We start from the raw sequence: 72,089 nt of genomic DNA on the forward strand, positions 1-72,089 counted from the left end.
TTCAGAAGCAGGGAAGCAGTAGCCAAAGCAAGGCCATTGTCTAAAAGGCAGCTTTACGATGGGCCTTTTGGAGAGCAGTAGTAACATCCAGCTCAGGATTTGTGACAAATAAAAATCCCAGACAAGTTTTCGTCTTTTCCTGAAGGTACAGTTTAAGCCACTGGAATGGTCACAGGACAGATATGAAATCACAAGTCATGCTCAGGGGCATACAATCTAAAACAAATGACACAGCTATCCAAATATCACTAGAAACATGAAATGGGGATAGAGATCCAGCCCAGGGAATGCTTCAGAAACATCCAAACCATTCAAAAGCAGAACGAAAACGTAAGGTATGTCCTTAAAGCAGGTCTGACTATGGTTCAGGGACAAAGAAATCGATCTTGGCACATAAAATTAATGTTCTCATAGATGTTTTCCTGGCTGAAACTCATATGCAAATCATTAAAGAGTAGAAAGATAAGGGGGGAAAATGGAGATTGTTCATAATCAAAGTAAACAAAAGCCTTCACAAAGATAAACTTATTATACTAACAAAGCAAGCCCTGGGGGAATGTGAATGGTTCAGCATGTAAGAATATGCATTCCACACACAACTGTTGTGGCAAATGCATCTATCATTGCAGAGTGGGTTAATATCTGAGCTGGAGTTCCCTTTATTTTCATGGTGTCAAATTCCATCTGAGTTAGACTTAGGGGAAAATAGAGCTTAATTTTCTTTTGCTGGAATAAATTCCACAGTTTTACTTCAGAACCACTGTTCAGAGTTCTAGGCTGTTTCTCATACCCTCCAATTCCAGCTTCCTCTCCTTGACCTCTTTCTTCCTTCTGACATCTCAACCTTTAAAAGTAGGGAATAACAGATGGGGGTGTTTCTGGGCATACTCCAGTATTATACAAGAGCCTGTATCTCTTCTTTTCAAAGCTGTTTTCAAGGCCCTTCAATACATCACTGAAAGCTCACTGGGATCCTAAAGCTCACTTTAAATGGCTTACCTAGAAAGTGGATAGCAACAGGGGAGAAGGGGGCAAATGGGGAAGCAGGTGGCCCCAAGCTGAAACATGAGTGTTAATCAGAGGGAGAACTTAAAAGGGAATCTTTTTTTTTGTAGGAAAAGTAAAAGGCATCAAGGTAGCCAGCAGAAATAAATTGGGTTAAATTAGCAAATTTAGAAGAAATCTAACAGAACAGCCAGACTTTGTAGCAAGAGACAGGGAGTGGGGAAAAGGAAAAGATAAAAAGCAGAACTGTGGGATGCTTTGCATCTGTGACTTCAAAAGTCAGAATAATATCCAACTAAGTCTGAGCCACATATGCCCACTTCTAATTGACCAGGTGGTGCATCCCCCTGCTTTTGGAAGTGGCATTAAGGTAAGGAAAGAATACACTCCAAACAAGAAAACAGTAATGTAAGTCTACATACAGACTATATGTTGATTAATTGGCTGCATGCAGACCAATTGGCTCCATCTTGGAGCAGGGGGGTCAAAAGAGAAGTTTGGGGGAACTAATACTTTGGGCAAAGAATGAACATGAAGACTGATTTGTGAACTAAAAGCACAAGTGTGACTTCTGGGGCTGTTGACTTGTTGCTTCTCCTACTGGTAAACCAGAGAATAAATCGTGTAATTATGCATCCACACCCTCTCCCTATTCTACACATCATCATCAGCCTAGAAGGAACCATAATCTGGGAAATGATGGAAGATCATTCTCCCAGGGTCCTATGTAATTGGTCTGCATTAGAAGCAATCTATACAGGCTGCTGTCAAATTGCACTCTATTTGTTGGAAGTTAGCTTGGAGTAATCAATAAAGAAATCAACAATTTTTTTTAAATGTTAACAGAGGCTTCAACAAATCCAGGCAAACAACCAAATTTCATAAAGTTGCTTCACAGTGACAGGAAGCCAGACTCCTAGTTTGTTTCTCCACCAGGTAGAGCCTTGATCTCATGATCCAAGATGGCAGCCTCTTCCCCCAGGCAAAAAAATGAGCAAAGATTCTCAAAATCTACTGCACAATATTTCCACTTACATTCCTTTGGCTAGAATTTAGTCACAAGGCCATACCCAAGGCCAAATGTAGTGTTTACTCCAGACAGCCATATGCTGAACTAAAAATCAGGAGTTCTACTACTACAGAAGAAGGAGAGAACAAACACTGGAAGAAAATTGGCCATCACGGCCTTCCTTGAACTTGACTTTACCCAGATGGAATAGGGAAAGGAGAACAGAAATAAATGTACAGCAGCATATGTGTTGACTTTAGAAACATCACCGCCCAAGCTTAGAGGCTTGATCCAATGTATATTATGATTTTAATGGCTAAGTAGACCAAGAATCAACTTTTTAAAAGAAAAGTGTCTCTTGGGTGGCTACTACTATAGCAGCAGGAGAGAGATGAGGGTAAGGGTAAACAGGAAGGGGACAGCAGTGAGATGCTGGAACGTGAGAAGACAGGCTTCCAGAAGATAGAAGCAAGGAAGGGAATGTTAGCAGATGTCAAAAGCAAACACCATCTCCATGTTTGTACCACCATAAAACCTCTCCTAGCGTCTGGGGTTGCTGATACCCCCATCAATTCTAAGCTCCACCTCTGGCATCCTTACCTCCCAGAAGCTACATCCTGCAAGAGCTTAGGGCTCCTGCAACGCACCTTGTGGATAAGCACCATCGCGTCGGAACGGACGGCTGGCACTGATTCCGCTGTGCTGACTCTGGCCTGCGCCAACTCCTTCTCTGTCAGGCCCGCTGTCCCCAGGGACCAGCCACAGCCCCGCCCGGTGGCCGCCTTGGGTAGGGTTTGTCTCACCCACCCTCCGGGCCTGTGACCTTGCCAAGCAACGCAAACCCCGAAGCCGGCCGTCGCCCTCCACCCTGCCCCCCGCCCCGCGCCAGACTGCACTAGCCCGGCCTCCCGCGAGACCCAACCCGAGACTTTCCCCGCGGGTTCCCGCCTCGCTGCTGCCTCGCTGCTGCCACCGGAGCGCGCAGGCGCCGCGTGCTGGCCGCCCCGCCCCCACCTCCAATCACACGCAGGCCCCCCCCTGCCCCAGAGCTCTGGCCCGCTCGCCTGGTCCAGAAGGCCCTTCTCCCTCACGCAGAGGTCCCCACCGATTCCAGTGGCTACCACAACTTCCTCGGCCATGCGCCGCGCAGAGGACTTACCCCACAACACGACATTCGCTCAGCAAGCTTGGGCATCCAGCAGCCACTCGGCTCATTGTCCCACAGACTGAGGTTCCCTGACACCCCACATTTTCCCGCCTCCTGGGCCTCCCGACCTCCGCGGGGTCTCCCAGGTCACCTCTGACCACATCACCTCACCGTAAGAGCCACGTCCGGCGCACGCTGGTCACCTGTCCGGAACTGGTTGGAGAAGGTCACGGAGAGGACGTGACCTTTGGCGACCCGCAGGCTGGCCCCAGGCAATTGGGGGTTGCTCCCCTTCCTCTGGGCCCCCTGGAATGTACCTTGGGGTCACCATCCCCACAGCCGGAGCCGTTCTTCAGGGTGCAGCCCTGAAAGAGCAGTTTGTTGTTCAGATGGTCTGATGGCGTGGACATGGCTGAACCCAGGGAGGTCCTCCTCTTAAACACGAGAGCATGGCGGGCAGGTGCGGACAGCTACTCAGCTTGCAGTGCCCAGGACAAGTCTCCTAGGTAAGTTCCCTCGCTTATTATATCTGCCACCGACCCATCTGGAGTGGTCTTCCTCTTTCTTGGGTCTCCCCTTGCCTCCCCTGTGCGGGAGCCTGTTTCAGATTTCCCCTGGGAACCTCCGAGCCAACAGGACTGCAATGTCCTGTACTCAGCATTTCCACCCGGCCCTCCTCCACACTCATCATGCCCCCTAATTTTGACCTGACAGACCCTTTATCCTGTGCCAAAACACCTATGACCCACAATTCCAGGAGAGGCAGAAGCTCTTGTACCAGAGACTTTCCAAGAAAGGAAGGAGAATGTGCAAATCCATCTAGTGTGGTCAGGCCTGACCTCTCCTTCCCTTCATCCTATCCTCCTTCCCAGAACCAGCGGCTACCCCCAGAATCCCTGAGTGTGCCAAACCTTTGGGTTACAAATTACAGAGTTTGACTTCAATCTCATAGATGAATGGACAAATATGTGCTAACCATTACATAAAAAGAAATCGCCTTCCAAAAATCTTACAATCAAAGAGGCAAGAGTAGCACACATAACATCAAGAATGAATAGCATAATGATACATCGCAGTGCAGAACTGCACGGCGTAGACTGTAAATCTGAGTTTCTTTCGTACAGAGCACCTGAAAAACTTATTTAAAAATTCATTAAAACTTTTATTTAGAAAAATAAAATAAGATAAAAAGCAAATCTATAGGGTCCCTGGGTGGTTCAGTCAGTTAAGCACCTGCCTTTGGCTCAGGTCGTGATCTCTGGTCCTGGGATAGAGTCCCACCTTGGGCTCCCTGCTCAGTGGGGAGTCTGCTTTTCCCTCTGCCTGCTGCTCCCCCCCCCCCCGTGCTCTTTCTCTTTCTCTGTCTCAAATAAATGAATAAAATATTTTTAAAAAATAAATTAAAAAGTAAAAAGCAAATCTAAGCCATTAAAATTTTTTCTATATAGTAGGTCTGGAGTAGGCTTATGTTCTTTAAAAAAAAAAAAAAAATCTCAGGTGATTTTGATGCTAGGAGGCCAAAAATATAGCACAGAGATATACCACAATAGGTTATCACAGATTACGTAGGGTTTTCCTTGCAATAATCATATTATAACTAAAATGATTTAAAACCATTTTCTATACTAGCCAGTTCCATTACTCCACCAATCACCACTCTTAGCAAAACCAACTACTCTATTTCAAAAAGGAAAATCAAAGACTAGAGAAGCGCCACTCTGTCTGTAAAATCTCAAATATGCTCCTTGACTTAAACAAAAAACCTATTGTGTACCTCTGTGATCATCAGGTAAAAAATATATTCACCTTTTCTACTGAGAGATTACTAAATTCTGTTGCTGTGTGTTGAATTGGGTATTGTGGGAAGCTACTGTAGTTGGTACTGTGGAAACTTGAATATTTTGAACTTATGAAAGCCTAGAACCTGAAAGTCCCAGTACCACCCCACCAAACCACCACTACCATGTCTCCCCCAAGACTTTCAACCCTTCACCAGCAGGATACAGCTCAGCATCACTAGGAGGAAAAACAAGAAAACCATAATTTGTTTTCTCTCTGTATTTCCAGCTCAAAACAGGTTCTCAATAAATGTGGTTTTTTTTTTACTATGATAATGAAAAAATTAAAAACCCCTCTAAGTTGCCCAAATTATTTTTCTGAACTGAAAGACCTCTGAAAAGGAAAGAAAATAATCCATTTTAGGGGGATTTATATGAATTTTTCAGTTGACATAGAAGTAGAGGATACCTCTGGCTTCTCCTCGTTTTGATCAATCGCCCCAGCCTCCAGGGCCAGAAGCATTCATTCCTGAGGCCCGACCTGCTCCAGCCACACCCAGAGCAGCAAACTTGGCGACCTCTCCTAAGCCATGGACAGTTGCCAATCCCACCTGCTAGGAGAGGGCCGTGCAATTCTAAAATGGAAGAGATTGTCGTTATCATTTCACCTGTTAAAAACCTCCTTGTTTTACAAGTAGAGAAACAGACACCCAGAGATTTAAGGTCACAGAGCTAATGGCACTCCTCCTGGAAATCAGATAGGAGAAACCACAGTGCCTGCTGCAGCCCAAACTCGGTCTCTCCAATTTTTCTTCTTTTGGAAAGAAGGTTACAGAAATGAGATTGAACCCCGCCCCCAGCCTTGTTATGACACTATGTTCAGCCCTGCTGGGGGCCCAATAAAACTCATTCACTAGTGGAAAGGGGACTAAATGACTTCCAGTAAGTGAAAATCACTTCTCAAGGAGACAGAGGACATCAGGTAGGAAACCTGTACTCATGGGGTCACTGTCGCCCTACACAGAGCCCAGAGCTAAAGGGCAAAGGGAAGGCACCATCCAAGCAAGGGAGCAGGCCAGGCTTTGGTTCAAGGTTTCCTTTCTGCAGACTGTAGAGAAGAGGAGCTCCCAGAAAAGAGGAGGGCTCAGGAATGCTCCATCTACGCCTCCAAGGTCTGGCAGGGCCAAGTGCCTAAGCACATGGAAGAGCATCTCAGCAGCCCAGGCAAACCCAGAGTGGGTCTGGGCAGTCAAGTGCTGGTAGGGGCAGGACCAGGAGGTTGGCCTCCAGGTTCCAGTGCCAGAGGTGTGGGCAGGCAAGGAAGGAGGAGGCTCTTTCCGCTGACTCACCTCCTCCCCCTGCAGCTGCTCTCCCTCTCCCACTCTGCTCGCTCCACTCCCACCTTTTCCCGGTTTGGGTTCAAACCTTAGCAACTAGCTCCAACAGCTAACAACACCTGCCCACTCAAAAACCTGGCGTGCCATCAAGGGACCGGCACAGAATCTACTATTTTGACACAGCATCTTCCGTTGAAGCCAAGATGTTTGAGGGAAAGAAAGAGCTCAGTGGGCTGGCTCCTGGCAACATGGCTGCCTCATAAACTCACATTTGCATTTGCTTTCCTGGGTCCCCACCCCCTGCCCCAGTCAGTAGAGCGCACAGAAACAGGTGGAATGCATGGACTCTGGCAGATGCACCAGGCGCCCACAGCAGATGCAACGTCACTTTCCTGGCAGGTTTCTTGGCACCTTCTGGCTCTTCATGAGCCAGCACCTCACAGGAGCTTGCTTCCTGGTGCGGGATCCAGCCCCCTCAGTATAACCGTCCAGGATGTGTCACTCACCCCACAAGAACGAGGGGCCTGCGTTTTCTAGGTAACAGGAGGCCCCCACCTACACCTCACAGCCTACAGCCTGCGGGTCACAGAAACATGAAGGACAGGGAGACAGAGGCCCAGGTCATGGAGGCCTTACGGAGGAAAATGAACATCCCCAAGCAATGGCAACAGCCAAAAAGAGGATTATGTGCCCCTCTGAAAAATAGGGCTCCAGATAATAACCATATACGTGTCCCACCCTGGACAAGCCAAATGATGCCCCATTTTCACACAGCTCTCCACACTCATCAGCTATCTGGTTAAAAAAAAAAAAAAGATTTTGTTGTTGTTGTTGTTGTTGTTGTTGCTATTGTTGAAACAGCTATTGAATGTTAAATTTCAAGTCACTGGAACTTTCTGTGTATGAGGTCAAGTGCATGACCTCAAGGTACCTATGCATAGTTGGTTCATGCAGCTCCATGAACACTGGGTCTTTTTTTTTTTTTTTTGGTTAAGAAATGCCTTTTTTTTTTTTTTAAGTTAAATTAAATCTAATGAGATCCTACTTCCCAAAGGTGGTGAAAAATCTAGTTTCTGTCATATAAGAACCCGTGGAGCTTACAGGATCCAAAGAAACAGATTCCTGATGATCACCTCAAGATGATACACACTGCTTTGCTCCTAATCTGGGATGTATACTTCGTGTATTCAATGGCAGGCAGTTTTAGTCCCTCCTCTATGCCACGTTCAACCACAAGGGAAAATCCTTAATAACCAGTATTCAGACAGTCTAGCAGTCATTGCCTTTGTATGTCTTTCCATCTCTGAGATGTTCAATTCAAGTGAGTTCTGCTCTTCCCTGTTTATGGAACTCACAATCCTCTTTCTAGCCCTGGGAGACTTAAGCCACTGCCTCCCAAGCTTCCAGTCCTCAGCTCAAGTAGCACCCCCTGACGCTCAGCTCAGATAGCACCTCACTTCTGTGTCCCATAGCCCTGTCATATGTCTTCTTCATAGCACTGATGACTTTCTGGAACCAGTGGGTTTATTGTGTCTGTGTTGGTTGTCTGTGTTCTTCAGAAGAACGTAAATTCGATGAGAGCAGAATTCTTGTCAATCCTATTTGCTAATATATATCCAATACCTAGAAAAGTGCCAGGCACATGTCAATGACATGAATGAATAATTGAATATGCCAGATCTTCAACCTCTTCCTTTTCTTATTCTACCCAACGTTCTTCTGCCAACAAACCCTATCCCTGATGGGTCTAGATCTTCAAACACAGCATAATTCAGGGATCGAAAAATATGGGAGTCTTTCCATTCTTTCAAACTCAGTCCATAGCAGAAGAAAACTCAATTATTCTTTCACTTATTACACATACCAGTATATCTATAATGTCAGGATTGTTTTTAGGAAATAGGATTGTTTAGGGACTGAGCTGGATTACATCACAAAACTGATCTGAATTCAACAATTTGCAGAAAGATGATTCTGACTGGCCTTAAGGTTGCCTTCCCATCAGTTTGTTACCCAAAAGCCAACAAGCAGTGAAAAGAACATACACGAGAATAAAGATACAGATGAGTAGAATACTTCCTGTTGCCTTCCTAATTCCTCACACTGAAGGCCCCAGAATTGAGTGGTTTCATTGGGTGAAGTAGAATAAGGAATCCACCAAGACAGAAGAACACAGCATCATTCATTGACTTTCATAGGAACTTCCTAAACCATATGGGGAAACTTCTGCTGCATGGTTATATTCATCTGCACTCTATTTCCAACAGCCCCCAGCCAGCTTCAGGTGTGGGTCTCTAGGCCTGGCCACAACCCACTGTAGGGATTACAGTAGAGAATAGTTTGGTATCTATCTATCTATTGGATTATTCTTTGAGTCTTGATCTACAGTTTAAGTAAGGAGAGTAATGTGTTATGGAATATAGGAAGAAGAAGATGCTTTCAAACCTATGAAATAGTTTTGTTTAAAAACTTAGAGAAGATGGGGCCCCTGGCTGGCTCAGTCAGTAGAGCATGTAACTTTTGATCTTGAGATTGTAAATTTGAGCCCCACATTAGGTGTAGAGATTACTTAAAAATAAAAAAAAAAAATGTTAAGGGCGCCTGGGTGGCTCAGTCGGTTAAGCATCTGCCTTCAGCTCAGGTCACAATCCCAGGGTCCTGGGATTAAGCCCCATGTACTTGCTCAGTGGGGAGCCTGCTTCTCCCTCTCCCCCTACCTACTGCTCCCCCTGCTCGTGCTCTCTCTCTCTCTCTGTCAAATAAATAAATAATTTTAAAAAAATAAAGATTAAAAAATGTTTAAAAAAAAAAAACTTGGAGAAGAATAGAAACTGAGCATGCAGAGAAGACTAACCCACAAAAACAAGCCTGGCTCAAAAGGAGGCTGTGGATAGTTTACACTGAGAGACTAGAGCCATCTGGTGGAGAATATTGAAAGCAACTAAGAAGAATAATCCATGAAAATTTGCTAATGAAATCAAATCCCAGAAATGGTGACTGGAAGAGACCCTTAATTTTCACATATGATGAAATTGAGACCCAGCAAATTTAAGTGCCTTGCCTAAGCTGAGAGAATTAGATAGTGGCATTGTTAAATTGGTCATCCTTGAATGTGATTTAAGCCCAGTGTGAACCAAAACGTGGAGAAACTGGTTTTGAAGAGGCTCAGTTATCAAGGGATTTGTACATGACCCTAAAACTTTTCAACTCTTGCTTCTCCCTTAAGCCAGGAATCTATAAAGGATTAATTATGATCTCTTAGTCAATCTTGATTCTCTACCTGGTTGATCTCCAAGATCACACAGCCAGATTCCCAGTTCTGTGTCTCAGCTTCACTACCCATTCCTCCTCCTTCCCCAACAGGGAGGGAAGCAGAAGTGGCAGCACCCACCAAGGGTTAGGTTTGCACCCTCCACACCACCGCTTGTCATTAGTGGCAATGACAAGATTCCAAATGAGGCAGTCCTACCTCAACTTCAGAAGAATTATGAATATTTACCTTGTTCTTTTTTAGTTTTGGAAGGTTCTTATTTAGTTTAGTTTAGATGTCTTTGGGCCTGACACTTGGAAAATGGGTCTGCTGTGAACACGCTTTTGTACACATGTGGTCATAGGTTTGTTGTTAAGACAACTAGGGCATACAGATTACTGTGCAGAAAGGGGTAAATGCTATTACTAATTTCAGTAGAGATACTCTCTGAGGCCCAGTCTCAAAGACAAATACAAATAACCAAAAGAAAAAAACAAGAAACAAAAACACTCAGATTCTTAGCTACAACCCATGAAATCCACTCAGCTTGTCTAAGCAGTAAAGGAACTTGCTGAAGGATATTAGACAGCCAGCAGAATTACTGGGAGGGGTGGAAGGCAAACCACCGAAGCTACATGAGCAGGAACAACACACAACTGTGTTGTGGAGGCTTCAACGAAGTACCATTGCCACACTGCTCTGAGATTTAAAAACTCTACTATCACTTTCTCTGAGGAACCTGCCGAATGTCACCACACTAGCCAAAAGATCGTTATACCATGTAGTAGAGGTACTATGCATTTACCAAAACTCATGACTAGATTATATTTCTGATACTGTTAGGTGCAGCCTGTGCCTGAGTTCTGGCCAATAAAATGTAGGTAGACAAGAAGTGCACTGCTTCCAGGAAAAGCCTGTAAAAGCCTCCTACACATGGTCCTCTCTTGCCTCTTCCATTGCCTAAGTCCCTGAGAGACCACATGGAAAGCTGCTCCACCAAGAACTCCCACATCAGACATTGATATGAGTGAGAAGTAAATGTATATTGTTTCGGTGCTGAGAATGAGATTTTATCTGACATAGCAGCTACTGTTACGCTAATGATACCACTCACATTGCTCACTTCTAAAGTGGGTCTTACATCAGCCCCTCTGATTGAAAGAATCTAGGTGATGTGCTATACCCTAGCTGCAAAAAGCCTGGCGTTGCAAGTTTTCTGACATCATTCTTTTGAAAGCAGGATTCTGAATGTGCACAGTTACCAAGATGTAGAGAGATTACTTAGAGAAATTATAAATGAAGCATGAACCCCACGGAAAGGAACAAACAGTCCACAAAAAAATGAAGCTCAAATGGCCGGTAAATATATGAAAGGATTGACAATTTCACTAGTCATTGTGGAAATCGAATTTTATACCAAAAATAGACCATTGTATAACCATTAGATTACAACATTTTTTTAATTATTTAAAAATTGGGTAATGATGTGGAGAAATGGGTTCTTTCTTTTTTTTTTTTTTTTTTTTTAAAGATTTTATTTATTTATTCGACAGAGATAGAGACAGCCAGAGAGAGAGAATACAAGCAGGGGGAATGGGAGAGGAAGAAGCAGGCTCATAGCAGAAGAGCCTGATGTGGGGCTCGATCCCATATCGCCGGGATCACGCCCTGAGCCGAAGGCAGACGCTTAACCGCTGTGCCACCCAGGCGCCCCAGAAATGGGTTCTTTCTTATCACCTTGGCCAAAGTGTAAATTATTGCAAGCAAAGCAGACATTATATAATGTAGTTGAAGATGTACATAACAACACAACCCAGAAAGTCTGCTTCTAGACATCGATCTCAGCAATGGAGTGTCTCACATGAACAGATAAGAGCTTCACCTCAGAAATGACGCATATTGCTTTTACTCCTATCCCATTGGCCAGAACTAGTCACATGCAAGGAAAAGTATTCCTCCCACATGTCCAGAAGGGGAAGAAAACTGGAGATCACTTAGTACTAGAAATCTCTACCACACTTTTCAAATAACATCAATGTTGAAGCCTTTCTCACACACATCAGCAAAGAAAGCCTAACGACAAGACCTTACTGTTATTGAAGGGTTGCAAGAACTTTTTATTGAAACAGAACCCATAGTTGATGAAAAGAAAATTTTTGTAGAGCTAAATTTAAGAAAGGTAAAAAGTAAATTCTAGTGATGAGGTCATCCCTTGCCCATCCTATAAACCCAGTCTGTGATGATCTCCAGCCATCTGTCGCATCTGAGTGTCCCAGTAACAGACATGTAAAACCAGTTCTCGAGAACTCTTGATCAATAGTAACAGTGTCTTGTTTATTTACTGTGGTCCATCCCAGGAAGGCATCTTGATATCCCTATGTTGAAAAGCAGCCAACAGGTAGCAATGATTAGGCCTATGAAGGGTATAGATACAATCATCTAGATAGTCCAAGTTTAGGCAGGTCTGTAATATTGAATCCACACAATCTCCCAGACAATTTAAGCAAACAAACCAGCAAAATTGACTGCCTTCCACCTCAATTACCATTCAAATTAAGGTGATGTTTTCATACTTGGTTCTCACACCAGCACCTAGCTTAATACCCACCTGGCACACAGATACTTTGTTAAATGAATGGGTCAATCCATCAATCAACCTGGATAATCATATGCATACCATCAGTATCTGCTCTACAAACTAAATTCCAGGATAAACGAACAGCCAATAAATTCACTACCAGAGCTAAATGGTTGTATATGTACAAGGATTTTTGTCCAAATGCCAAGGGGAGATGGAGGAGGAAGATGGGAAATATCCCAGCTGGCACAGCCCAATATATCCCACTGCCAAAGGAAGCACAGAGGCAGAAATGAATCTTCATGCCAATTCGGTGAATTCAGAGCCTGAGAGATTTCATCCCAGCTCTCCTCATAAGATGACTGAGGCGAATCATTTATTCTACGTTCCTGTTTTGCCATCTTTAACAAGCAGTGTGAGACAGAGGGGACTGAAGTTCTCATCAGCTTTCCAGGCATGCAGGAAGGAAGAGCTTATCTGCTTGAATACTAGGATCCCAGCTTTAAAAGCCCAATTTTCCTGCTTGACTTGGAAATTGAGGTAAAAATCCATGCAGATGAGAAATGACAAATTTACCTGTGTAAAGTATATATACTCCCCCTAGACCTCAGTGATTTAAGTCCAAATCCATCTCGATCTTTGGAGGCAATGGTCTCTGAACAAAGTTTTCACAAGACTGTGGAAGGATCATAGTCGAGCAGAACTACCTAGCTATTATTGAGTCGCTGCCCTAGGAGGATGCGGGCAAGAAAAGAGGTGCTGTTGCTACGATAAACAGCAAAGGGAGGATCCTGGGAACATCCTCACTCAATTCCGATGGCACCCACACAGGTGTCTGAGTAACCCAAATTTCTTCCCAGGTGCCTTCTTCTCACCTTTTCCCCTCTCTTAATATAGTTTGCTACTTCAGTTCCCTTTCTCCTGGCTCCAGATTTTATGCTATTAGAGTTTTCCCCACTGGAAGTCAGCTAAAAACAATTCATATTATTGTAGTTACCACCTACAAAGGACTTACCATGTGCCAGACACTCTGCTAGTGTTTTACATTACATCTCTCTCTTCACACCCCCCTTTCCAAGAGAAGCATCATTATTCCCTTTTAACAAATGAGGGAGGTGAGGCTCAAAGATGTTTACTGGAGGATTCGAAGATTCGAGCTCACAGAGCCAGGGAGGTAGATAGCTACACCTCAGCTGTTCTCTTTTAAAGGTCATATGAGATGCTCTCTTCATTCTCATTCCCAAGTTCAGGAATTGAGTATTATCCTTCCCGAGTGCATTTGCACTTTGAAAGACCTCCGCCCCATGTTGGGGGTTTTGTTTTCTAAAATGAGTCCTTGTCTTTTAGTGACATCCACTAAAATATTTCCAGATGAAATAATATGATGCCTACATAATCTTGAGGGTGGTAACTGATGAACCAGCATTGGCCAAAGTAGATATAACTACTGAAGTTGGGGGAGGGGTATAGAGTTTTAAAACATATTGCTTTATAATATATTGGAATTCTTCCAAAATAAAATGCTGAAGGGGGAAAGAAGAAAGAATGAAGCTGAGTTGAAACTACCAGCACCCAAATTTTAAAACAGAATCAGAGAACACTGTGTTCTGAAAATTGAGCTAGCAAACATTCACCAAAAAATGGATGATAGTAGTTATCAACTAAAATACCCCAAGCTTATAGATTGCAAAAGTATTTCTTGCCTGGCCCATAGAAGGGCATCATACAAAGATGACTGAAGTATTCATCACATACAAACGATGCCCATTAATCACTGGTCAAGTTGTAGTCTGCAGAACACTTAGAAAAGGGGTTGAAACATTAAGATGTGTCCATCCTATCTTCAAGGAATAGAGGTTCCTTCCTGAACTGGGGTCTGTATAATAAAGGGATGAACAAGTTCTCACAGTTCACGGACAGAATCCCCCAAGACATCCAAATCCTGACTCTGACTTTACAGATCAAGTAACCATCTGGTATTAATTTAGTTTCATGAAAGAGGCAATATAACATAGTATTCAATTAGTGAGCGACATCAGTGAAAATGGCAAAGATGGGAAATCTAAAAGTCCATCACTCCATAAAAGCAGTGAATAAACTGGCACAATTTTTCAGAATCAACTTTTTCAGAATGCTGGAATTTAATCAGCACACAGCAAATAGGGGGTGTTTAATCAAGGAAAAAACAGTGAATCCTGGGAAGAGCGCGTTGTGGCATTTGTAACTTACCGTGGCCCCATCCTCCACCCCAGCTTGGCAGTGGTCTTGCAGACCACAGCCCACATTCCCAGTGCAGTCACCTACTACTGGAGGGAGCCAGGCAGATCTTATTCTTAAAGATGGTGGTGGTTTATTTTGACCAGTCTAGTGGTGCCCCAAAGGACTAGCTTAAAGGGCTTGCCACTATTTCACAGAAGTCAGAACTTTCCCAGAACTGAGATAGCTACCTAGAGGGAGGAGGTTTGGGGGGGGGGGGGTTAAAAATATTTAAAGGAGAACATATTAGCTGAAGCCACCTACAGTAAATGATAATATTTGGAATGAAAATAGACAAACTAAAAAGTTTGGGAGCGAAGGCTAGGATATAAAATGCTTTGGAGAATAAGGGCTTTGAAAAGGTCCCACAGGGGACGCCTGGGTGGCTCAGTTGGTTAAGTGTCCGACTCTTGATTTTGGCTCAGGTCATAATCTCAGGGCTGTGAGATTGAGTCTCCTGTCGGGCTCCACCCTCGGCAGGGCATCTACTTGAGATTCTTTCTCTCCCTCTCCCTCTGCCCCTCCCCCTGCTCACACACTCTCTCTCTTTCTACAATAAATAAATAAATATTTTTTTAAAAGAAATGTAAAATGGTGCAGCCACTGTGTCTAAGTTTGGCAGTTCTTCAAAATTACCATACAACCCAACAATTCCTCTCCTAGGTATATACCTAAGGGAATTAAAAATGTATGTTGAAAAAAAATGGTACACAAGTGTTCATAGCAGCATTATTCGTGATAGCCAAAAGGTGGAAACAATTAAATGTCATTAATTAATGAATGGATAAAGAAAATGTGGTATATCTGTACAATGGAGTATTATTTAGCCATACAAAAGTATGAAGTACTGATCCATGCTACAACATGATAAGCCTTGAAAACTAGTGAAAGAAGCCAGAAATAAAAGAGAACATATTACATGATTCCATTTATATGAAATGTCCAGAACAGGGAAATCCACAGAGACACAAAGCCAATTAGTGGCTGCCGGAGGCTGGTGGGAAGGGAAAGTGGGAAGTGACTCCTTAATGGGTATGGAGGGTTTTTCTGGAGTGATAAAAATGTTCAGAATTAGATCTTGGTGATGGTTGCAACACCTTGTAGATATACTCAAAGCCACTGTATACTTGAAAATGGTTAAAATGGTGAATTTATGTTATAAAATTTTACCTCAATTTTTAAAGAATGTGTGTGTCTGTGTGTGTGTGTGTGTGTGTGTGTGTGTACCATAGTATTAAGCTGTTGAAGCTATGGTTAGTCCATAGACCGGATGTGAAGCCCAGCTCCACCAGGTAGGTGAATGAGGGCAAAAAACTTAACCTCTCTAAGTCTGAGTTTCCTATGTAAAAAATGGGGTTAATAATAATAATGCCCGCCTCACAGAGCTGTTAGGAGCCTTCAGTGAGCTAATGAAAGTAAGGAACATGTCAGGGGCCCTAGAGTATAGTAAGCTCTCAAAAAAATAGTACAGAACATAAATAAATGCTCAGATATCAGATACCTTTGTACATAGAGGTAGTGAGAGAGAAGACAGGTAAACAGACTCTTACTGGAAAGAATGTGCTCATCAGCCAGCAGGAACTTTCTTGTCTTAAAACTTAGCTAGTAGGAATTTGTAATTTTTCAATCATTCTTTTAGATTTGCCTAGGATGACTTAGGCCCCTCAAGGCATAACACCTGATAAAAATGACAAAATAAAGTCATGGAATTAAAATGTTGAGAGCCTACACACACACACACACACACACACACACACACACACACACACACGAGAGCCTCCCTGACTTAACATACTAGTTCATCTTTAATTAAACAGCATCAGCAATGACTGAGGAAAGCTATTCATTGCAAGGCAAGAGAAGTGTTGTGAATTTCCATTTTGTGCAATTCACCAAAATTACAGCTCCACGTAACTTTCAGCCTCTTTGCCCATCCGAATTTTTCCAATGGCCAACTCAAGTCCCACCTCAGTTGAGCCTTTCCAGTCACTCCAGCTTAAGATATGACCTCTTCCACTGAGCTTCTCAGGAAAAGAAGGGAGGGAAGAAGGAAAAGGTACTAATTTAAAAATCTCAATCTCCTATCATAACCTTTCTTTTCACATCACTTTTTCAAGTTCTTGCCATTCCAGTTGTCTTCAATGTCCCCAATACATTGACACTTCTGTCATGTATCCAACACATCCCTCCTCATCCAGCTTCAGTTCCAGTGTCTAACACTGCATTTGCTCTCTTGCAAATACCTTCAATTCCTTGACTTTCTCCTTCCAAATTAACCCCCTAACTGTGCATGGATCCAATATCACCTACCTTCTTTGTGCCTCAACCTGAAACATTAGTTACTGCTGGAGAAAAACACCCAACTAGGCAGAATGGTAACAAATCAAATTCATAATGACCAACTTCAGATTTACCCAACCATGCCAAAAATCCTCCTGATTTTCTCTACTAAAGCCCTCTCCTGTTTTCCATTACTATTTCATACCTTTCCACTCCAATAAAACTCTTAACTTCCTCCTTGCCTTCTGCCCTCAGCTGGTGATCATTCCTCAGACTTCATGAAAAAGACATAACCCACCATGCCAAGTCTCGTGTTTCAACCATCAATCCTCCATTTGCAACTATTATCTTCTTTTTCCTTCTATTACACAAAGGAAGTGCCTTTCCCTTGATGAAATGCCTATTTCTCCATATCTGCTCTGGACTGAATCTTCTCTCCATTCACTCCACTTACTCTATACCCAGGTGTTAATATGGCTATTTCTGAGTGATCATGGGTGATCTGGTTTCATTTTTTCTCTTTTGTTTATTTTTATTACAAACATGATCACGGATGACTTATATAATTTTTTTAAGAAGAATTTCAGAGAAATTGTCATCTAAAAGTTCTGACAGGCTTGAGATGTGGTAATGCCCCCTTTGCGCTTTGAGTCAGCGTTCAGCCACCACTCAGTGGTGGGCTAGGAACAGAAACTAAACCCCGCCAGCCGAAAAGCTAGATGAGCCAGTCTTGAGATCGTATTAAGTGCTACAGAACGTAATAGCTATGTCTTGACAGGCCATATATTTCAAGCCTCTCCCATAGCTGATTTAATTGTCACTAATTTTCTAATTTACCTTAATCATAAAAACTGAGTCGGAGAGGTTACCTAATCGGGGATCTCTGAGAGAGGAGTGAATTTAAAAGGAGGCAGACAGCATTTGAGAGGCTGTGGTGTGGGAGGGTTTACCTCCACAGAGCCGCTTTTTTTGTCAGTGAATCACACAGTCAAACTACAGGAGAAAGTGACAGAAATTAGGCTGAATTCCAACTCCCAGGGTCAGGAGGTTATTCATCAACCCTACAGCGTCAGCTCTCTGTTTGGCGAGGGATGCTGCTTGTAATTATGCATTACTCCCTGTGGGCCACCCAACAGGACCTTTATTTTCTCCACAGTTACTAATCAACTCTCCACAGCTAACAAGAAGATCAGATCTAGAAGTATGTAAATTCGGTCTCAAGTCTTTCTCCTAATCACCTTAGGAGCTCGCTAACGAACGAGGTGCCCGGCCAACTAACTAACAAGCCGGCTGGTTGCTGTTCTTAATGATCACTTCCAAAATGGGATTTTTTTTAAATTTCAGATACATAGGGCCAGTTCAATACACTGAAGCGTATAACTTTCCTGCAACTTTCCGGTAAAACTTTAACTAAATTAGGCAAAGTTAAAATTGAGTAATTTTTTTTTTTTTAATTGAAGAAATGCCCAGCCAATGGGGAATTCAGATGGGCACAATTCAACACCTGGGGACTTTTAGGAATGTCCCCAGAGAATGAGCCCTCATCTGTATTTCTGTTATTAAAATGCCTTCCTTCTGATGTTTCTCCCTCTAACAACTTCAAATTAGTATGCATACTCTGAAACGAACTGTGTGAAATTGCCGCTCTTTGATGATTTTTGACCTATCATGGCAATTTCATATAGTTCAGCCTAATGCACAGGCCCTCAGAGGTTTTTTTGGAAGCAGTTGAGGTTTTTCAAGCATAAAGATAAATAATGATAATAATAATTGTTTAATAACCAACGTATTTTTGAGATCTTTCTATATGCCAAGAACTGTGCAGATATATATACTCACTCATTCAGTGCTCACGACATTTGAACACTCATTTCACAGAGGTTAAGACTGAAGCATAAAGAGATCAAGTGAGTTGCTCAGTGTCAGCGACTGGCAAAGGCTAGATTCCAACATAGGCTTTCTGACTGTGCAGGTATTAACAACCGCACAGTCTTCCTGCAAAGTTTCTATTGATAAATGGGGAAATAAAGAGCTCCCACTAGTTCCATATACTTTGCTAGCCATTCAAACTTCTTTTTCACTTAGACCCTCTAAAGGATAAAGTGACACATAAATGCTAATGGTGAATCAATCACTTACCCCAGACTTCTTAAGTTCCGATTTGCAGATTTGATAAGCTCAGTTATGTGGTATTGCTTATAATTAAGAATCTACTGAGCTCTCCGAGAGGTTAAGAGACCAGAAAATAGAAGACAGAGAGAAAAAGAGAGCACATGCACAAGTACATATGTGTCGTGCACCATGCATCTGTGTGTGTGCTTTTGATGTAAATTAGTCTGCGACCCGGGCGCCTGGGTGGCACAGCGGTTAAGCGTCTGCCTTCGGCTAAGGGCGTGATCCCGGCGTTATGGGATCGAGCCCCACATCAGGCTCTTCCGCTATGAGCCTGCTTCTTCCTCTCCCATTCCCCCTGCTTGTGTTCCCTCTCTCGCTGGCTGTCTCTATCTCTGTCAAATAAATAAATAAATAAATAAATAAATAATCTTTAAAAAAAAAATTAGTCTGCGACGAACGGCATAAAGTCCTTTGACAGATTATATAGAACACTGAAAATTTCTCGTTTTATTAGTAGGAGTTATTATAGTAAGTCTTAAATATTCTGAAAACACCTCCCACCATTAACACAGGGGAAGGCCAGGTGAAACATCCTTCTGAATGCATAGCTAAGCTCACAGGAAAGTAATAGAAATTCCCAAAGGCCAAAAAGGAAGAGGTTACTAAAAACCAGAGCAGTATATGATTGAGCTGATGTGGCAGCTAATCTGGATTGGTGGGCTTTATTTCCACTCTGACTAATCTAGAGAATTGGGTTTTAATGTGCACTTGGTGACAAAGCAAAAGGTCTTAAGACTCTCAAATAGGGAGTTGAAACGGGGGTCCTGCCTTCTCTCGCTCCCTTAAAAGTGGACTAGAAAATCTCTTTCTACCAGCCTAAGGAGATGGTGTGGAAGCTTGTCTCTTTTGGCCTAGACTCTAAGTAGGAAGGGCAAAAGGAGTTTCCTTTTGTCCAACTATGGATCAATGCTACACGAGAGTCCAGGAACTCTCAAGCCAAAATTAATGCATAAATAGCTCCTAAGATGGACAAGTATGTAATAGGTATGTATGTATGTATGTAACAAGTATGTAATAAAGTTCAGGTGGAGAGAAATCAGGCCCTCAGAACTTCATATACTTAAATAATTGATCAAATGAAGACTATAAAATGATTAATGACATTTCAGAAAGGAATTAAAACGTACAAGAAAATAAGACTACGGAAAAAAATTCTAGAAATAAAATGTAATTGCTGAAATTAAAAACCCATTAGTCAAATTAGGCAGCAGATTAGACATAGATGAAGAAGGAAACAGAACTAAGAAAATTACTCAAAATGTAACAGAGATAGAAGACAGAAAATATTAGAGTTTAAGAGACACAGGGGATAAAATGAGAAGATAAACATATGTCTAATAGGAACTCCAGAAAAAATAGAGAGATGTGAGATAATATTCAGAGACACATGGCTGAGAATTTTCTAGAATTAATGAAACATATGAATCCTCAGACTCAGGAACCACAAAAAAGTACCAAACAATTAATACGGAAATAAATCTTAATACTTCCTCACATTATAGTAAACTGCAAAACACCAAGACAAAAAAATGTTTTAAACACCAAGAAAAAGAATATATTACCTACAAAGGAATGAGGAAGAGCAGACTCCTCAACAACAGTAGAACAAAAGCATAGAATATTCCCAAAGTGAAAAAGAAAATCATTGTCCCCTAGAATTCAATACGGAGAGAGAAGCCGAACTATCCATAAAAAATGAGGGCAAATAAAAGACATTTTAAGGCAAACAAAGAATGAGAGAGTTGACCTCTGCCAAACTTTGACTGAAACGAATTCCAAGGGATATAATTTAGAAAAAAGGAAAAGAAACTAGAAAAAAGAAATAAAATGCAAAATGTGGTCAAATGTGGATAAATCTAAACAGCATTGACCATTTAGGATGCTCGATTTTATGTATCAGCTTGACTGGCCATGGGGTGCCCAGGTTAATCATTGTTTCTGGGTGTGTCTGTGAGGGTGTTTCTGGATGAGATTGTCATTTGAATGTAATTTCCGCAATGTGGGTGGGCACCACCCAACCACCCAAGGATACTCAAGGCCTGAATAGAACAGAAACAAAGAAAAGAGAATTTGCCCCTTTTTTGCTTCCTGCCTGCTTGGATGAGTTGGGACTTCTCATCTCATCTTTTCCAGCCCTCAGACTGAGATTTAAACCATCTGCTCCCTTGGCTCTCAGGCCTTCAGATTCAGACTGAATAACACAAATGGCTTCCCTGGGTCTCCAGCTTGCAGACAGATCTTGGGACTTCTCAGCGTCCATAATTGTGTGGGCCAATTCCTCATAATTGTGTGAGCCAGTTCTTCATAAGGAGCCAATTCCTCAAGTCCTCAATTTTTCAAGCAGGAAAAAAAATGCTTAAGCCCCCAAAACTGGAAACTATGAGAAATCTGTGTCCTCAAAACATATGCAATAGTGAAAGATTATATAGATACAGATAAATACAGACACACATATATACATATATTTATGTGTGTATATATATTATATGTTTACATATATATTTATACTTACATATGTATCCTATATATATTTACATATATATTTACATATATATCATATATTTACATATATATCATATATTTACATTTATATGTGTGTGTGTACACACACACATATATATATATCTCCTACTGGTTCAGTTTCTCTGGAGAAACTTGACTAAGTAATCTACCATATAAAACAATATTAAAAAGTGATAAATTTGCAGGGGAACAAAACATTGTAGAACTAGAATACTAAGTATAACATATTACTGGGAATAATTTAAGATTAAAGTTTTTTTACATAAATAGTTCTGGAGAAGATTGATTTTATTAATTAATTTCCAACTTTTTTTTTAAGTTTTATTTATTTAAGTAATCTATACACCCAGCATACAGCTCGAACTCACAACCCTGAGATCAAGAGTCATATGCTCTTCTGACTAAGCCAGCCAGGGCCCCAATTTCAGACTTTCTGAAATCAAGATGCAAGTTAAACATAAGAGAAATTGAATGCATAACTTCTAGTTAACTAAGAAGAAAAATGTGAACGCCTACTATAAGACCGTCACTGTTCTAAGTAATGTGGATATAGTCCAGAACAATACAGACAAAAATAGAAAATATACAATAGAAAAAATAATAAGGTAAATTAATTAATTAATTAGAAAATAATACATGCTCTGGGGGAAAAAATGCAACAGAGTAAGGAAGATGCAGTCCCCGAGGAAAAAATAGGGACTTAGAAATTTTAAATAGAGTAATTTGGCTTCATTATTATTGATCACCAAATATATCTAGTTTTCCATTTCCAGATGCATGCTAGGATTGTACTTCCCTGCCATATACACATTAGGTATAGCCACGTGACTCGTTTTGGCCAATGAAGAGCAGAAATGTGGCATGTGTTATTCCTAGACAGAAGCTTTAAGAATAGTGCCTGATTCCCCACATGCCTTTCCCTCTGCTGCAGCAATTGCAGAAGAACATGCCAAATGGAAGCTCCCATCAGCCAGAATGCCTGAGGAACTGTGATGAGCAGAAGCCCTGCCAACCTGTGTAAGACACTCAATGTGAGCTATGTGTTGATTAAGCAAACGACATGTGGGGATTGTTTGTTACTGCAGAACATGCTAGCCTAACTGACGCGAGTAGTTAGCCTAGACCTCCCTGAGGTGACAGACAATGGTAGCTTGAACCTGAGTGGCAAGGGTGAAAAAGATGAGAAGTCATCAGAATCTGGATATATTTTTACACAGAGAAAAGAGTTAAGTCCTCTATGACTGAAAACGTGAGACCTGTGACAGCAGACCACATCGGTTCTAGCAGTATGTGTGTGAAAAACCACTGTGATGTAGGCAACCCTTATATTCTGGTAACAGTCTGGGAGGAAATAATCTATCTAGCAGGTCTGCAACAGCACAGACAACCCGCTAAACATTAAAATTTTAAAAAAGATTTCACCACCCATTCCACTTTGATTAGTGGAGCATTATTGCCCTCTAGTGATGAAAGAAAAAAATGAAATTAGAAAAAGCCAGACTGGCAACCAATGCCAGTGAGAAATACACGTTTTGAAATTATGGGCCCTCTTTGTGCCATGACATGTTACTTTATAACAGCTTTTCATTAGGAAATACCATGAGCACATCTATATCAGGGTAGATAAAATCTGGCATTACTTTGCAAAGTTATCCATAATTTTCAAGAAAGCGAGAATCCTGAAACCCATTAGTTAAAGTACAGGACTATTGTGGGTATACAAAGTAGTAGTATTTAGAGTGGTAACAACCATACAAATCTTTTCTTGTCTTCCATAAAGAAAGATTATGAGGCTTAATGAGTGTAACTGGAAATTCCTGAATTTAGTCTTTTGGTTTTTGTTTTTTTAGTCAATTGCTAAAGTGCAAAATGGTGACAAATTTCTTGAGCGCAGTTCATGTGAAACAGAGTGGCATTTTTTTCTTAACCTGCTCATAAGCTGAATATGAAGTACTAGAGAGCTGTAGCTGCTAAAAAGTCTGCAAAAATAAAATGTTCATTCACATTAAGGAGGTAGCATATCCACTTAACTTTGTATGGGTATAACCACCATGATTTATTTAATCCACTTGAGGAACAAATATGATTGCATCTCTTATTTTTCCTAATTAAACCAGGCCGGAATCCCAATATTTTAGATTAGTTTTTAAGTAATCACTATGCCTGATGTGGGGCTCAAACTCACAACTCCAAGATCAAGAGTCGCATGCTCTACCGAGCCAGCCAGGAGCCCCTCCAATATTTTAGATTAGCTGGAGGCATAATACCTTTTGAGGGACTTCACTTCCTCCCCCACCGCCAACCCCCACTTACTCAAGAATCCCAAGGACATTGCCCAGAGTGGCTGAACATAATTTCATAAATGCCTTCTGGAGAGCAATCTGGAGAATCTGATCCATCCACCAGCTGACCAGACTGTCAGGTACCATCCTTAGTGCCACATTCTGAAAACCACCCAGTCTGATGTATTCTTTTCCACTGCTCTTTTTAGTCCCTATTCCTTTGGAGGCCACAGTGGCACCCTTCCTCCTAGATTTCCCAGGTTCCAGGTCTCTGGTTTAGACCTGCACCTTCAGCCGTTCTTTCCAAAGCACACTCATTGTGCCCTGGTGTAAGTAAGATCTGGGGCAACTCCAGTTCCAGACATAGCCACAAGTCAATTCAGGACCCGATTTCCTCCAAGACCATCTAGAATTTCATAATAAGTCAGAACCCCCAGTCTAAACTCATTCTTCTCTACCTCAGTAAGAGCTCTCTCTAATGATCCAGAAGGTATGATTCATGAGGAACTCCAAAAAATAGGGTGAAAAATATGGCTACATTCTTTTCTAATAGTCACCTTGGTCTCCAAGAAAATTACCTCCTCTTAAGCAACCTTTGATCTCTACGTATTAAAAAATATTTAAAGAAGTAAGCTTCATCAAGCCATTTTTTAAAGTCCTATTATATACTTCCTCAAGAGCAATGGCTTACCTACTTACCCTGTATTTATTTACTTAAGAAAAGCCACAAAGAGAATCTTAGAACAAAGATCTGCTTCAGAGTGACTCACTTTACCCACCCATGAAGAAAGATGGAAGGCTGTATCTAAATAGCAGCTCTCCTATATCCAATTCCTAAATTCAGTCTGGGTGCCACATATAAGCATGGATAGTATCACTCTAGAAATATGTCTTACAAATCTACACACACACACACGTATAATATATATATATATATTACAATCTAAACTCCAATAAGGAGTGATTCTATCATTTGGGGGGGGGGGTCCATGCTATCTTTGCAGAGTGATCACAACATAAACATATATGTTAAAGATATCTCTATATGTTCAGTATTGCATTGTTGAAAATAGCAAAAATTTTGGAACATGATAGACGTTCAAAAATAAAGGAATGGGCAGATTAAATTATGCTATATCCACATGATGGAACACTATGCAGCTGTTAAAAGAAAACAGATCTAGTCTTTAGAGAAAAAAATTCTTGATGTCATGTGTCATTTCTAGAACAATAACCAAAATGCTGTTAACAGAGATACCTCTGGGTAAGGTGGCCACGTTGAGGGGAGCAGAGGAAGAGCTGTGTGGAATTGGGCAGATACAGACTTCTTTTGCTTTTCTCTTTATATCCTTCTGAACTGAATTTTTCACAAAGATTTTGTATTACTTTTATTTCTTAATTATGGAATATGTTATGATTATAACCTAAATTATGTTATGATTATAATCTATTTATGTTATGATTATAGCCTAAAACTATTCATTGCAAATTAATTTAACTGTATAATTTAACCTAAATAAATATAACTTTATTTAAATAATTTAGCTTAATAAATATTTATAATAGTGAATGTTTTAAGGTAAGGAGAAAAACTGTCTTTTCTCCTTTGGTACTATAAGGAAACTAGAAAAGATGGTGGTGGGGAAAAAAGATAAATATTATCAAACTAGAATGATGACCACATGGTGGGGGAACCTAAAACTAGGTAAACTAAGAAATAATTGAATGTGTTTGGGATGTTTATCTTGGTCAAAGATAGAGCTACCTTCAAATATGTAAAGTAGGGGAATTCCACTTTCAAGTAATTAAGCAATAGATGACTTGGACCAATGTTATCGCACAGGGAAAAGAGCAATACTGAACAAAATATGAAAAGAAATTTTCCTGAAGGCATCAGAGAGCTAACAAAATCATGAAGATTTGCTGCTTCTGGATCCAGGAGAGGACAGAGGCCTCTATAAATCATGCGGCTATAGTTCTGTTGTTGTACTTCATTCACTATAAAATGAGTTCCTTAGAAACAATGCAGTGTGGACGACTGTGATGCTTGATACAGCATTCTGTAAGCCCACATATTGTGTTTTTTCAGGAAGCATTGTGGGTGGCAAAGGCAAATCCAAGCCTAGAGTAAGTGTCTATTCCAGTGACAAACCATGACAGAGGTGGTCTAATGTAATCAAGATGCCACCAGGTGGCTGGCGGGTCCCCCCAGGAAATGGTACCATATCTAGAGCTCAGGGTTGATCTTTGCTTTTGGAGGCTGGGCACTCAGCAGTGACTGTAGCCAGATGAATTCTGGTGAGCAAAAGCTTCTGTTGCTAAGTCTATACATAATCTTCACCTCCCCCACCACTTTGTGCATGAACTATTTGAGCAAGAGGAGGGCTTGCTGAAGAAAGAGGCTGAGTAATAGCCATAAAAAATGTCATGTAGGAGACTCCACTGCTCAGGTTCCTCTTTGGGGAGCATTTATATGGGACCAAAAGATTGCATTTGTTCCTGTTGTTGTCTGTTCAGAAAGGACCATCCACCATTGAGCTAATTCTCTGAACTTCTGAGTTTCATGAACTGGCCCCTCTCAGCCACTCAGGAAGCTATATCCCATGCCTAGCAGTATTGTTTCATTTGTCTCAAAGCGGAATGACCTTGGGTGAGACACGAACCAGGTGAAAGAAGAGGACAGGAAAGCAAATCTGAGAAGGTGCACAAACAGGCAAAGGAAAGGATCACTCTATTGACTCGGGTAATTCATCCAAACTACCAATGAAAAATTGGGTTGCTGCTACTCACTGATGACGAGGGGCACTACAACTCTTTGCACTCCTTACTCAATAGTTCTTCAGGCCTGTAGGTGCAACTGCCCAATTGCTACTTGCCCTGTTGTATGATACCATTCTTGTGGTTTCCTCACATCTGTCCACACCTTTGTAAATAGTCCCTCTATTAAACCCATCTATTTCTTGCTGGGACCCTATCTACTATTCTAGGCACTGAAGATATAGCCATAACAACACAGGAAGAAAACAACCCCTCCAAAAAAATTCCTGCCCTCATAGAGCCAACAATCAAATGAAGGAGACCAACCAGCAGCTTTCCTCACCAGTAGACCCCCCAGATACTTCACTGTCAGATTTATTTCCCACCCTCTGACATACTTACTAAAACATCTAGAATAGTTGCTACTTCTTACTTACCAGGTCCAATCAGCATATCATCATCATTGTCATGGACTAATGTGATATCTTATGGAGGGAAAAAGTGATCAAGGATCCTGCAGACTAAATTATGACATGGGGCTGGAGTGTTGATATACCTCTGAGGTAGGACAGTGCAAACTGCTTCTGGTGGTCACTATCAAGGTATCAAGGAAAAGTGTTTGCCAGATCAAGTGCTGCATATCCGGTACCAGGAAATGTATCAATGTACTCAAGTAATGAAACCACATCTGGAACGGCAGTTGCAATTGGAGTCACCACCTAATTATAAGTATGATAATTCACTATTATTCTCCAAGAGCCATCTCTTTTCTGCACTGGCCAAATAAGCACGTAGAATGGGAACGTGGTAGGAATCACCAGACCTATATCCTTCAATTTCTTGATGGTGGTACTAATCTCTGCAGTCCCTCCAGAAATACCATATTTCTTTGGTTTACTTTTTTTTTTTCCTTGAAGAATAGGAATTTGTTTCACAGTTCTAAAGGCTACGAGCCTGAGATCAATGTATTGGCAGAGCCGAGCCCCCTCCAAAGGCACTAGGGAAGAATCATTCTCAGGCCTCCCTCCTTTCTTCCAGTGCGTTGGTGGCAATCTCTGGTGTTCCTTGGCTTATGGCAGCAAGACTCCAGTCTTCACTGGAGTCTCCTTGTGTGTGTGACTCTGTGTCCACATTTCTCCTTCTTATGATGACACAAGTCAGAGTAGGGGCTCACCTAATCCACTATAACCTCATCTTAATTTAACTAATTACATCTGCAACAACACTATTTCCAACTAAGGTACTGAGGGTTAGGGTTTCAACATGAAATTTGGGGAAACACAATTCAGATCATAACACATGTTAAACACATTTTTCTAGGAGCTTTCTGTGTCCCTCCATTTCATTTCCCCATTTCCACTTTGTTCCTAGCCACTATTATTTCTAACTTAGATGTCTTTCCTTCCCACTAGGGTCCCAACAACACCCCCTCAGGCCCTTTAATCCAGTGTCTATATTGCAGCCACCATTGGTTTTCTACTTTTTAGGTAGAGGCAGTACTGTAACTTCCATTTGGGTCTTTCTTACCATAACATTCCACATCCACAGGTCAGGGAACCGGTGTGGAGATTCTGCCAGCTACTGAGTATGTCTGTTCCAACTACGCATTCCAGAGTTGGGGAAATGGTCACAGGGTACACTTGGGGACCCACTGAACTCACTGAGAAATCTAAGCTAAAACTCCATTAATCACCTGCGCTGGCTGGTGGACCACAGTAGCATTTTGGACCTCCTAGAATTAGTGTCAACTCAGAGATAGTGTCCAGTAATCCCCAAAATACCTGATTATTTCCCTTCCCACAGTGCACAGTCTCCCTAGTAAATAGCCATAGGTCCTTTGGGGGAAGGTTGGGGAAAAGATTAACAATACAAATTTTGGCAGTGAGGTAGAGTTAGGCTTTGTTCACTCAGCCTAGAACTGTTCACTTACACAGATCAAGCAATTTAGTAGACTGCCCACCTATTTCTTTTCTATGAACACCATAAACAACGCTAATGCCCTAAGTCTCTGTGCCTTAGCTAACTCTGTTACTCTGACTCTGCCATTCATTCCGGTAACCAGGCCATGTTGTCTTTGGCAACCAGGTATCATCACTTGGCCCAGTTACCCCGGGATCACATTAACCTCACTGCATTTAGGGATCCCAGTTTGATGGAAGCAGTCCCACTGTATATTCTGACCTATAAAGAGCAACCACAAAGCTCAAGGATGCTGGGGGCCATACCCAAATTTATTTCTGAAAGTAAAATTCTGAAAGTTGTCTTCCTCTGGACTCTCCCAGAGTGGGTGAGTAGGTCTTCCATGATAAATCCATCCTAACATTCTAATCCCATTAAGCCTTTGGATCCCTTCCCCTGCAATATACCTACCAAGGCAGTTGTGGCATTTTGACTTTAGTGTGAGCCAATTTTGAGTCCACGTTCAGCCAACTAACCAAACTGTTAGAGCCCTTTCAAATCCCTTGGACTAGGACACTGAATCCAGAATCTGTTTAGTGGGCCCATATCAATAAATTTAGCCTGATTCAACTTCATATTTTTGCACAATTATCCTACACCCTTAAGATCCATTCCCACATAGTCCCCAGATTTCTATCTGTATAGATTTGAAAAATTATGCAGTTCTTTTGGCATGCAATGCACCTCATGGATTATACTTTGGCATCTGCTGGGACATGCGTCTACATACAGTTGAAGCAGCAAAATAGGGTGGTGAGGAGAATCAGTAATGCCCACAAGGAATACCGCTAGAGAGATCATAACAGGTGTCTCAGGCAAAGTAGGATTAACATTCTCAGACGGGAGTGGAAGGACTACTTCTACTGGCAAGAAAGACGCAGCAGAACTTAGGGGTTCGATGGCCCGAACTTTACTGGGATCTTCTCATATGTCCGCATTCCACTTTTTAGGCTCCCATTCTTTCTCACTCAATGCCCTCACTTTAACAGTAGACACTGCTTGAGGTTGAAAATACATTTGTGTTGTAATTGAGCCACTTGCGGGATGAGACTCTGGGTTTGCTTTTCAGAAGTCTCAGTCCTTTGGTTAAGGAGGTAAGGGTTTCTTTCAGAGAAAATATAAAAAGCTTTCAGGTCATTAATGTGAAACTTCAGGTGGGAATTTGAAGCACTGAACTCATCCTTTTCTTTTTCTACTTTGTCCAGCTCAGTTAGGAGCAACCAGCCAGTCCCATTACACTCATTTGACTAAAATGTACTAAGGTCAAAGGGGTACACGCACCCCAGTCTTTATAGCAGCATTATCAATAATAGCCAAACTATGCAGAGCCCAAATGTCCATTGACTGATGAATGGATAAAAAAGATATCCATTGGGAGCACCTAGATGGCTCAATCATCTGACTTGATTTTGGCTCAGGTCATAATCTCAGGGTCACGGGATCGAGCCCCACATTGGGCTCTGTGCTCAGTGGGGAGTCTGCTTGTCCCTCTCCCTCTGCTCCTCCCCCAACTCATGCTTTCTCTCTGAAATAAATAATTTTTAAATGTGTTATATATATATATATATACATATATATATATATACACACACACACACACAATGGAATATTACTCAGACATCAAAAAAGGAAATCTTGCCATTCGCAACAATGTGGATGGAGCTAAAGTGTATTATGCTAAGTGAAATGTCAGTCAGAGAAAGACAAATACCATATGATCTCAGTTACACGTGGAATTTAAGAAAGAAAACAGATGAACATATGGGAAGTGGGAAGGGAGAAGGAAGGAGGGAAACCATGAGAGACTCTTAAAGATAGAGAACAAACTGAGGGTTGATGGAGTTGGGTGGTGGGATGGGCTAGATGGCTGATGGATGTTAAAGAGGGCACTTGTGGTGATGAGCCCTGGGTGTTTAAGTAATGAATCACTGAATTCTACTCCAGAAACCAATATTGCACTGTATGTTAAATAAAATTTAAATAAAAACTGAAATAAAATGTTCTACGGTATCATGCATGGTCCTCCAGAATCTTGCTTTTTCAGATGCCGCGGCACCGCCCGCAGCGCCACAGCCACAGCACCCTTGATTCGTCGATTGGGAAGAAGGACGAGGCACAGACAGGTTAGCTTGAGAAAGAGAGCGTGGGTGCAGGGGACGATCGCCACGAGTGATCGCCCCGAAGAGCTGCAACCTCGCGTATTTATTGGCAACAATCAAAAGCAATCACAATCATGATCGATCAAGGGAGTGATCCGTATTACACTCTAGTGAATAGTAGTGCATCACGGGGAGGGTCACGGGATAGTGGTGCATCACCATCACGGGGAAGGTCATGGGATAGTGGTACATCACGGGGAAGGTCAGGGGATCAGGTGATGTAACGTTTAGCAAGTGGGGCCTATTCTTAAACATGTTTCTAGGGACCCTGCAGGCTATTGTTAAAAGCAATCAGGTTTCAGCAGTGTTCTGCCCCAAAACAGTTGGGCGTTCCCAACTGGTGGGCAGGCCGGGCATTCCGGCCGCTTGACTCTTGACATTTACACTAAAGCCTGCAAGGCCACAAACATGTTTTCCTATTATATCCTTAACATAAGTCTTCGGCCAGTGGCTGCTGCATTCATATGCTATCAAAATGTGGTATTTTGTGTACCTCTATTGCCACAACACGCCATGGACTACCAGTGTCCTCTTTACCGCTGGAAACAGTCATTCGTGTCTTTCAATTTAATCAGATTAGAAAAAATAATCCAGAAAACCCAGAAAATCCAATATTAAAAACTCATCCTTAAAATTCTATTTCTTTAGAATCACTTCTGTACAACAATCTGTGTCAGTCAGGGCTCAATCAGAGAAACAGAACCAGTAGCAGATGTATATGGAGAGATTTATTGGAAGGAACCGGCTTACACGATTGTTAAGGGCTAGTTAAGCAAGTCCAAAGTCCATAGGGCAAACCATTAGGAAGGGCAAATGCCATTTCTTGAGTGAAGCTGCTATCCACAGGCAGAATCCTTCTTCCAGGAGATCTTAGTTCTGCTCCCAAGGCCTTTCAACTGACTGGAACAGGCCCACCCAGATCCCCAAGGATAATCTCCTTTACTTAAAATCAAGTGATTGTACATATTAACCACATCTATGAAATATCTTCACAGCAATATCTTTAAGAGTGTTTAATAATTATAACTTAACCAAGGTGACACATAAAACTGACCATTATACCTGCTAAATCAGAAACTCTGAGGGTAGGGCCAAGCAATCTGTATTTAAACCCCTCTAGTGATTCGGATGCTCCTTCAAGGTTGAGAACCACTGTTTAGAGAACAAATTAGCAGGGAGGAACAGGAGTTAGGAGTGAACCACAATGTTTTATTACAATTAGCCAGTATCTGTTGCTTACAATTAAAGAATCTTTGGAAGTTCATCATACATAAAAGGTTCTTAGTAACAAAGAACAGAAAATGACTCTACTAAATTGGGCAGAAAAAGGAATTTATTAATATTTGTATTAATTAGCTCAAAGAACCAAAGGGAAGGCTGGAAAACCAGGCTTAGAAGTGGCAGGTTTTCAGGCATGGGTATCCAGGCAGCACACAACCCAGCCAGCACATACCACAGCAACCATCCAGTTAATGTGTCTCCCTAGGAAGGACCACCAGACACTCACCAATACCTCCGCTAAATCTTTTGACTACTCTATCACTCCTGGGAATAATCTCTTAACTGTCCTGAGGTCTTTGTGCCATTGTCTCCATAGACCTAGAGGGCACATCTGACAGAAATATTGACAGAATTAGTCACAGGACTACGCCCTAGCTGCAAGGGGCAGGAAGAAGTAATATTTGGCCTCCTTCCCTAAAGAGCTCAGAGTTGTAAGAAAGATCTACACTTAAGAAGTAGTTACAGCGAAATGTACTAAGTTCAATAATAAAAGTGTGTACAAGGTGTTATGGAAAAACAGTAGATAAACTTAAGCTAGCCTTGGAGGACAGGGATCAGAATCCAAGAGATCAAGGAGCTTCAGAGAGAAGCATTCATGAAACTACAGAAACACACCTAACTGGTTCAATTACCAGCAATCCCACCCTAACATCTGAAGTTCTGCTGAACCCTCATGTGAGTACAACCATAAAGCCCCTCTCACCTTTCCTTTCTCCTTTTCATGCCCACCCAACCAGGTCCACCAAGCTCACTTCAGGACCTACTTTCCCTTGGTGTCATCCCTGATGGGACCCAGTTGTACTGTCTTTCATTCTGAGTCTTAGATTTTGAAGGTGAGACCTCAGAATCTTTTCTACAAGTAACAAGAAAATGTAAACACACAACAATAGAGAAGGAGAACCCTAGTGGAGGTTGGGGGCAGAGGATCTTTGAGCCTTATGCACCCAGTTTCTTTCCCTTCCTTCCCTCCAGGCGGTCTTTCAAAGAGCCTCAAAGAACACCTCTAGTGCTCCTGAAAGCAATCTAAAGCCACCGATTTAGTCAACTCTACAGTCATTCATTATTTTCTTAAAATTCCAATGACCGGAAATAATGCGTCCAAAAATAGAAATCGGACCTGAAACTAATGTTAACATTGTGTGGCAGCTATACTTCAATTAAAAAAAAAAAAATCCCTTCATTAAAAAAAGAACAGCAAATTTTATATGCAGATCACTATTGCTGGCACAATCCATGGCAGTTTTAAATTAACAATTTTTTTTACATTGCTCTTCAAGTAAAACATACTCAGTTCAAGATTATCGACTCCTGTAGTAAAAAGTAAATTCAAACCCAAAACACTATAAGCAAATGGGGGGAAAGGCAATAAACTGGATTTTCTTTTATTCCCTCTCCTTTTACTAAGGAGAAATGGGGTAAGGATTTAGTGCAACATAAAAACTGTTTCCTCTGTGACATAAATTAAGATTTCTACCAAGTTTTACTGATGAGAGGAAAGGGCAGTTGTGTTCACAATATTCCTTCAACTAGTCCCTAAATTACATTTTAATATTCAAAGGTTTGTTTTTAAATGATTCCCAAAAGGCAAAAATGAGACTCTCAGGTTGCAAAGCTTAACTAAGACAGATGATGCAATCTTTGAGAGTTCAGAGGCTTGGAGATTTCTTTCTTGTTTGTTTGTAAGTCATGTTTTAGCAGAGGCTTCCTTCCACGCCATTTCTGAATTACTTTTTTGAAGGCAATTACCGAGGGACTGGTAGCTAAGGCAAGACTACCACGGGAAATTAGGGAGACAGAGCTTCTGCATGAATCCCTTGAAGGAAAAGGGTCCAAAAGTAACATCAATTTGTGTCAAGGCTGGTAGAAAGAATAAGAATGAAACCCCTTGTTTTTATTTTTCCTGTCATTTTAATGTAAGATTGGAACAGGTGGCTACACAACACTGGAGAGCCCACAGGGAACTGCATGCTTTTGCTAGTAAAACACCTTTGCTGAGGCATTTAAATTTTACTTAAGAAATGAATACCTCTGTCAATACACAAATCATTCGCAACAACTTTCTAGATACTTATTTTCCACCTTTTCCAAAAAAAGGTCATTCTCACTTAACTGAACCCCACCACCACCGAAGGATTCAAAGCTCCTGAGCTCAAAAGTGATCAGAACATACAGATAAGTATAACTGGTGATTCAAAGCTTGGTTTAAATGTTTGAAGAACAGTAAACACCACACAAATACCAAATAGATTATTATCGTTTTTATAAGGTAATGACTCATCAACTAAAGCCATGTTAAGATTGATGTTTTCGGTACCCAGTGTATAATGGTCACGAAGCCTTCATTCTTAATGATGTCATAGGTTTTAGAAATTAATACATTTTCAGCTTTCCGCAGTAATCATCACTTTCAGAAACTGTAAAACACAACTGAACATTACAGTAACATACAATTCTCTACAGAAGCATTTTCTCACAAATCAACTGTTAGTCTCAAGTAACAGAGCACAAAAAGCAATATAGGACCAAAAAAACCACACAACTTTTATATATTCCCCTTCCCCAGGTGTTAGCAGGTAGCTTTTTTTTTTTAAAGTGATGAAAACTCAGAAATTTTGCATCCAGTGTTTGACTTCAACTTTTTACTCGCTTAACGTCTTCTGGTACCACCATATCCTAAAATGAGAAGAGTAAAATTTTATTTTATTTTTTTAAAGATGTTATTTATTTACTTATTTGACGGAGAGAAAGACAGCCAGTGAGAGAGGGAACGCAAGCAGGGGGAGTGGGAGAGGAAGAAGCAGGCTCCTAGTGGAGGAGCCTGACATGGGGCTCGATCCCATAACACTGGGATCACGCCCTGAGCCGAAGGCAGACGCTTAACGACTGAGCCACCCAGGCGCCCCTACATTGGTTTTTAAAAATGAGCTGGCATTGCTTATAAAACTACAACAGGAACACATTTATTGTTAACAAATGAATAAAACGACACAAGGGAAGGAGGCAAGTAGTGGGGACCGGGGCTGTGCAGACAGTGCTTCACCACCCACAACAGCCCTCCCGGTCACCCAGGCATCAAACTGACTAGACAAAGACATGCTGCTTGCCAATCACTCACAGTCAGGAAACCAAAGAACACATGTTCTATGGTGGGGCCAAAGTGGTATGGGCAATACTCAAAGTCTAAGCCAAAACGCAGAGAGGCCAATGGAGCCAGCCATGCCCTGCTACTGTCACAACCCGAGCGGCAACAGAAATACGGTAGGGGCAAGTTTCCAGCTTTCAATGGTAAACGTCACGTAGTCGACTCCCCCTTCACCCTGCTCCACCCACGTACAGGCAAATACACTGACAGTTTACAAGACGACAAGTGTTCCCACCTGGAAAGTCCTTTTTTTTTCAGGTTTTCCTTTAGGTTATTTGGTAATGTTTAATGATTTTCTTCATATAAGTCCCAAAGATTTCTAGTTGATATTTTTTTTTTTTTTACAATTTTTGTCTCCACTAAGAATGAGTTTTCTTATGTTATGTCCTACTAGCTATATTTTTATATATCCTCCCAATCACTACATCCCCTTTTCCTCCCAAAAAGTAACCACTACACTTTATACCTAACACCATAGGTTAGCTTTGCTTATTTTTAAACATGTATATTTATAAAATATGAATGTTGTAATCATATTTATATATATTCCTTTGTGTCTGGCTTCTTTTTTTTTCTTTTTATATTTGGTAGATCTACCCACATTATTGCATCCAGCTGTTTATTCTCTCTCCCTGTTGCACAGCATTCCACTGTATGGCCATAACTCAATGTATTCATCTCGTTTACTGCTGCTGGATACAGGGTTGTTTTGTTTTGTTTTTTTCCAGCTGAAGGCTATTAGGAATAAAGATGCCATGAACGTTCTTGTACTTATCTTCCAGTGTACAAGTGTATGCATTTCTGCTGCTATATATCTGCGAGTGAAACTGCTGGGTCTTGAACATGTTTATGCTTAATTTTAGTCGGTAATGCCAAACAGTCTTTCAAAGTGATTGTGTCAAATGATGTTCACACCAGTACTATGAGAAATTCACCCTTACACTTCAAAACATATTTAAACAAGTCTTCTATCAATATCAAGAATTAACCTCTGTTCCATGACACCCCCTGCTGAGGAGGACGACTCCAATCCACAGCAGTCCATCACTACTTCATTACCCATGTCCTCCCATCCTCTGCTCATCAGCTGGGTGTTTAAAAACAAATACTTTCTCGTTTTTTATATCTTTGCTTTTTATAAAATTTCCTCTTAACAATAGCAATAAACATGACCACCGTATTTTTGACAATTATTTACAGTATGGAATTACTGAGTTATTTACTGAGTTTTACTGAATTTTAAAAGTTCAAACATCTACCTAGAAAATTCCATTTTAGATAAGCTCAAAAGAAGCCTAGAGGTCACAGATGTAAACGTATGTGGAAACCGATGTTCAGGAAGGTTCAAAGTAAAACCCTGGTTAGTGGTAGAAGTGAGTCTAAACCAAATCCCTGTTTGATTTTTAAAGAATGTTTAGAAGTAAGAGGAAAGAATGAATCTGAACTATATTTTAATCTCAGTTAATTATGCTATTAATATTTCTGATGGGTATGCCAAAAAAATTATGATTGCTAATATAAAGTTAATAACTATTTTCTTAAGTTCCAAAACTATTTCTGTACTTCACGGCTACATAATAGGAACTTCTATGTTTTCACTCTTACCCGATGCCGTTCTGGTTCTTGTCTCTGAGCTCGAATACGCCGAATAGCTTCCTGAGGCTCCACGAAGGGGTGAGTAAGCACGGCTACTCCATGTGCTAGAGTACGAAGGAGACGGGTAGTACCACGAGTCTGAAAAGGGTGTTGCTGCTCTATTAAGACATAAAAGCGTATCAGGCATTTTTCTTGTGACTTTTAAATATCCTCCTATTCCTATACTCTCGGAAAAAAATACCTTTATCGAGTGTTTTTCCGCAGTGTTCTGGTATAACATGAAATAAATACTATTTTATATTTCTGATATTGTATAGTCACTGCCTTGGGGGGCAGAGTGACAGGAAGAAGAGACTCTTTCTCCCAGAATTCGCACTCAGACAAAATCTAAAATCAAACTACCAATAATATGAAGACACCCCAAAATCTGGCTCCAAGCCCTTTTCAGCCTTGCTTCTCTATCATTCTCCTACCAAACCAGACTGCTAACTGTTCCTCAAATGCCGTGTTCTTTCCTGTCTTCTCATTTTCTCAGCTGTTAAGTAAACAGCCTTTTTCCCTATCTCATGATTTCTATAAGGATGACGCTGGAAGAAGAAACACAATGAAAGAAAACAACATACACAATACTGATGAAAGCCCATAGAGCAGAGAACCTGATTTAATAGGGTAAAGTCACCATAATTTATCTTCGTTAACAAAACCAAATCCAGTCAAACTGCAAACCGAACAAAGAAGCCTCTAAAGAAAAGTGGAATTAAAGGGCAAGTGAGATCAAGGCAAAGCCTACCTATTGCTGCCAAACAAATATCCTAATATTCCTCCGGTTCCCAAGCCGGTCCAGAACCCTGGTCCTGAACTGTCATATCCTTGCTGTCCTGTGAAAGCACTGCCAAAACCAGGAGCGGCACCATGTGGTCCTAGGAATAAAAAATGACTTATTAGGTATCCTTACTTAAATAAAACCAAAAATAACATGGCATTTCAATTATTTCATTTGTCCTGTTTATTAATAATACTCAGCCCTCGACTCATAAACAAGTTGTATTCAAAAAGCGTATTTCAAAAAAAAAAAAATGGTAAGGGGCGCCTGGATGGTTCAGTTAGTTGAGTGTCCAACTCTTGATTTCGGCCCAGGTCATGATCTCAGGGTTGTGGGATCAAGCCCCACATCGAGCTCCCCACTTGGCAGGGAGTCTGCTTGAAGTTCTTTTTTTTTTTTTTTATGATTTTATTTATTTATTTGACAGAGAGATACAGCTAGAGAGAGAGGGAACACAAGCACGGGGAGTGGGAGAGGAAGAAGCAGGCTCCCAGCAAAGCAGGGAGCCCGATGCGGGGCTCGATCCCAGGACCCTGGAATCATGACCCGAGCCAAAGGCAGCCGCTTAACGACTGAGCCACCCAGGTGCCCCTGCTTGAAGTTCTCTCTCCCTCTGCCCCTCTGTCCCTCTCCACCCCGCCACATGCTCTCTCTCAAATAAATAAATATTTTTTTAAAAAGTGTATTCATAAAATACTGATTTATAACTAAGGAGCACCTTTACCACAGACATGAAAAAAAAGGGATATATTTTAAAAGGGGGTAGTTCCCTCCTGTAAAGTCACATTTGCTCTCTCAGGATCAGCTACTGGAAGACGACCCCACTGGGAGTTCCTTCTTTGTATTATGAACATCTGTAAGAGCTTGTACTTGAGTGTCTAATGGAGGAATCCAAGTGGAGACAGCAGCCAGATATTTCTATTGATTGGGAAGTCAGATCTTAAAGAGACCAAAAAGTATCTTCTGCTCAGAGGAAGTTTTTTTTAAATTAATGTATAGTATACATAAAGGAAAGGGTGCTAATCTCACATGAATAACATAATAAATTTGTACATATGTACCCATGCGTGTAACCACTACGCACATCAGTAAAACACTTCCAGCACCCCAGAAGGCTCCCTCATGAAAACTCCCAATAGACACCCACCCACGGCAGAAATAAGCGTTACCCTGACTTCTCTCACTATACTTTAGTTTTACCCATTCCTGAACTGTGTATGAGCGTAATCATACACTAGGTACTCTTCCGGGTCTGACACATCACTGTGTCTGTGAGAGTCAACCCCCATTATTGCATTTTATCAGTTTTTGGTTTTGTTTTTTTAAACTGATCTATAGTATTCCATTGCATGAAAAAAATCACAATTTGTCCCATTCTTATGTTTATGTACATGCTATTTCCAGTTTTTGACTATTATGAATAAAACTATGAAAATATTCTGTGTGTGTCTTTTTGCGTTCAAATGCATCATTTCTCTTGCGTATTTATCGAGGAATGGAACTCCTGGGTCATAGGGGAGGCAGTGATAGTCTTCAGTGCTTTCTATTTAACTCCTACCATCAAGTTGCAGTTGACTACATCCTTACCTTACTTGGTACTCTCCCTTTTCAATGTTAGCAGTTATGGTGGTTATATAGTGGTTAATAATGAACTCAGTGTGGTTTTAATTTGCATTTTCCTGAAGACTAATGATGCTAGGCACCTTTTGATATTGTTACGGGACATCTGGATATCTTCTATTATAAAATGGCTGTTCGAGTCTCTGTCCATTTTAAAAACTGGGTTGTGTGTCTTTCCTCAGGTTTGTGGGAGAGTTCTTTACATATTCTAGGGCTCACTCGGGCAGCACACACACATATTCTAGATACACACCCTGTGTTGGAAATAACATTTTACAACTATTTTCTCCCAGTCTGTGGCTTGCCTTTCCACTCTGTTAATGTTGTCTTTTGACGGCTAAACATTCTTAAATAAAGTCAAATGTATTCATCTTTTCTTTATGGCTGGAACTTTTTATATTCTAAGAAATTTTTGCCTATCACATGATCATGACAAATATTTTCCTATGTTTTCTGGAAACCTGTTTTACCTTTTATGCTGAGACCTATAGTATTTAATGAATACATTTTTGTGTATGGTATGAGACAGAGTTCAAGGTAAATGCTTATTACCAAATCTGATCAAGTTTTTCTGATTAAGATGATTTATAATTTAATCATGCCACCTTAAAATAGTAATCACAATTACCCTTACACAGAAGAAGAGGTAAAGACGTTGAAAGAGTAAAATAGAAGACGAGAAGACAAATCTGCTTTGGTTTCCCAATCCCACCACTTTCAATTTCAGAAACCAGCACAAGATTCTCTACCTGGCATCTACCCTACTTATTGCCATTAGGGAAACGTACCTGTGAATTCAGACTTAAAGCCTGCGGGAGAGGGTCCTGCTGAGTTGGTGAATCTCTGATAACGATGGGAATTTGGAGGATACTCAGAATATGGTGGAGGAGAATCTTGACCATCACTAAGGAACAATTTATAAACTCCAAAAGCAATAGCAAGTAGTACTACGATGGTAATCAATCCACTGATGCCACTAGAATCTGGGGAGTATAGCTTGTTATAATAATCGGAGAAAGAGTTAAAGCCATGGTTTTTTCCAGACTCTCTCAATTTCTTCAGGCCAAGTTCTGTATAATCTAAGTTATACTCCAAGCCACAGGAACCTCTTAGTACATACTGGTCTTCAGAGGATTCATAGCCCTCACAGCTCACCACAGTTTTTCCAAATTTATATGCAATATCTAAATCGGTCTTACACTCCCACTGTGAAGAAAAATAGAAATAGGCTATTAGAATCAAAATATTTTTTTTCATTTAATATGTACTATTTGGGCTATCTAGCTGTCATAAAACTGCAAAATGAAGTCAGGGAATGATAAAATTCAAAAGAATGAGTACTTCTGTGTTGGAGGGAAGGTAACCTAGGGACTTCAAAGCTAGGTACTAGATACCTGAGTGTTTATTTTATTACTATTCCTTATTCCTCACATATACATGTAAGCAATTCTTTCGTACATATTAAACATTCCACAATTGTAAATGTTAAGCAAAATTTTTAAATGTCAACTTTTTGCCACTGTTGTTCAAGATGTTTTCTTTAAAAATAGAGGTTTTTGGGGGCACCGAGGTGGCAAAGTCAGTTAAGCGACCAGCTGTTGGTTTCGGCTCAGGTCATGATCTCTGGGTCATGAGATGGAGCCCCGCCACAGGCTCTGCACTCAGCACAGAATCTACCTAAGACTCTCTCTCCCTCTCTCTGACCTACCACCCATCCCCTATGACCACGTGCGCTCACTCTTTCTCTCTCTAAAATAAATAAATCATTTAAAATAAATAAAGATAAATAAAAATAGAGGGGTTTTTTTTAAGTTAAGGCTCAAAAATCAGCACCATATATGAGTATCTGGTAACTACATATAGCATCAGAGATAATATATAACCTGAGAAAAACTTTTTGCACAAATTTTATAACACCATGGACTAACTTCCCAGGGTCAATCCTATAAGTAATTCTCTTTAAAAAAAATTTTAAAGTAATCTCTACACCCAGCATGGGGCCTGAACTCACAACCCCAAAATCAAGAATTGCATGTTCCACCGACTGAACCAGCCAGGCGCCCCATTTCTTAATATTTTTTTTAAAGGTACATAGAAAAATACAAAAAAAATTCATGCTAGCCTCAACAATTTCCATCTTAAAAAAAAAAAGTCCACTCCCCCCACCTCTCTCTCTCAAATAAATAAAATAAAATCTTTTTTAAAAAAGTCTGAGTTTAAATTCCCTCACTACATTTTGAGAAAAATAGGTAATGTGCTTCTTCAACAGCATTAAAGAGACACAAGCAAAAATAGATCTGATTTGTTCTTATGTGTTTCTGTTTTTGGCCAATTATCTTCCTCTCCCAAATTTCAGATATGCTATTTTATTTTTGATAACAGCTTTATGGAAATATGATTCGCCTATCATACATTCACCCATTTCGATAGTTTTTAGTATATTCACAGTTCATGAAACCATCACCACAATCGATTTTAGTCTATTTTCATCACCCCAAAAAGAAATCTCATAAACATTAGCAGTCACTCACTTCCTCCCAAATTTCCCAGCCCTGGGCAATTACCAATCTGTCTCTATGGATTTCCCTATCCTGGACATTTCATATAAATGCAATCATACAATATGTGACTGGCTTCTTTAATTTAGCATAATGTTTTCACACATGTTGTAGCATTACCTGTTCTTTGTTCTTTTTTATGGCGGAATAATATTCCACTGTATAGATATACCACATTTTGTTTATTCATTCATCAATAATGGACATTTAGGATGTTTCTACTTTTTGGCTATCATGAATAATGCTGCTACTACCACTTAAGTACAAATTTTTGTGTGGACATGTATTTTTCATTCTCTTCCATACCAGCGGAATGACTGGTAGTAACTATAGTAACTCTATGCTTCACCTTTTGAGGAACTGCCAGACAGCTTACACCATTTTATATTCCGAACAGCCTATGATTCCTGAGCATGTTAACATTATTTCTCAAGGGTTGGTTGGTATTCTTTGAGGAACGACAGTAAAATGACAACCAGCAGAGATCCTCTACCCGTACAAAGTTTCGAAAATTTACTAATGTCTTAGAAGAAAATTACAGTGAATGTTTCTAGGCTTTAAAATCAGTTCATTTCTTTTGGAGGATGTTCTTCCAGAAAATGAATAACTGATTTATATTTATATATTTAACTTGAGATTTTCTATGACTTTCCCAAAAATACTGAATAATATCCCGATAAACACTGTTGAATAAAAATTCCAGTTCAACTGTCATCAACATAATGAATATTACCTGTACATCATAACCATCCCAACCTTTGTTCTGACACTGTATGACTTTTGGGGTGTAAGAATCACATCCAGCTGTGCCTCCAACACATTTCAGTTGTGGGATCGGATCCAGCCTACGAGAGGTGGTATAGCGGTCATGGTGCAGGGTAAGAGCTTTTACGTCCCGCAACAATATTCTGTCTAAAACGAGAAGAACACAGTTGAACAGATAGTAAATACATTGTCAAACATAGGAAAGAGTCATCCTACTAAAACTCTTGTTATAGGAAATACTTTCAAAAGTAAGTGGGTGTAGAATTCTAGATTGTCACTCAAGCAAGAGGGTAGATTTTTCAGACATCTGAAAGGTCTCAAAATATTTACTTCCCAGGTATCAATTCTCAATAAGATAATGAAGGATATTCACCAAGAGAAAAAAACAAAGCAAAGAGAAAGACATAAAAACCAGAGGTCTAAAGAAACAGTAATGGCATACAGAGGGACAAAGGGAATCCCAAGGAGAATGATAAGTGAAGACAGCAGGATGACAATCATGGGTCAGGCAGAGGGTAACAAGTCCACACTGCAAGAGTACTGCTCAAAAGGGCTACCAGCAAAATTCCCTGCTGCTACGTACCACCTTTTTTTAAACCTAAGGAAAGAATGTCCAGGTGAACCTGGCTGTGGTTTTTATCTGTATGTGTTCTGTCTTGACCTTGAGCTGATGGAAGTTCCTCCTCTTCCCCCCATGTCCTTCTACCTGGGATCAGCTGAGGACACTGATGTCACACCACAGACTCTGGCTTCATCCTATTCTTGAGTGCAACAGAGAGACTATGGTAACCTTATAAAAAAGATAAAGAGCAACCTACTTCTGACCATTTTTTTTTAAGATTTTATTTATTTATTTGACAGAGAGACAGCCAGCAAGAGAGGGAACACAAGCAAGGGGAGTGGGAGAGGAAGAAGCAGGTTCCGAGTGGAGGAGGGAGCCCGATGCGGGGCTCGATCCCAGAACGCTGGGATCACGCCCTGAGCCAAAGGCAGACGCTTAACGACTGAGCCACCCAGGTGCCCCTCTGACCATATTTCTGCCAGATGTTCGATACTGGACCACTAGAGCCTTCAACAGATGCCCTAATTATGGTGAGTCCTATTTTCCTGTCTTTCCCCAGTGATTTTCCCAGAAGGGGCACTTAAAAAATCTCAGGAAACCTGAACTTTTTATACAGTGCTAAGAAAATAGCTAGTCAGTTTTTCAAAAACTTTTAGTGTTTTATCACATACATGGGTCAAAAAACTGGAGTAAAAAAATTATTCATTCAAAATTCAGCTAAGTAGCTACCTCCAGGAAAGGAAATGTGCTTAAAAAGGAACATGTAGAATTGTTCTAATGTTTTCTCTTAACTAAATGGGGCTACATTGATATTCGTTTTATTCTTCTTTAAACTATTCGTGTATGTTTTATTTATTCATCTTTATATATATTTCATGATTTTTTTTAATAGTGAAACCCACTCTTACTCAAATTTCACATTTCTGTCATAACCTAAATTAATGACCTGATAAGTACCTTTTTCTCGCTTACCCACACAGATACAGGAGTTGTTTTGGGTTTTGTTAGTTAATTGCTTTAAAAACTGAAATATACATGGGGCGCCTGGGTGGCTCAGTCGTTAAGCGTCTGCCTTCGGCTCAGGGCGTGATCCCGGCGTTCTGGGATCGAGCCCCACATCAGGCTCCTTTGCTAGGAGCCTGCTTCTTCCTCTCCCACTCCCCCTGCTTGTGTTCCCTCTCTCGCTGGCTGTCTCTATCTCTGTCAAATGAATAAATAAAATCTTTAAAAAAAAAAATAAAAATAAAAAAAATAAAAACTGAAATATACAGTCCACATTATTCTTCAAGTGGTTCTTCCACTTAATTATACATCGTGGACATTCCCTCATATTGGCAGATACAGATCGTATTTATACTTATTTACCAAAAAAAGAACTTAATAAATGCAACTAAGCTGGGATTCATCAGCCACATTCTCACCAAAATGCAATAAAACTAGAAATATAACGTAAAACATATAATAAAATGTAAAATCAATAACAAAAAGACAGCTGAAAACCAGTAACAACAAAGAAAGTAAATTTGGACTACATATATCAAAATGAATTATTAAACCTAAAGTGGCATACACAGTATAATATTGGCAGAGGATTAGAAAAATGGATCATCATACACCATGTACAGAAATTAATCCATGATGGCTAAAAACTTAACATAAAGCATACAACAAATTAAAAATACTGGAAGAAAGCACAACAGAATGTTTATGATCCTGGTATGCAGAATTCTTCTTAAGACACCAAAAGAAAAAGACCAGCAAGATAAAGACTGTAATTGATCAAATTATGTTCAATCTATGAAAGTCCAGGGGCGCCTGGGTGGCACAGCGGTTAAGCGTCTGCCTTCAGCTCAAAGCGTGATCCCGGCATTATGGGATCGAGCCCCACATCAGGCTCTTCCGCTATGAGCCTGCTTCTTCCTCTCCCACTCCCCCTGCTTGTGTTCCCTCTCTCGCTGGCTGTCTCCATCTCTGTCGAATAAATAAATAAAATCTTTAAAAAAAAAAAAAAAAAGAAAGTCCAGAGTCCATAATGATACTCGAAGAGAATGCCAAAAACTCATTTGTCACTAAAAGCTGCTATCTACCTCCTTACTCTGAAAATTGGTAATTAAAGATTAAAAATTAAATCTTTATTCTGACTTTCTACCAGGAAATGTAATCTGAAATAGCCTCAGGTGATAATGGAAATCTCAACTTTATTGAAGAATGACAGCTAATAAATGCAGAAGAAATGACAGAATTAGAAAAATAGATCATCATTTTATAATGCCCAAAGAAACTGATTCAGACAAGGATTCATTAGTTTTAAAATCATTAAGAGACTGGATATTGGCATGGTGCCAAGTAACATTACTCAAGTGCTTTCTGGAAAAATGTAACTTCACAAGGGTTATAAAGCCACTTTTAATCTACCAGTTAATCTTAGTATCAATAATGGTAGAACAAATTGATATTACACCATCTACTATGATGTAATCCCTAAAAGTATTTAACATGAATTTTATCAATCCTTTGGACTTAACATCCAGTCTCCGAGAAAAACAGGGAAGAAAAAAAGCAAGCTAAAACAGAACCCAGAAGGTAGGATACTCTGAAGGACAATGGGCCCAATTCCTTCAGCAAAGCCGTAGCATAAAAAAAGGACTGTTTGTTCTACATTTAAGAAGCCTTAAGGGAGAATACAATCTGATGGGATGTACAGACCTGGACTGGGTCTGGTTTTGGACCAACTATTTTAGACGTTTCAGGCACAACTGTGATATCTGAATATGGAATGGGTAATTAGCTGATATTAAGAAATTAAGATTAATTTTGTCAGGGGTCATGTTATTTTTACCTTGTGGGGAAAAGTTCCTTTTTAAAAAGGGGGTGGGGCATACTGAAGAATTTAGTGAGAGCCTGTCATGATGCCTAAAATTCCATTGACATATTTCAACCTTAATACAGTTGAAAGAAAACAGGAATATATAAAGACTGACAACTTTCCACCAAAATTTAAAATATCTTTCCTCTGGTAGACTGACTAGAATGATTTAGGATCCAGTAATTCTACTAAAATGAGTATTTGGCTTTCCCAGTATTTACACAGAGGTAGACAAGGAGAAGAAGGCAGACAAGGGCTTCTGAGTAATCCTCCAGTAGTATTTGTCACACTTGGTACAAACAGAAGAAATAACATTTTATTTTGAGTTTCTGGACCTACAAAATCCATGAGATCCTCCCAAAAGACAACCATGGTATAATAAGAAAATTTTAAAAAACAGCTAAATGTTTTATCAGTTACCAAAGGTCAACAGTTTTTTCTATACCTGTAATATCCAATTAAAAATGAAAATAGGAGGGGCGCCTGGGTGGCGCAGCCGTTAAGCGTCTGCCTTCGGCTCAGGGCGTGATCCTGGCGTTCCGGGATCGAGCCCCACATCAGGCTCCTCTGCTGGGAGCCTGCTTCTTCCTCCCCCACTCCCCCTGCTTGTGTTCCCTGTCTTGCTGGCTGTCTCTCTCTCTCTGTCAAATAAATAAATAAAATCTTAAAAAAAAAAAAGATAGCATGGAATTAGAACAGAAATAGGCAAAGGAGAGGGGATGGAGTAATTGGGTGATGGGCATTAAGGAGGTCACTTAATATAATGAGCACTGGATGTTATATGCAACTGATGAATCACTAAATTTTACCCCTGAAGCTAATAATACACTATATGTTAACTAACTTGAATTTAAGTTTAAAAAAAAAAAAAGAAAAGAAACAGGCAAGGGAACTATAAAACAGAAGAAAGCCCAGAAATAAGTCCAGATATACGTGGGAATCCAATAGAAGATAAAGTGGACTTTTGGGGGCACGTGGGTGGCCCAATCAGATGAGCATCCAACTTAATTTCAGCTTAAGTCATGATCTCTGGGTGGTGGGATCAAGCCCCACACCAGGCTCCAAGGGGGGCTCCATGCTCAGCTGGCGTCAGCTTGAGATTCTCTCTCTCCCTCTCCCTCTACCCCTGCCCCTGCTCCAGCGCATGTGCACACACGCTGTCTCCCAAATAAGTAAAAAAAATTTAAAAGATAAAATGGACTTTTCAATTCCGCAGAAAAAGAGTGCCTTCTTTAATAAATGACACCAACATAACTGACTATGCAGCTAGAAGAATATACACCTACAGCAATATAAAAACTTAATTCCACATGGGCTCAAGGGCTAAAATTTCTAAGAACTATATTAAAATAGGGGCGCCTGGGTGGCACAGCGGTTAAGCGTCTGCCTTTGGCTCAGGGCGTGATCCCAGTGTAATGGGATCGAGCCCCACATCAGGCTCCTAATATGAGCCTGCTTCTTCCTCTCCCACTCCCCCTGCTTGTGTTCCCTCTCTCGCTGGCTGTCTCTGTCTCTGTCGAAAAAATAAATAAAATCTTTTTAAAAAAAAAAGAACTATATTAAAATAAAATATGCTATATTAACCCCAAACTACCACCTCATACGTAAAAAACTGTCACAATAAAAACATTGAAAGGTTTAAAGTCGTAAGGTATTATTAAACTAAATAACAGGAATGACAATAACTTGAAATTATTGTAGCAGGGTTGAGATAATGCAAAGAACACTGAACTAAATTCCTATCACCAACTTGCTGTATGACTTTGGCCAAGTCAATTAATCTGCATAGAAGTTTCCTCACTTGTAAAATTAAGAAGATAATATCAACTTTAAAAATGGTCATGAAGCTTTATCAACCTTAAATTGGGTTGTGAAGCTTAGATATGATTTACTAGAATTGTCCTGCAGAGTACCTGACACATAATAAATGATCAAGTAAAATAAATATTACTGAGAATGTTGAAGGAGCTATATACACATTGGGTTTCATTACCATAACCCTACAGCATCTTTCTTCCCGCCATCTCCTAAAGATCACTATGTTTTGTGGCCTTAAAAATTCCTATGTTGAAGCCCTAATCCCAATCTCAGTATATTTGGAGGCAAGGACTTTGGGAAGTAATTAGTTTTAGATGAGGACTTGAGGACGAAGTCCCCATGAAAGCATTAGACCCTTATAAGAAGAGGAAAAGACCAGAGCCTTCTCTTTCTCTGCCATGTGAGGACATAACAACAAGACAGTCATCTACAAACCAAGAAGAGGATCCTCACCTGTAAACAAGGAAGAAGGTCCTTACCAGACACCAAACATGCTAGCACCCTGATCTTGAACTTTCCAGCCTCCAGAATATGAGAAATAAATGCTTGTTGTTTAAGCCAAGCAATCACAGTATTTTGTTATAGCAGCCCAAAGTGAGACAAGGCCTAAGAAAAAAGTGCTCATACCCATCCTCCACTAGTTTCATCAGTCAAGGGTCACAGGGAGGTCCCGCAAGTCCAGACTCACAAATCGAAATCCACTTACAGGTTTCAAACTTAAGATGAACAAAACCAAACATACTTCTCCCACAGTCTTCCGTATCTCAGGTAATGGTAACTCCACACTTCTAGTCACTCAGGCCAAAAACCTTAATCACCTTTGTCCTCTCCCCTCACCACTACATCTAACGCATCAAAACATCATGTCTGCTCCACCTTCTGAACAGCTGAGAATCCAATCACTCTCACCAATTCCACTGCTTCTCCCCTGGGCACACCATCCCTACTCTTGGAACTCACTGTACCAGCAGCCTCTTCACTGGCCTCCCAGCTTCCCCGGACCTCCTACAGTCTGTTCTCCACAGACAGGACAGAATGAGCCTTTATTTTTTTTTTTTTTAAGATTTTATTTATTTATTTGACAGAGAGAGAGACAGCCAGCGAGAGAGGGAACACAAGCAGGGGGAGTGGGAGAGGAAGAAACAGGCTCATAGCAGAAGAGCCTGATGTGGGGCTCGATCCCAGATCGCCGGGATCACGCCCTGAGCCGAAGGCAGAAGCTTAACCGCTGTGCCACCCAGGCGCCCCTGCTGTGACTTGTATTTTAAAGGCTCATTCTGGGGGTGCCTGGGTGGCACAGCAGTTAAGCGTCTGCCTTCGGCTCAGGGCGTGATCCTGGCGTTATGGGATCGAGCCCCACATCAGGCTCCTAATATGAGCCTGCTTCTTCCTCTCCCACTCCCCCTGCTTGTGTTCCCTCTCTCGCTGGCTGTCTCTATCTCTGTTGAATAAATAAATAAAATCTTTAAAAAATAAAAAAATAAAAAATAAAATAAAATACAAGTCACAGCAGATCATTTACCCCTCATCTCCCTTCAGGTTTCTGACCAAATATCACCTTAACAGTGACTTCCTCCCTGACCAATGTATATTTTGAAAGTCCCGCTTCTGCCTGCATACCCTGTCTTCCTTCCCGTGCCTACACCACTTTTCACGATATGACATGCTACTTACCAACTTGTACATTGTCTATTTCTCCTCAATAGCTGTAAACTTTCTGAGGGCAAGATGCTCAGTTTTGTTCGCTGCTATATTCCCAACACCCAGAAAAGTGACTTAAATATAAAATAATTCCATAAAGAATTTTAAAAAGTCAGGTAATCTCTTCAGAACTGGTACAACTTTTTTCCAAATTATTGTTCTAGGTTAGCTAAAGACAAGTAAGTACATCCAAAGTAAAAAAAAAAAAAAAAGTAGTGATTACTGTTTTATTATAAGGCTTGATAAAACTTAACCCAATAAAATACTTTCATAGAACAGTTCCTCAAAGTAAATTTAAGATAAGGTAGAATTTATAAAAATCAATTGTGTTTACTCTGCAAAATATTTTGGTGCTTTTTGTTCCAAAACAAGAGTTTATGCAGTAGATAGACTAAGAGCTACCAAGAAGCGGTTCACCACTTATTTATATTTGGTTCCTTTTTTTTTAATTCCCCTGACTACATCTGTAAACTTCCTTTTTTTTACTTAAGAATTGAGGGTTCCGGTCGCCTGGGTCTCTCAGTTGGTTAAGCATAGGAGGACTCTTAATTTCCGCTCAGGTCACGATCTCATGGTGGTGGGACAGAGCCTCAGGCTGGGCTCCCCGCTCAGCAGGAGTCCGCTTGAGATTCTCTCCCTCTCTCTCCCTCCGCTCCTCCCCCTGCACATGCATTCACCCTAGCGCGCGCGCGCACGCACACACACACACACACACACACACACACTCGAATAAATAAATCTTCAAAAAAAATAAAAAAATTGATGGTTCAACTAATGTTTCAATCCAGTTTTTAAATTACAAATCTGATCAAAGCATCCTCTTTATATACAACTTTCTAGGAATACATAAATAAATGGACATTTAAATTCAACCTGGCTTTTATTACTAATAAAACATCCACACCAAATGAGTTACTCAGAATCAAGTATTTGCAAACAGCACCTTCTCCCTCATTTCAGCAGTTAGGAATAAAATAGGATATTACAGTAAATCTGTTGCTTAAGAAACATGGGCATTTCCTATCACCCAAGTCACAAATGCAATATTGATACTTCTCATGCCTTAACATCTTCATTCTCCAAACAAAAAATATTTTAACTATTTAAAAGTCATTTTTTCTGTCATTCCAATTTAACAACATGCATCAATAAATGGAAACCTGTATGTTTGTGCACATATACATATATTAATTACACGGAATGTTATTTGTCCCATAAAAATTCTTTAGGGAGTTCTAATAAGATAGTAATAAAATCTTTTCTCCAGAAATCACTTATTATGTACCATCGCACACAAAAAATAATAAATTGTTTTTTAAATTCTAGTGTACGGTGAAAAACGACGAGAAAAGCTGACATAATGAGATGAACTTCACTGTAGTGGTCAGAATAAGAAGCATGGGTTCTACTCAGATAAGTAGTACAGTCCACGACTCTGCTAACCTACCTGAAGGGTTTATATCCCTGTCCACTAAGGGTGACTCACAGACTGCAGGTACTGTGGCAACTGTCAGCCATAGCAACAGGCAGCCATGACAACAGGCAGCGAAGACGACATCAGACAGTCATGACAACAAAGCAAGAGGAGCAGGTGAGAGTCGAGCTTTCCAGCTATTCTTAGGGATGAGGATTGTAGTCCGAGAAAGGAAAAGGCAGACAAATTCTGGGAGTCCGGGGAAGGGAGAAGGGACCGTAAGAATACAGAATCGTCCCGCCCCACCGACTCCCTAACAGTCCCCACTTGTCCCGTAGGACGTCTGGGAAGAGCAAAAGGGACAGGTAGGGTGCAGGTGAATAAGGAAGAAGATGGAAATGAGAAATCAGGGCTAAAGGCCCAAGCGGAGGCGAACGGAACTGTCGCCCGCTAGGCCTCTGAGCGCTAGCTGAAAGGGCCGGATGACGACAGCACTCACCAGGGTCTTGCCACCCAAGGGCAGGGCCCGCGATCAGCAGAAGCAAAAGGAAGCTGAGAAGGGGGCAGCGTCCAGCAGCTTCCGACCCACCCGGGGCGGCCATGGCTTCGGGTGAAGGGAGCCGGCGGCTGCCAGGCGCCAGAGGGCCGGAACCCTGTTGCGGAAGTCGGTCCGCGCGCCGCGGCACCGCAACGCCAGCAGCTCGAGCCGTGGGGAAGAGAAGTCTGTCCGCAGAGCTTCAGCGAAGGTCCGAGCGCGAGTGTTACGTCAATGCCACTGCGCCGCTCGGGAGATCACTAGTGGACGCTGCAAGCCCCGCCCCTGGGGCTTAGAGCGGCTGGGGGTGGAGCCAAGGGCAGGACGCTTCCGCTGGGGGCGGATCCGTGAGCGGGGCGCCGGGCGCTGGGGGTGGGACCGACATGACGCAACCTTGTTGCGTTTGGTCTGCGGCTCGGAAAGATTCCGAGCGAAGGTGCAAGGGTGAGAGAGATTGAAACCAACGTAAAATCTAAGAAACGTAGTTAGGTTATGTATTTCTGAAACCTCCATAACCTCCCTGAGGGAAGTTACTGTTTGTTATAAAACTATGTGTCTTCAGCACCTAACATAGAGCCTGTCACATTATTCGTGTTCCACTGTTTGCTAAGATTCGGCTGAAAGGTAGCAAGGGAATTAATACGTTGTCTGGATTCAGAAGTTCAGAACCTTTGCATATTTCCTTGTACGTGGAGGCAGTAAAAACTTACAAAATATCAGAAGAAACTACCTCCTAAAGAACCAGTCAGAGAAAACAGTTCTAAGAGTGCAGGAGCATTATCTTTGAGGTCTGACGGCCCAGGATTCCTCTCGTTCATTCGTTCAACAAATGCAGGTTGAATGCCTGATACGTGCCAGGCACTGTTTTAGGCATGGAAGATACAGACAAATTCCCAGTACTCGTGGACCTTACACTGAAGTGGGATAAGAAAAGCAACATTAAATAATTAGTAAACAAAAATAATAGGGAGTGATAAATGCATTGATGAAAGTAAAACAGGATGTAACAAAAGAGACTGGGAGGCAACTTTGGGGAGGCATTTCCTTGCTGAGGAAGTGGTTTTGAACTTTGAGACCTGAATGAGAAAGAACAAGCCATACAAAAGTCAGGGGAAGATCCTTCACAGCTTGGAGAACAGTGGGTGCACATACCCTAGCCATGTGTTTCGGGGACCAGTCATTCATCAATTCAGCCAACAACTTTATATATTGAGCATCCACCAATACCTAACAGTACCTGCCAGGCACTGTTCTAGGCACCTGGGATACAGTAGTGAATAAAACAAAATTCAGGGGGTGGGAGAGGCAAACATGTCCAATATAACTGAACCAAAGTAAATTAGGGGAAGAGCAGAACAAGAGGAAGCTGAGCAGTGGGGGCTTGGAATGACCAAGCAAGATTGGAAGAAAGATAATAGAAAATTCTGTTCTCAACATGTTTGTTAAGTTTGCTGTGACTCTTAAGCTTCCAGATAGACACGTCAAGCAGACACTTGGATATACAAGTCTGCATTTCAAAGCTAAGGTAAACTTGGTAGTTATGTTATCAAAATGAAGGTGGTATTTAATGCCACAAAAAAAGGTACAATGCATAGGAAGAGAATTTAGATATTGGCATAGAAGGAGGCCCAGGACTAAACTAAGAGAACACTATATTTTGAATTCTGGCAGAAGAAGATCCTAGAAAGAGTCTGAAAAGTAACCTCTGGCAAGGTATGAGAAAAGCAGGAAGGAAGTTGTATGGTAGTTGAGAGAAAGAGAATGGTCAGCTGTGTCCACTGTTGTTGAAAGGTTGAATCCAAAAGCCACCTTTGGATTTTGCAATGTAGAGGTCATTAATTACCTTAACAAGAGAATTGCTGTTATTTGAGATCACATCATTTGGCATGTACAGTTTTAGTGGTGAATAAAACACTGAAGGCTATACTAACTTACATCCTGGTGGGAGAGACAGCCAACAAATAATATAGTTCAGATAAATAATAAGCACATTCAAGAACAAAACAGAGTAATACACACACACACACACACACACACACACACACAAAACCAGATTCTTAAATACAGAGAACACACTGATAGTTGCCGGAGGAGAGGTGTCTGGGGGGATGGGTGAAATAAAAGGGATTAAGAAGTTTCCAGCTATAAAATAAATAAGTCACAGAGATGAAAAGTACAGCATAGGGAATATAGTCAATAATATTGTAATAATGTTTGGTGGCAGAGAGTCACTACACTTATCATGGTGAGCACTGACTAATGTATAGAATCGTTGAATCAATATGTTATATGTCTGAAACTAATACAACACTGTATGTTAATTATGTTTCAATTTTTAAAGATTTCATTTACTTATGAGAAAGAGAGCCTGCGATGGTGGGGGGGGGGTGGGGAGAAGCAGAGGGAGAGCCCACGCAGGGCTCTATCCAAGGACCCTGAGATCATGACCTGAGCCGAAACCAAGAGTGGGTCACTTAACTGACTGAGCCGCCCAGGTGCCCCTATACTTCAATTTTCAAAAAAAAAGAAGAAAACAGCATAATATAAAGTGAAGTGCTGTAGTAAATGGTATGTCCAGGAAGGGTTCTGAGAAGCTACCATTTAAGCTGAGATCTAAATAATAAGACACAGCTGCTTTAATCACCTTTGAGACACATCAGTAGGAATGTGTGGACGTGATTTGGTTCCTGATTCAAATAAACTGGAAAATAAATGACATTTATGAGACAATTGGAAATTTGAACACTGACTAAATTTTTGATGTTAAAGAATTGTTTTTTAGGTTTCATAAATGTACTATGGTTATGTTATTTTTAATGGCTCTTTTAGAAACACACTAAAATATTAGAGATGAAATTATATCTTGAATTTCCTTCAAAATAATTTGGGGAAAAATAATATGGGAGGTAGGGGAAAGAGGATGATGGGAAGTATAGACAAAACAACATTGAACATGTGTTAAGTTTTGAAGGCAGTTGATGGCACATGGGAATTCATTATACTATCCTGACTCCTTTTTATATATTTAATCTTTCCATAATAACTTTTTTTAAAACTAAAACTAAAAGCTTCCCTGAAGTTTCTCTGACTTGATCTGTAAGAGTTAGTAATTCCAAACTTACAGAGTTGTGGAGAGGATGAAAACAGATGTTTAAAGCACCAAAACATACCAGCTGCTCAATAAACAACAGCTTTCTTCCTCTCACCCCCATCCCCATCTTTGTGAGTTAACTTTGGAGGATAAGAAGCTATCTGAATAAGTTTTGAAGCTATGTAAGGTAACACTAATTAACTATTTTGTAAGAATAGAGAACGTTTAAAGGATTTAACAATGTTTAGGATTCACTTAGCAAACTAATGAAGGAAATTCCTGACATTCTACCTTTTTCAGACAATAATTTTCAAGCTTTCGTTTGCATAGGAAGTCTTCAGGGTGCTTGATAAAATTTCAGATTCCTGGGCTCTTCTCACAAAAGTTCTGATTCAGAACTTCTGGGTCTGGAGTGGGACACAGGAATTTGTATTTTTAGGAAGCATCCCAAAGAATTCTGTCGTAGGTAGTTGAAATACATTTGGAAACACTGTTTTTAAGGTCTCAAGTGCCTCCAGACAATACCTGTAGACCAAAATTAGTACTCAGGGTGGTGAGTGTTTTCTTGCTAGTAACACTGTGGATCTCATGGAAAAGTCAAAGGAGCATAACCTCATAGGATTCTGTGACCATGGAAACAAAAGAACATAGATCCTTCTAACCTGAAAAACAATCCCAGTTGCATGTTAATGTTTCAAGGATGAATATGTGCAATGCTCAACCCATTTGTATTCACAAGAGGAAATTAGGGGACAAGCACTTAACTCAGGACTTGTGGAAGCCCCAAAAGTCTTCCTAAAATGTGATCTTTCCCTCAGAAGCCAAGCTATGAGTCTATGAGATAAGAACCTATCACTTTCACCACCACCAATACCACCACCACTGATCAGCTATCTCTATTATGTTCTCTCAACCATCTTGCTTTCAAAGATGAATACTATGGAACAAAACAAGAAAGATGTTAGTGGTGACTATTTGGAATCACAGAACCATTTCCTTCTGCAAGAATTTCACCTACTCCTTTCAAGATGGTTGGGGAGGAGGATATATACACCTGCTTCAGTTTAGAGAAAGGAGCTGGTGGTTCACAGACCGTCTTAAACAGCAACATTTCTATAGCATATGTCCAAGTGCGCCTTGTGTTTTCACTACTACAGTCCTTAAAGGGAAACTCTTCATGATTCAGAAGACGCCAGAATTTTTTGCACTAACTTGAATAGAAAAAAATTCTACTCCTCTACAAAATATCTGTGGATTTATTGGGCGGCATTAAGCCTCAAGTGACCTATTTTTTTTTTTTAATTATCATTCAACCCTGACGGTAGTGGAGAGAAGCAGGGTAGGACAATACCTTTAGCTCTCAGTACCTCTCATTTTAAAGCATTTTGGAAACATCTCTTATAACCATTCACTCAACAAAGTTTTACATGCCAGTTTATCTTAGTCTAGTGACGGAAAAGATTGAAAAATTCAAATCTTACATCCAGCACCTCCACCTGTATCTTTTTAAAACTCTTCGAAAGATTCTCATTGCTCAGGAGGGGAAAAAATCTAACATAGGACTCTGCTGTCCTACCCTAACCAGGATCCCACTCACCTTCTCTCCTCTCTCCAACAGACCAAGCTCCTGGGGCCCAGTTTGCCTCCCAAGCTCACCAGCCAACCACTTCCCCCTCCTCCACCCCCAACACAATGTCTCTTCCCCATAACGGTTTTTCCTTTTTGTTTTCTTGTTACACACCCGGTCATCCCTCCATTGTCCCTCCCTCGGGGAGATCTCTCTATCTAAATCAAAGGCTGTCAAGGACTATCTACCCATCTTCCTAGCAATGTTACAATTTTACATTTGTGTGTATGTATGCCTGTGTCTTACCGAACTGCAAGCTCCTTCAGGGCAGAAACCGCACCTAGTTTTGCTCACCTCAGCTCCTAGCCCTGTTCCCCAAACATAGTAAATGTTGAATACATTTGAAGGATGACTTAAGTAAATGTATTTGTACCTCTGCTTTCTCCTTTTTATTTCCCTAGCCCTGCTACTACTAAAAACAAAAAACAAATAAACATTGATTTTCACAGACTCCCAAGAGATCGGATCTGTATTAAAATGTGTATTTGTATTTACTAGGTCCCGCTGCTCCTTATCTCTCGAGGTGGGGCTCACCAGAACGCTAGTTGCGTCGGAAACCAAGGACCCAAGTGCCAACGACCTAACTGGCCTGACTTCTACTACAAGGCTGGGGAGGAGAGAGCAAAGGGTGCGCTTTAAAGAACGTAATACCATCCTCTAAAGACATCACAGCATGCCTCCCAAAGGACGGCGGCTACTCGCGCTCCCTTATCCTTCAAGAACGTGGAAAGTTGCAGGATCCGCGAGGGGGGGTTGGGAGTGGAGCTTCCCCGAGCCTGAGGGGAAAATGGGAACGGAACCGAGGCGAGAACGCCAAGCCTGCGAGAACGGCGATCCGCACACCACCACCGCAGGGAAGAAAGGGGTCGGCCCCACCGCCCCTAGCCCCGCGCGCCCCCCGTACCCCCGCGCGAGCGCGAGTCGCCGGCGGAAGTGCTGCGTCGCGCACTTCCGGGTGTTGTCTGGCCGCCGCCGCCGCCGCCGCCGCGCGTCTCGGGTCTCCCGGCCGCCGCCGCTGCCGCCTCGGTTCCCGGAGCCAGGAGCGACGTCACCGCCATGGCCGGCATCAAAGGTGGGCCTGGGGCGCAGGGCGCCGGAAGGCTGGGTGGCCGCCCGAGAGAGGGGGAGGGGGTCCCTCGCGGCCTCCCGCATGCCGCCTCCCCGGCCCGGGCGCGCGCCCCGGAGGTGCCTGAGCTGGCGGCCGCCACCCGCCCCTCGACCCCCGTCTCCGCCCTCGCTGCCTGGGAGCGGAGCTGGGCGCGGCGCCCTCCGGGAAGGGCCGGCGGGGTCGGCGGCTTCTCCGTCAGCCCCTTCTTTCTGCTGATCTCGGCAGCCTCTCTCCCACCTATCGGCCCCCGTTCAAAGAATGAAGTGGTCCTTGGTCTGCGAGAGTCTCGCAGCGCCTCGGGCCATCACACACATTTTGCAGGAGTTTGCATCCGAGAGAGAAGCGAGCGGAGAGTGGTTTCGAGGGGCTCGAGGCCCCTAGAGATGCCAGTTACGGAAAATCAGTGTCATTTCCCTCTTAAATTCACAAGTGCGATCTTCGGGTGCTGAGCCGAACCGAGTCCCTCCGGAACGCCCTGGAAGGACTTAGGGACGGTTCTTTCTGAAACCTTGGCCATCACATCCACTCTTAGGATATGTCCTCGAAGCTTTACAGGCTTCAAAAACTGATGAGTTTTGATTTGTGGCGTTTGTCGGATAGGGTTAGACCCTGTAAGCGACCCCGAAGTGCTCCTGTTCTCCACAGTTGCACGTTGAGGCTTTTAGTTGGGTTTAAAGAAATAAAATAAGGTTAAAACTTAAATGAAAAATTACTCGTTTATTCATGTCTTTTCTTTAGAAATAAGGAAGGTTGCATTTTTTCAAATTGCGTGGTAGTTTTGTTAGTGTGATTAGAAGGAAACACCGTTGACAGCGTTTTCAACTTTTTGACCACGAATTGCATTGATTTCCTGACCTGCGGCTTTGTAGAAGGGATAGGCAAACAGAGGTGAAGAACTTTGATAGCAGTGGGGTTTTTTGTGTAATTTATTTCCTTTAGGACAACTTTTATTGAGCTTCTTTCCCAGAGTCACATTTTTAATGTTTCTGGTTTAATGTCTGAAAACATTTCGTTTCTGTTGTAAAACTTTGTCATTAGGTAAGGAACAGAGATCATTTCCAATCGTTTTTTGAACTGTGATAGACCTTCTTAAATCCTTTATGGAAAGTTAGTTAGGGTACAATGCTGTGGTTTTTAAGGATGTTGCCAGTTTCCCAGTCCTTCCCCATTTCTTCAGTGTCATCAACGGAAATCTCCCTCTTAAAAAAATAACTTTGTAATTTCCTTCTCCAAATTTAGAAAAATATTAACCAGGTGAAAGTATCTCAGATGGAATTGTACTTACACTTTTGGTTTCAATAAAATTTTCTGATTCTTATGACTGTTTATCAGGACATTTTCTTTGGTTGGCCTGTCTTTGTATTAGGCAGAAGTGTTGCTATAATTGGAGACCATTACTTAATTTTTAAGCCATTTGCCTATTATTTTCTTATATATTAGATTTTTCTGATAACTCCCAGGTTAGGAATCTGATCCCTGCCACCCTAATTCCATGTAGTCACAGAATCAGCTCCCTGTCTGTACAAAGTTTAGGTAATTGGGCTGTTCCATCCCTAGCCTAGAGGCTTTGGGAGTAGAAACCAGACTCATCTAAGTTTTGCCCTCCAAATGTTTCATCATTCAGTTATGGTATAAATTCTTGCCTTGTTTATGTGTCATCTGGGACAACCATTTATACACAAATGATGAAATTTGTGTATAAATCAGCCTAGTTGCTGATTTCATAATACTGGAGAAACTTTACAAGTTTTGAGAACACTTTTGAGCAATATATTTAACCCCATTGAGGTTAATCCAGTTTGATTAGAGGTGAGATGTTACATAAAATTATTTTTTGATACTTCAATCTTACTTTGTTTTCATTTTTAATTTTTTAAAAAAGAGATCTTCTTTTATTAACTTTCTAAGAGTGTACTCAAAGAATTTAGACTTTCTTTTTTGATAAGAACATAAATTGTTCCCTGTCATGAAAGAGTTACCCGCAGAGACCATTGAGCCCTAAAGCTACTTGCCTTTTGGCCAAGATTACCACAAACGGGTATGCTTTTTGAGATTTTTCTGTCTGATTTAAGGTTTTTTTCAGTCTCCTTTTTCTTGTCAGAGGGCATATCTTGCTTATGTGCAGTTCTACCTCCCTATTTCTCATTTGTTTCAATGTGGGAAGCAAGATCTTCAAACTTACAAAATTTTATGTTACATAACAGTTACAGGTAACAATGATCATTTCTGGATAGGGAAAGTTACTTCTCAGTTTTTTTCTGGCTACATGAATTGCTATTGAAAAAATATGTATAAATGAACATAGGTATAAAAAAATGATTTTTTTTATTCTACTGAAATTCACATACAGCAGTTGTATCACAAAAATGAATAAATAACGACTGAAAAAGAGCCTAAGGGTCCGTTTATAAACAATGGTAGCTTTAGTGTATGGGCTTTGTGACATCTGTTTTGCTCTTTAGTGACCCTTGTTTCCTCCAGGATTCTAAACTATGTTCTGGATAAATGGCTTCTGAATAAATAAGTTGTTACTATAATGTATTTATAGTGGTGAATTTAGCTGTTTTGCAACTATATTCAAAAAGTGGAGATGGTTCCCTGAAACTAATGTAACACTCTATGTTAATTATACAGTTACATTAAAAAAATTTTAAGTGGAAATGGCTTTTTACTTCTTCAGCATGTCTTATAACAAGTATCTTTAGTGTTCAGAGAATTATTTGCCTTTTAGTTCTTTTTTTTTTTTAAGATTTTTTATTTATTTATGTGACAGAGAGACAGCCAGAGACAGAGGGAACACAGCAGCGGAGTGGGAGAGGAAGAAGCAGGCTCCCAGCAGAGGAGCCTGATGCGGGGCTCAATCCCAGCACTCTGGGATCACGCCTTGAGCCGAAGGCAGACGCTTAACGACTGTGCTACCCAGGCGCCCTGCCTTTTAGTTCTAATCCAGTTCTCATTTTATAGAAGAAAGAAGTGACACTCAGATATAATTATGTAGACAGCTAGTTAAGTGGCTAGTAGGGGCTAGAGACACATTGTCTCCTCACTTTAATTTATGTGCTGTTTTTACTCTGCTACTTTGGCATGATCTTCCTCTCCTTTCCCTTCTGTCCCTTCTTTGTTCACCTTGGGTTCTTTTTACTCATTCTGCAAATATTTATTATTCAGTGTTAAGAGCTGGGGTGTGAGCATCAACAACAAAAAAATTTCCTTGCTGTAGTGGACCAGACAGCTCATAAGGAAAAACAGATAGAGGGGCCCCTGGGTGGCTCAGTCCACTAAGCATCTGACTCTTGATTTCGCTTCAGGTCCTGATCTCAGGGTCATGGAATTGAGCCCTACATTGGGCTCTGTGCTCAGCACAGAGTCTGCGTGTCCCTCTCCCTCTGCTCCTACCCCCCTTTGTACACAGTCTCTCTCCCTCTTCTCTGAAATAAATAAATAAAATCTTAAAAAAAAAAAAAAAAGGAAAAGCAGTTACAAATCATTATAAAATTAACAGCTGTGATAACTGAGCAAAGGGGATGTATACAGTGCGGGGGCAGGGGGGCGCTCTGCACATGCATGGCTGTCTGGAATGCTCCCCTCAGGTATCCACATGATTCACTCCTTCATTTTATATAAATCTCTGCTCAGTCACTTCATCAGAGATGCCTTCCCAGGCCACTCTGTCTAGAATAACACTCCCATCCTCTTACTCTACCTGATTTTTTTCATAATACTTAGCATTCATTTGCCAGCTTTGTGTTTTGTTGTTGTTGTTTTTTATCATTTTGTTCTCCTGCTAGACTATAAGCCTCATGAGAGCAAGAGCTTTGATTTTTTTTTCATTGGTTTATCTCCAGTATCAAGAACAGTGTGTGATGTGTATTAAGTGCTCAATAGATATTTGTTGAATGAATTAATGTAAAAGGGGGAATTGGTCTAGCAGGAGGTTTGAAAAAACTTCAATGAGGAAGAAATGATTGAGCTGAGATCTGAAGGACATGGAATTCACTTGGAACAAAGAGGAAGGGAATGGAACAAGAATGCAAACTCCATGCATGTGGAAGGGCCTTGTCTGGTTTATTAACATATCTCCAACACCTGTTATGTATTTGGTTCCCAGTAAATATTTCTTGAATAAATATTTCTTGAATGAAATGAATGAGTGAAAAAGGTAGAAGGGACAGCATGTAAAAGGGCCATGTGGGTGAGGGAGCCTGCGGATTTCCAGGAAAGGACAGGCCGGTGTAACTGAAGTGCAGAGAGCAAGGGGTAATAGGCTGGTGAGAGTGGGTCAGGAGAGTAATAAGCAGGGCCAGGTTTTGAAGGCCTATGAACAAAACAAATGGTACACTCAGTATTTTCCTTGCAGTTTACATTGCATTCCATTGTAAACTTGAAGTTATCTGCTATAAAATAAAAGTGCAATTCTTTTTCTTTCTTTTTTCTGTAACTGAAAATATAATGGCGTTAAGGACTAAATAAATGTTTTTAGGGTTGACATGACCTACGTCAGTGATCTGAGTGAAAACCAAATTTGCCAACCTACCATGTGAGTGGGTTTCCTTGATTATGACGGTTTTAATCCAGAGAAGTCTATCAGTAGTACTGGGCAGCATTTAACCCCTTTACTGTTAATTTTGGTTTGTATGTGTTAGCTTTTGTCTCGGTAACTTTTAGACCTTCTACAACTCTTTTGAATTTTGATATTTCTCTTGAGGTTAATGGACTGCATCATTTAAAACAAAAAAACACCTAAGTTATTCTCTTAGCCAATGCAGTCGCAGAAATACAGGTTATATAGAACTCAAATAAATCGATCATTTATATCTTTGCTTAATTCTAGGCCATTGATTAACTATGCCTATTTAAGAAAGTTGTTTCTACTCACTAATATATGTGAAACCACTTCATAAAATATAATGCTCTATATATGTGTGTGTATAACTTAAGAAACTATGTTTGACCTGTAGAACGCATCAATTACTTGTGATAATATCATAAAATAGTGATACCAAAGAAGGATTTATATCTATTATCCTGCACATTTCCCAACGTGTAGAAGATTAGGGGAGGAAACTCAGCTATAGCTTTGTAAACTATTCAAAGATCTATATCAAAATTAGTTGATTAAAATTAACTCCAGATGTCCTTCGACCTCTTTTCTTACCAGTTTTGAGCACATTGGGGGTGTAGGTGCAAGAAGCAGGAGCTGATCATGAGAGACTTTCTCATAGGATAAGATTCCAGCAAAGCTGAGAATGCAGAGTTTCTCCACATCCTGCTTTTCAAACTGTAATGATCTGTGAAGTAAATATAACACTGATGACTGGAAGAGCATTGATCTGGCTGGCTAGGATACTCATTAGAAATGGAGCCCTTAGGGAGGGAATGTGGTGTTGCGCTTACGATGGGTCAGGGCTTTGAAAATCAGTGTTGCCTTATTTTGCCTTGAAGAGGACACAAAAAACTTATTTTGAGGCTATTGATAACTTATACTCTTGAAGACAACTCCCTTTTAATGCATTTGTTTTTTGTGTTTTGTTTTTTGCTTCTGGGGTCATAGGTAATGTTCAGACTGCTAATACTAATATTAATAAAAATAATATTTAGTTTAATTAATATTTGTATTTGACTCTATTTACTTTGCAGCTTTGATTAGTTTGTCCTTTGGAGGAGCAATTGGGCTGATGTTTTTGATGCTTGGATGTGCCCTTCCAATATACAAGTATGTAAAGTTTTTGTCTTTTTGAGTGTTTAAGGGTAAAATTTTTCTACTTGTAAAGCTTTAAAAAATTTTTTAATGAAAGCTTCAATTCATTTACCAAGGACAAACCTTTTTTTAAAGTGCAAAAAACACTTTTGGTTATTGCACTACCACTCAGTTTTGAGTGCCTATTGATAAAATTAAACACAAGAAAATGTTAAATGTCTTTTCAGCAAAAAATGCCAGAAGCAGAATCAAGAGAGAGTTGACTACGGAAAAAAAAAGTCACATAAGCAATTACTTTCCACAGGATAGAAAACTTTTAAAAATTAAGAGGATAGATTAGTAAGAAAAATACAGACAACTAAATAGAAAAATACACAACAAATATGAAAAAGGAACTGCAAATTACTAATCAGCACATGAAATTATACTCAGCCTCTCTCAAAATTAAATGAAACCCTCTGGCAGAGATAAAAGCTATGGGCAGACAGGCACTGTCCTGTGCAGTGGGGTGGAGGAATAGCTCTGGGCAGTCATCTTGGAGGCCAGTTTGCTTGTAGCTCTCGAGATGTATATATTCCTTAACTAGTCCTTCCATGTAGAATGTCTCATAAATCTACTGGCAGGTGTTTCCCAAGATATGTGTAGTGAGGGGAGAGTATAGATATTCACAGCAGCCTTGTTTATAAAAACAAACAAACAAACAAACAAAAACCTGGACGCGGGGCGCCTGGGTGGCGCAGTCGTTAAGCGTCTGCCTTCGGCTCAGGGCGTGATGCCGGCGTTCTGGGATCGAGCCCCACATCAGGCTCCTCCGTTATGAGCCTGCTTCTTCCTCTCCCACCCCCCCTGCTTATGTTCCCTCTCTCGCTGGCTGTCTCTATCTCTTCAAATAAATAAAAAATAAAATCTTTAAAAAAAAAAACAAAAACCTGGACGCATCCTAAAGGCCTGTGAGAGGAGAAATGGTTAAACTCTGGTATGTCCATCAATGGAAGTAGTAGGTAGTCTTAAAAAGAATGAGGAGGAGCTGTAAGTGCTAATATGCAAGGTGTTCAAGATACATTGTTAAATGGAAAAGTGCAATGATTCATGCTGTTAAAATTTATCTGTATGGAAATATAGAAGGATCTACAAGAAGGTCATTGGGAGAGTGGAAAGAGAAAGCAGGGGGAGAGATGGGCAGCTTAGAGTTTTCACTTTTTGTGCTTTTGAAGTTTTTTAACTTTTTATGTTGAAATGATGACGTACTATCAAGAAGCTGCAAAAGTAGTACAGAGAGGTTCCCTGTACCCTTCACACAGGCTTCCTTCCCCCGGTGGCCCTGTCTTACATAACCGTAATTGTAGTATCCAACCAGGAAATGACATTGGCACAATACAGTAGCTAGACTGTACACTGAAAGCCATCTATTTTCTGTATTCTGACTGAAAGGTTTCAGTATTACTTTCAGTTCATTTTCTACATTTTGACTTCAGTATTTGGGGAGTTCACAGTGGCCTAACGAGAGTTTGGGGATGTTCCAGCTTACTCTTAAGACGTCTGTAATTCATTAGGAGTCAAGGGCATGAATCTTGAATTTTAAAAATTACTGTGTTACTATTTCTAATTTCCATATGCCTCTTTATTTATAACCTAAAATAAAAAATATTTTTAATTTTGGACCTTGATTCCAACTGCTTTGATTTATAAAGCATTTTCTTTTAAGAAATATTTAATCAATGTGTCATAATTGACTTTAGAAATACTGTGACTATAAGTGTTCCTCTTTTGAGTGTTCAGGTTATTGTTTATTTTTAAACTGTATCATGTTTTGTACCTTGCAGTATTTCTTTGGTCCTTATTTTTAAAAAACATATATTATTTTGTAGGAAATAGATAGCAAAAACTACATTAACTTGTTTTTTTTTTTCTAGCCAATACTGGCCTCTCTTTGTTCTGTTTTTTTACATCCTTTCACCTATTCCATACTGCATAGCGAGAAGATTAGTGGATGATACAGATGCTATGAGTAACGCTTGTAAGGAACTTGCCATATTTCTTACAACAGGCATTGTTGTCTCAGCTTTTGGGCTCCCTATCGTATTTGCCAGAGCACATCTGGTAAGTGAATATATTCTTCTGTTAATGATTTTACATTAGACTGTGTTAAAATTGTCTCAGGAAAAAGATTTTGTTAAGTGACATGAAAAAAGAGATAAGGGACATAAGATCCTAGAGGATAGAGATAATCTTACTTTTGTTGTTGTTAACGGATAAAAATGATACTGGAGAGCATGGCTGGGATCTGCAACAGCTGTTGACTCACCAGTACTTCACTCTCAGAACTGAGCACATCACCTCACCCAGTGTTTACCGACCACAGGCCACCAACCACAGGCCACAGGCCTGAGGAGGCCTTGTGTTCTTTGCAAGTGGGAAAGTGTGGAAGAGGAGAGGGGGCGTTGGGCTCAGTATACTTGTCTTATTCCCAGACTCACCAGTCAGATTCACTCCTCTGTCTCTGAGGAGGTCAAGAGCCAGGGCTGGCCACCCTTCACCCTCCCATATGGAGAGGGCGGTTATTCCCCCTACCCCTTTGAAAGAACGTACATGAGTGTGTTTTCGTCTTTGATACTTTAATTTGCTCTCTAGATACAATTTTAGATTCACTGAAGAAGAGTTGGAGCAAATTTCTTTATAAACAGAAAGTTGTAGAAGTCTGTGCTGCCTCCTCAGAGTCCAGAAGTCTAGCTGTGGAATAATTATCATCTTCGTGACTTCCCGTCTTTTTAAAGGAAGCAAATTAAAAACAGGAATATAGAAAGACCATTAAGTGTTCAGGAGAGTGAAAGTTACTTTACAAACTATTTGTTTTAGATTGTGATTTGCTTACACCTAGAGTCTTGATTTGCTTTTCATTCTCTTTGTTTTTCATGTGTCTGTTAACTACGTGTTTATTGTATTTCCCTAGATTGAGTGGGGAGCTTGTGCACTTGTTCTCACAGGAAACACAGTCATCTTTGCAACTATACTGGGCTTTTTCTTGGTCTTTGGAAGCAATGATGACTTCAGCTGGCAGCAGTGGTGAAAGGAACTGCTGAACTACTGTCAAGTGGACTTCTTGTCATTTGTTGGCCATCCACGCACACAGGAGCTGGGGCAGGAATGCTGAGTGGTACAGCAAGCCTCTTGGGGGTATTCTAGGTGCTCCCTTCTCACTTTTATTGTAAGCATATTATTTTCACAGAGACTTGCTGAAGGATTAAAAGGATTTTCTCTTTTGGAAAAGCTTGACTGATTTCACACTTATCTCTAGTATGCTTTTTGTGGTGTCCTGCTGAATTTAAATATTTATGTGTCCCTGTTTAGTTATTTTTTTTAATCAGTATGCAATGTTAAGCATTTTTAAAATGTAATAACCATCTGCATTGGTTAGAAATTAGATTTCTGCTGGCTATTACTGGGCTAAAGGACATCTTTTGTCTTAAAATTATTTAACCTCCATTGCAAAAAGTTCAAAAAAGTTTTCAATCAGTCAGGATGACATCACTCCCGATTTTATGCAAACATGCAGACTGTTGGCATACCTTATAGACTGTATACTCAGCGCAAATATAGCTGCATTTATACCTCAGAGGGGCCAAGTATTAATGCCTGTGTCCTCCGTAAGTGTTGCTGATTTTGCCAGGAAGCAGGTGTTTTGTGAATTGAAAATTATTTTATGGAATTGCTGCAAAGGAGTGCTTTTCTTCTCAATTGTTAGAAGAATTTATTGTTAAACTTAAAGGTAAGCGTGTAAAACCAGATTTCAGAGATGGTTTTTATTTATGTTTATTATAGTTAAAGTAGAGTGAGTTGCATTGTGGGAAGAAACGACGTTGAAATTCCACTTTTTGAATCCTCTTTCTATCTATAAGTGAAATGTTTGATCTTCTATCAGTCTTTCATATTTTACCATTGTTGAAATGGACATACGTGAAACTACTACTGATAAGGGAAAGTTGTATGTTTGCATCATCTACACCAGAAAACCTTTCCCTGCTTCCTCCTTTTAACTTATTTTATACATTGTATATATTAAGTAAAGTAACTTTTCAAATATAGTTTAATAACACTTTAAATTAGAGGTGTTTATCTCACCTGGAAAGTAATCGCTATGCCATACATGCCGAGCGCCCCCTGCCCCGCAAGGCCTTGACATGATTCACAAGTGACTTGTTAGTCTTGCAAAGAAGCGATGCATTAACAATTTAAGATTTAGACCATGGTAATTGTAGTTCTTATTCTCTAAGGTTATATCATATGTAATTTAAAAATACTTAAGACAAGTTTCCTGTATACCTCTCAACTTTTTTGATTTTTATTTCATCATGATAGATATGCTGTTTCCTTTTTAAAATGGCATTTATTGTGTGAATTAATGCAAAATACCCAAATCCAGTTGTATACCAGCTTCAAACACAAACCTGACCAAACAATTCCCGATGACCAGGCATGATCCAATCGTAGTGGTCATTTGCATTTCAACAATTATCAGTACCTTTTTCTAGAGCTAGTTATGAAAATGTTCGAGTTGGTCTGACAGTATGTCGTTGAGGATATTTGTGTGTTTATTCAGTATACTTACAGGAAAATTATTTTGCCTTCAGACAAAACTGAGTGATCATGACAGCTGCCTTTTGTTGTTTTATAAAGTTTATTTCTCAAGAAAATGGGAACAGATATTGGGTTTGTCCAGCTTTTTACTAAAGATAGCGTAAAGGCCACAGGTTTTATTGCTGAACCCAAGTTGTGACTTGAGCTGTAAGATGGGAAGCAGAACGAAGATCTGCACATGGCCATCCCACTTAGACAGTAGGCTGGACACGACGTGCAGTGTTACAATGACGGAGACCTAAAGAGGAAGGTACAGGTATGCGTGAAGTAGCTGGCCAGACGGTTGGGAGCTCAGTGCCTGTGAGCTACTTGATTTTTTTTTTTTTTTCCAGGAAGTGCATCCTCTGGCCCTTCCCCATTTTCTGTTCTAGAATATCAGTGCAGTGCACTGCTACTGTTTTATTCACTTGGCCATAGACTCTTTTTCTAACAGCTGCATATTCTTTCTGTATACTGATTGCATTGGCAGCATTGTGTCTTTCATCCTGCACACTAGCTCGACATAGTGCTGTCTCTGATATCTAGGCTAGTTATTTGAGGTATGAATTTTCCATGGAATATGCACTGATCCTGCATTGCCATTCTTCTATGGAAAGAAAACTTTTGATGATGAAACAATAAAGATTTTAAATATCTATTTTAGTTTGTGGGTGTTTTTGAAATGAAAATATACTATGCACTTCAGCTCCTGAAGTGCATGACTCGTTTTAATAATGTGATATAAAAGAAGTATGGCATTAGTCAGTAATGTTAGACTTGCAGGAGTTTCACTCCCAAAATAGAAGTGAAACCATAGTAACAAATGTTACAGTGAAGCCCTGTGATTTTGTGCTATGGTGAAAGGATTGGTAACCTGGGGAAGTAGAAGTTTTATCTAACCCATTACAAAAAAGCCATAGATGATTTTGGTGATGTAGAAAGACTGTTGATAATCTAAAGTCAAGGTTGTACCTGTTTTTAAATTTTCAGATCTTTTTTATGATTGTATGTTTTATTGTGTATGTATCACCATTCGTTATTGGAGCATTTTGCCTTTTGCAGACATTTCAAATAGTTAAAGGGTAAAAAAAATGTGTGGTACAATGTGAACGGAGAAAAGTACTGTTCTCTTTTATCAAACATGAATCTTGTCCCAAATTGTCCTAATTATATAATCTTATTATATACTTCACAAAGTTTTGATCATAGTTTCTTAGTGTTTGCTCTAATAGGATTTTTGGGGGGTATTGTCAAAATAATCCAGATTTCTAGAGTAAATCCTGGAATATTTATATTTAATGTGACGAGATTCGTTCCTAAGTTTCAGATAACTTTAAATCAGCACATCAGATTTAACAAGCAGCCATGCAACAATACTGTCAAGTGATATGTATGTTTTACGTCTCAGGATGCTTTATGGTTTATAAAATTGGTGGGAAATTCAAAATCATGTTTCTTCCATATAAGCCTGTGTTATCCTTTCCCTTGGTGAAGATTGGGGAGCTCTTATTTTATTACAGGCCTCCTAATTTTCTGGCATTCCCAGAGAAGAGAACATATCCTGTAAAATAAATATTCCAGATGACTGAAGTTTATTTCAAAAAGAACTGACATTTATTTTATTTATTTTGGTCAAAGTATTAAATGAGTCATATACCTTTGTACTTTCTTAGACTATATTAAGACATTTTGGGTTTTCCTTGGTAAGTTAGGATTATTATAATAATTTCCCCCTCTTTTAAATAGCCCCAGACCTCTATTTTTCTGGAATTGTGTTTTTGCTGGCTTTTCTTAACACTGAGTTTGTTCCTAGCATGCCTTAATTTCTTTTGTTTCTGATTTTCTAAACTTAGTACATTAGGGGGTGTCTGGGTAGCTCAGTCGGTTAGGTGTCCAGCTCTTGGTTTCGGCTCTGTACTCAGCGGGAAGTCTGCTGGAGGTTCTCTCTCCCTTTCCATCTCCTCTGTCTTTCCCCCTACTCGTGTGCATGGGTGTGCATGTGCACTCTCTTCCTCTCTCTCTCTCAAATGGGTGAATAAATCTTTTTTAAAAAATAAATAAACTATAGTACATGAAGAATGGAAAGTTGCCAGGGGGAAAAATGAGGTAACCAAGCGGACTGAATCAATTACGTAACATTTCTATACACAGTACCTCAGTGGGCCTAACTAGGTGCTCCCACCTCTTATACAAATGATATGCTTTGTGATGAATCTTCTTCCTGCTGAAACGGCCTTCTTAAAAAACTGTAGCCGTTAAACTGTATGCCAGCCAGTGGGGGGTTGTGAGAGGGAACACAGACAGGGAGGCGTGACTGTGCTGTGCACCGGGAAGAGCCTCCGAGTTCCACTTGCTGAACTCGAGCAGTTACCCCGAGCTTAGACACCCCTAGGCCTCGAACTGATTGCTGAGAGCTTATCTCTTGCTTCACCATTCGTTTTCAGTTGCAGAAAGTCTAGATATGAAGACAGTTTTACAGGTCATTTTTACTGGACGCTGTGTACTGAATATTTTGCTTCCAGTCTCTTGAGGATTATTTGAATCTATCCTTGGGTTTAGGACATTACACTGTAGTCACAACAATTCAGATATTAATTGTTAACTTGTGAATTCCTATCAGAGGGAGTAAAATAGTCAAACTCAAAAATGTTTGCACAAGTGAGAAATTATGACCATGAAACATTCCTTTTTCAATTATAGTTGTTTTCTTGTTTGTATTTAGAGGCAGTACTCACTGGGGGAAATCAGAAACTTGTTTCAGAAGCCGGTGGAATGGCTAATACTGTGAGAGAAAAACTTTGTGGCAGCCTTCAGCCAGGGAAACCATCAAATAGAATAATATAGAATGAGACTGAGTATTTCCATATCTCTTTGTAAGAGCATTACTATTTAATAATTTAGTTATCTTGATTTATACTGTGGCTGGCTTTTCATATCAGAAGTATCTTCTTCAGGTTGCCTAGGTGGCTCAGTTGGTTGAGCGACTGCCTTCGGCTCGGAGTCCCGGGATCGAGTCCCATGTCAGTCTGCCAGCTTAGCAGCCCTTTCCCCTCTCATGCTCTCTCTCACACTCTCTCTCAAATAAATAATAAAATCTTTTTAAAAATAAATACAAAAATTAAAAAAAATTTTTTTAAATAAAAATTTTTAATAATATTTTTATTATGTTAGTCACCATACAGTACATCCCTGGTTTTTGATGTAAAGTTCTATGATTCATTAGTTGTGTATAACACCTAGTGCACCATGCAATACGTCCCCTCCTTACTACCCATCACCAGCCTATCCCATTCCCCCACCCCCTTCCCCTCTGAAACCCTCAGTTTGTTTCTCAGATCCCTAGTCTCTCATGTTTCATTCCCCCTTCTGATTACCCCCCCTTTCTTTATCCCTTTCTTCTCCTACCAATCTTCCTAGTTCTTATGTTCCATAGATGAGAGAAATCATATGGTAATTGTCTTTCTCTGCTTGACTTATTTCACTTAGCATTATCTCCTCCAGTGCCGTCCATGTTGCAGCAAATGTTGAGAACTCGTTCTTTTTGATAGCTGAGTAATATTCCATTGTATATGTGAACCACATCTTCTTAATCCAGTCATCTGTTGAAGGGCATCTCGGCTCCTTCCACGATTTAGCTATTGTGGACAATGCTGCTATGAACATTGGGGTGCATATGGCCCTTCTCTTCACTATGTCTGTATCTTTAGGGTAAATACCCAGTAGTGCAACGGCTGGATCATAGGGTAGCTCAATTTTTAACTTTTTAAGGGACCTCCACACTGTTTTCCAAAGTAGCTGTACCAACTTGCATTCCCACCAACAATGTAGGAGGGATCCCCTTTCTCCACATCCTCTCCAGCAATTGTTGTTTCTTGCCTTGTCAATTTTTGTCATTCTAACTGGTGTAAGGTGGTATCTCAATGTGGTTTTGATTTGAATTTCCCTGATGGCTAATGATTTTGAACATTTTTTCATGTGTCTGTTAGCCATTTGTATGTCTTCATTGGAAAAGTGTTTGTTCATATCTTCTGCCCATTTTATGATTTGTTTATTTGTTTCTCACATATTGAGTTTGAGAAGTTCTTTGTAGATCTTGGATACCAGTGTTTTATCTGTAGTGTCATTTGCAAATATATTCTCCCATTCCGTGGGCTGCCTCTTAGTTTTTTTGACTGTTTCCTTGGCTGTGCAGAAACTTTTTATCTTGATGAAGTCCCACAAGTTCATTTTATCTTTTGTTTCTCTTGCCTTTGGGGATGTGTCATGAAAAAGGTTGCTGTGGCCAATGTTGTAGAGATTGCTGCCTATGCTCTCCTCTAGGATTTTGATGGATTCCTGTCTCACATTGAGGTCTTTCATCCATTTTGAGTTTATCTTTGTGTGTGGTGTAAGGGAATGGTCCAATTTCATTGTCCTGTATGTAGCTGTCCAATTTTCCCACCACCACTTATTGAAGAGACTGTCTTCCTTTGGATATTTTTTCTTGCTTTGTCAAAGATTAGTTCATCATAGAGTTGAAGGTGCATTTCTGGAGTCTCTATTCTGTTCCATTGGTCTATGTGTTTGTTTTTGTGCCAGTACCATGGTGTCTTGGTGATCACAGCTTTGTAATATAGCTTGAAGTCAGGTAACGTAATGCCCCCAGCTTTGTTTTTCTTTTTCATCATTCCCTTGGCAATCTGAGGTCTTTTCTGGTTCCATACAAATTTTAGGATTTTTTTGTTCTAGCTCTTTGAAAAATGCCAATGGTATTTTAATAGGGGTGGCATTGAAAG

At 40.5% G+C, this 72,089-nt stretch overlaps 2 protein-coding genes across 4 annotated transcripts; one reads left to right on the forward strand and one right to left on the reverse strand.

Annotated features, from left to right (window-relative positions):
- Positions 1-31,205: 31,205 nt before the first annotated feature.
- On the reverse strand, positions 31,206-51,429 carry SARAF (store-operated calcium entry associated regulatory factor). Of its 2 annotated transcripts, none has more exons than XM_008686575.2 (6): positions 51,231-51,429; positions 42,249-42,427; positions 39,746-40,163; positions 37,305-37,434; positions 36,524-36,672; positions 31,206-34,449 (listed from the first exon to the last, which is right to left on the reverse strand). In XM_008686575.2, exons 1-6 carry the CDS (start codon positions 51,241-51,243, stop codon positions 34,424-34,426), a joined length of 915 nt encoding a protein of 304 aa, XP_008684797.1. In that variant the 5' UTR covers positions 51,244-51,429; the 3' UTR covers positions 31,206-34,423. The 2 variants fall into 2 exon arrangements, with proteins under 2 accessions (XP_008684797.1, XP_008684796.1); XM_008686574.2 differs by having other exon boundaries at positions 51,141-51,429.
- Positions 51,430-55,702: 4,273 nt separating this feature from the next.
- LEPROTL1 (leptin receptor overlapping transcript like 1) lies at positions 55,703-67,970 on the forward strand. Of its 2 annotated transcripts, XM_040643275.1 has the most exons (4): positions 56,810-56,966; positions 62,640-62,715; positions 64,614-64,800; positions 65,651-67,970. In XM_040643275.1, exons 1-4 carry the CDS (start codon positions 56,951-56,953, stop codon positions 65,765-65,767), a joined length of 396 nt encoding a protein of 131 aa, XP_040499209.1. In that variant the 5' UTR covers positions 56,810-56,950; the 3' UTR covers positions 65,768-67,970. The 2 variants fall into 2 exon arrangements, with proteins under 2 accessions (XP_040499208.1, XP_040499209.1); XM_040643274.1 differs by lacking the exon at positions 62,640-62,715 and having other exon boundaries at positions 55,703-56,966; positions 64,748-64,800; positions 65,651-65,722.
- Positions 67,971-72,089: the final 4,119 nt, after the last annotated feature.

Source organism: Ursus maritimus, unplaced genomic scaffold, assembly GCF_017311325.1.
Source record: "Ursus maritimus isolate PB19 unplaced genomic scaffold, ASM1731132v1 scaffold_28, whole genome shotgun sequence".
NCBI classification, from domain to species: domain Eukaryota; kingdom Metazoa; phylum Chordata; class Mammalia; order Carnivora; family Ursidae; genus Ursus; species Ursus maritimus.

Bases quoted from the DNA above. Each gene is read 5' to 3' on its own strand.
- SARAF (XM_008686574.2), bottom strand. From the start codon at position 51,243: ATGGCCGCCCCGGGTGGGTCGGAAGCTGCTGGACGCTGCCCCCTTCTC. The intron at 36,673-37,304 runs GTAGGCTTTGCC...ATGTCTTAATAG, and splicing joins TATTTGTTTGGCAGCAATAG to AGCAGCAACACCCTTTTCAG. The intron at 34,450-36,523 runs GTAAGAGTGAAA...TTCTCATTTTAG, and splicing joins AAGAACCAGAACGGCATCGG to GATATGGTGGTACCAGAAGA.
- LEPROTL1 (XM_040643274.1), top strand. From the start codon at position 56,568: ATGCCTCCCAAAGGACGGCGGCTACTCGCGCTCCCTTATCCTTCAAGA. The intron at 56,967-64,747 runs GTGGGCCTGGGG...TTCTTACAACAG, and splicing joins CGCCATGGCCGGCATCAAAG to GCATTGTTGTCTCAGCTTTT.